This window comes from Portunus trituberculatus, chromosome 21 (assembly GCF_017591435.1).
Source record: "Portunus trituberculatus isolate SZX2019 chromosome 21, ASM1759143v1, whole genome shotgun sequence".
NCBI lineage: Eukaryota > Metazoa > Arthropoda > Malacostraca > Decapoda > Portunidae > Portunus > Portunus trituberculatus.
The window spans coordinates 3,532,213-3,604,301 of NC_059275.1; the positions used below are offsets into that span (position 1 = coordinate 3,532,213).

At 39.2% G+C, this 72,089-nt stretch overlaps 4 protein-coding genes across 7 annotated transcripts in view; 2 read left to right on the forward strand and 2 right to left on the reverse strand.

Annotated features, from left to right (window-relative positions):
* The window catches only part of LOC123506948, a 21,633-nt gene extending 13,409 nt beyond the window's left edge, over positions 1 to 8,224 (forward strand). The window contains exon 7 of the mRNA XM_045259388.1: positions 7,076 to 8,224. Coding sequence (XP_045115323.1) covers positions 7,076 to 7,455 — 380 coding nt within the window. The 3' untranslated portion in view covers positions 7,456 to 8,224. The remainder of the gene's footprint in view (positions 1 to 7,075) is intronic.
* Positions 8,225 to 26,103: 17,879 nt separating this feature from the next.
* Positions 26,104 to 37,301, reverse strand: LOC123506949 (protein amalgam-like). 2 transcript variants are annotated; one of them, XM_045259389.1, is made up of 11 exons: positions 37,081 to 37,301; positions 34,939 to 35,073; positions 33,467 to 33,576; positions 32,831 to 32,966; positions 32,158 to 32,294; positions 31,644 to 31,782; positions 30,968 to 31,065; positions 30,367 to 30,450; positions 28,204 to 28,416; positions 27,243 to 27,432; positions 26,104 to 26,845 (listed from the first exon to the last, which is right to left on the reverse strand). In XM_045259389.1, the coding sequence occupies exons 1-11, from the start codon at positions 37,124 to 37,126 to the stop codon at positions 26,730 to 26,732; spliced, it is 1,404 nt and encodes a 467-aa protein (XP_045115324.1). In that variant the 5' UTR covers positions 37,127 to 37,301; the 3' UTR covers positions 26,104 to 26,729. The 2 variants fall into 2 exon arrangements, with proteins under 2 accessions (XP_045115324.1, XP_045115325.1); XM_045259390.1 differs by having other exon boundaries at positions 26,104 to 26,824; positions 37,081 to 37,296.
* Positions 37,302 to 39,551: 2,250 nt separating this feature from the next.
* On the reverse strand, positions 39,552 to 56,529 carry LOC123506950 (GPI transamidase component PIG-T-like). Its single transcript, XM_045259391.1, is given in 12 exon segments — positions 39,552 to 41,464; positions 41,596 to 41,757; positions 48,293 to 48,542; positions 48,966 to 49,109; positions 49,586 to 49,621; positions 49,624 to 49,786; positions 50,066 to 50,248; positions 50,483 to 50,569; positions 51,443 to 51,548; positions 54,867 to 54,998; positions 55,525 to 55,705; positions 55,940 to 56,529. Coding segments are annotated over 12 exon segments (1,923 nt in total). The 5' UTR covers positions 56,142 to 56,529; the 3' UTR covers positions 39,552 to 41,187.
* An 11,207-nt stretch (positions 56,530 to 67,736) lies between these two features.
* LOC123507124 (protein arginine N-methyltransferase 6-like) lies at positions 67,737 to 71,517 on the forward strand. Of its 3 annotated transcripts, none has more exons than XM_045259714.1 (6): positions 67,737 to 68,010; positions 69,009 to 69,178; positions 69,530 to 69,789; positions 69,934 to 70,070; positions 70,432 to 70,597; positions 70,855 to 71,517. In XM_045259714.1, exons 2-6 carry the CDS (start codon positions 69,018 to 69,020, stop codon positions 71,277 to 71,279), a joined length of 1,149 nt encoding a protein of 382 aa, XP_045115649.1. In that variant the 5' UTR covers positions 67,737 to 68,010; positions 69,009 to 69,017; the 3' UTR covers positions 71,280 to 71,517. The 3 variants fall into 3 exon arrangements, with proteins under 3 accessions (XP_045115649.1, XP_045115650.1, XP_045115651.1); XM_045259715.1 differs by having other exon boundaries at positions 69,012 to 69,178; XM_045259716.1 differs by lacking the exon at positions 67,737 to 68,010 and adding an exon at positions 68,017 to 68,158.
* Positions 71,518 to 72,089: the final 572 nt, after the last annotated feature.

A 72,089-nucleotide genomic window follows, 5' to 3' on the forward strand; every position in this document is an offset into this window, starting at 1 on the left:
TGGAAGTGGTCAACGCAAGGAATATTCATGATTTTAAGAAAAAGCTGGACATTAATAGATATGGAGACGGGACAACACGAGCATAGCTCTTTTCCCGTATGTTACAATTAGGTAAATACAATTAGGTAAATACACACACACACACACACACACACACACACACACACACCGTCGCCATCGCCGAGAGAGGACAGCTCGTCTCCGGCTGTGGACGGGAAGAGGAGAAACTACATAAGGTGTTTACAGGGCCTGGGTATCTCTGTGTTAATGTCCTATTGTCACAAAGTGTAGAAAGTGAGCCATTTTCAAGCGGGATATGGAGAGTGGTCCCTGAGCGGAGAGTGTGGGCATTGATTGTTTTGGCCGTAATCAGCTGACGATAACAACCATGGCATCCATGCCTCGACAAGCCCGTGACTTTGAAGGGTTCGTGACCACTCCAAGATGACTGGAGAAATTAGACATGGATGCAAGAATTTAGGCATTAGAAAATAAGTTCCTAAACATTTTATCCATAGTAGAAAAACTGGATAGAGTCATAGCGGAGAACGATTCCTTCAAAAAAGAGATCTATTTGTTAACGAGAGAAAACAAAGAGCTATTGAGGGAAAAAGTGGAAATGGAGAAAGAAAACCAACAACTAAGGAAAAAATGTGACAAGATGAATGCTAAACTCCTAGAAATGGAGAAGAAAATATCCAAAGGGGACTTGAGGAAGGAGGAATGCCTTAACCTAATTGATGCCAGGATGAAAGAAGTGAACCATGAACATCAGGAGGTACAAAGGTCCTTTAGGGAGATAGTGAAAAAGCAGGAAGAGGAAAATAGTGATTATGCAGAGTGAAATGGTAAAGGCACTAAAGGAAAATGAGTATGTGGTGAGAGATATTGCTGAAAAGAAAAAATGCGTGATCATAACAGGATTGAGGGAGGAAACTAACAGGAACTGGCAGGATAGGAGGGATAAGGAAAATGACAGGATTAAGTCTTTACTGAATAAGATCTCAGTAGAGGAAGAGGACCTATATGCTGAGGTAGAAGAAAGTGTGAGATTAGGAGCTTTTGAGGAAGGCAAGAATAGACCATTAAAATTGAAATTAAAGTCTCAGGTGGCAGCTGAGGCCTTGCTGAGGAGGGCTTGGAAACTTAAGGACTCTGAGGAAACCAAAACAATTTACATAAGAAGAAATATGTCACAGGATGAACGAATGAAAATGAAAGAGCTTGTAACTGAAGTGAGAGAGGAATGATGAAAGAACAGAGGAGGAAAAGACCAAGTTTTTTTGGAGGATGAGAAATGGGAGGCTAAAGAAGTGGTGGATAAAACAGACGGAATAGACATTACATGGAAGGAAGAGACTAGGAATGGAATTCAAGCGACTTACATGAATATAGATGGATTTCTGTCTAAGAGGCTAGAATGTATGAATTACCTAAGAAATAATGAATCGGACATAATGTGTGTGGTGGAAACAAAGCTAAGGCCTGAAATAAAGCTAGATTGGTTTGTTGTAAAACACTACAAAGTATGGAGAAATGATAGAAAAAAATAAAGGAGGTGGTGGTATAATGGTTCTTACTAAGGAAGATCTGATAGTGAAGGTGGTGAACTATAGTAAGAGAAATGAGGAAGTGATAAGTATGCTTATAACAGATGGTAAGAGGGACATTAATATTATAACAGTATACATACCACCCAGAACCAGTGCTTGGGAATATGAACAGTATCAAATGGTGATGAGAAATACTCTAGACAGAATGAAGCAAGAACTCATCAGAAAGGATAGAGTGATGATAGTCGGGGACTTTAATTGTAAAGAAATAGTGTGGGAGGACTACGAAGTGGTGAACGGTGGTGAGTGGGCAGAGGAATTGTTAAATGTAGCAACAAATAACTTGATGACAGAGTGAGTGAGATCAACAACAAGGTGCAGGGGACAAGATGTTGCAGCGAGGTTGGTTGGATTTGGTATTTACCAGGGGCATCTCTTTAAAAGAGGAAATTGAACATGAGCTTTGAGCTTTGAGCTGGATACGGAATTAAGCACAAATAAGATGTGGAACGCAGGGAGGAAAAATTAAATTATATTAGGACAAATTATAACCATATAAGGGAGTTCTTTAATGAAATTGACTTGTCCGTGGTATACCAGGAAAGGGATATGCAATTGAAATACGATAAATTTATGGATTTATATAACTCTGCTGTGAAAAAGCTTGTGCCATATCACAGAAAGAGGACTTTAAATAATAAGCAGTGGTTTAATAGAAATTGTGAAGAAGCAAAAAAGAACAAAGAAAAGGCATGGAAGAAACTTAAGAAAAACAGTGATGTATTATCAAGAGAAGTTTACAAAACAGCAAGGAATAGATATGTTGAAGTAAGGAGAACAGCACAAAGGAATATGAACAGAGGGTGGTGGAAAACTGTGATAGTGACCCTAAAATGTTTTACAAATTCATAAATGGAAAACTAAATAAAAGGGAGGCAATAGAAAAGGTAAAAATGGGAAGAAGTATATGAGGATGCTAGAGATATAGCTGAAATTTTGAATGACAACTTTTGCAAAGTGTTTACAAAGGAGGAGCATTTTATGGGAGAAAGGCCTACAGAAATAAAGCAAATGCAGGACATCATGGTTACTAAGGAAGATGTAAGGAAAATTATAAGCAATTTGGATATTAATAAATCAATGGGGCCTGATGGCATATCTGGGAGGTTGCTAAAAGAATGTAAGGATCAATTGTTGAACCCGTATTTGATATTGTGGAAACCTCCATACGAACAGGAATAGTCCCGAAAGAGTGGAAAAGAGCTGACATTGTGCCTATATATAAGAATGGTAGTAGAATGGAACCGTTAAATTATAGACCAGTATCGTTGACTAGTATATTGTGCAAGGTATGTGAAGAAGTAATTAAAGCTAAGTGGAGTGAGTATCTAGAAAGTGAAAACATTCTGAGTGAAAGGCAGTTTGGTTTCAGAAAAGGAAGATCGTGTATCCAATTTATTATGTTTTTATTCAAGAGTGACTGACATACTACAACATAGAGAGGGATGGGTGGATGCTATCTACCTGGACTTGAGAAAGGCCTTTGATAAAGTACCACACAATAGACTGATGTGGAAACTAAAGAAGATTGGAGGAGTAAATGATAAACTAGCAAAATGGATGGAAAATTACTTAGTGGGAAGAGAAATGAGAACAGTGGTGAGAGGAAGGAAGTCCGAGTGGAAGAAGGTAACCAGTGGAGTTCCACAAGGGTCAGTGCTTGGTCCCATCATGTTTTTGATTTATGTTAATGATATGCCAGTAGGAATTGACAGTTACATGAACATGTTTGCGGACGATACTAAAATTATGAGGAGAGTAAAGAATGTGGAAGATTGTAACAAGTTACAGGAAGATCTTGATAAAATATATGAGTGGAGTAAAGAGTGGCAGATGGAATTTAATATAAACAAGAGCCATGTTATGAAAATGGGAAGAAGTAGATACAGACCAAACAGGGATTACAGGCTGGGTGATGAGAAAATTAAAGAGACCAATGAGGAGAAAGTAACCGTGCAAAACACTTTGTCACCGGAGAAACACATTAACAAGATATTTTGGAAAACATATAACATGCTTCAAAATATTGGCCTTGCATTCCACTACCTAGATGAAGGAATGATGAAGATATTATGTACCTTAATAAGACCCCAGTTAGAATATGCAGCTTGTGTCTGGTCACCGCATATGAAGAAAAATGTGAAGAAGGTGGAAAGGGTACAGAGGCTGGCAACAAGGATGGTACCAGGACTCAGGAGTTAGACTATGAGGAAAGACTGAGGAAAGCTGGGGCTGACCACATTAGAAGAGAGAAGAACAAGAGGAGACATGATAACTATGTATAAATTGGTGAACAAGATTGACATATTGGACAGAGTTGATAAAGGTGACCACAAGTAATCATCTCCGAGGACATGGAAAAAAATTAATAAAAGACATCTGTCTAAATGACGTGAGAAAATACAGTTTCTCGCATTGTAGTATTGATAAGTGGAATAAACTGAGCAGTGATGTCGTTGACGCGGTGTGTGTCAATCAGATGAAAGAGAGATATGACAGGAGTGGACAAGGAGACAGGACACAGAGAGCTTAGCTCGGGCCCTGTAATACACAAATAGGTAAATACACACACACACACACACACGAACATGACTATGCACATAGAAAAAAATCACACATTATACAATTCATGAAACAGTCCAAACACTTTCCCTCATCCTAATGAAATGCTGTACGTATGAAGAATTCTAGGAGGCAGCAAAGGAAAATGTAAATAGAATAGGCTAGCCACCTACCACCTCAAAACAGGATAGTATGTGCTTACATAAATGATCTGTAAAAACCTTAAGTAAGTAATCATCTGTGGATCTGGAATGGATTAATTCACTTTACATTCTTTTCTATGTGGGAAAAAAAAAAAAAAAAAAAACACTTAGTACAGTCTCTTGAAATGGAATGTGTATGAATAATGGGATTTTACTGATGTACATATAGGGAGGGGAGAGTATGTAGAAACAAGGAAGGAGAGGAATTAAAAATAAATATATAGGATGACTGATTCATGAAGTAGGAAGTTGACTGTACATCTTGACCACAAGGTTGCTATAGCCTTACTTGGTATAAACCAGGTGTTTGTATGCATTACTGTTGATACATCTGCAAGGGTTACTTTACAATTCAGTGCCAGTATTACATAATTCTTCAGGAACACTGCTGACTGATGAATTGTTATCATATTTTGACATTATTTCAGATTGATAATTTTTGTCACTATAATCAACTAACAAAGTATTGAATACATCATATTTAAGACTTAGCCAACTGCCCAACATGTGGTGTCAGGTTATGTGTCACTTTCAGACCTGCATCATAGATGAAAGGAAAGGATTTTTAGGATTTTTTAAATTTATTATTATTATTATTATTATTTATTTATTCTTTTTTTTTTTTTTTTTTACGATTTTGAATTTTTTTTCATTTTATTTTATTTATTTATTCTTTTTTTTCATTTGTAAGAGCATTAACTGGCCATGGGCAACAAAAAATAAAAAGGCCTACTAATTGCCAGTCCCCTTACAGACCAATAGTCACCTGAAAGAAAGGGACAAATGTTTTGTAACCTCCCTTTTAAAAGAAGTCATGTTGAAGGGAAATGGAAATACAGAAGCAGATAGGGAGTTCCAGAGTTTACCAGAGAAAGATAGTGACATATAGGTAACTTTAAATCACTCGATATGGCAGTGTTATCCTGATGAAATAAAGGAGGGAAAGATGAAGTAAAGTTACTGGTGATGGAAGGCTCAAGTACCTTTTGTGGGCAACCTCTCTAATCATGTATTGCATGAGAATAGGCTGTGTTAAATCAAAGTTTAGAAGGTTTATGATGAGGAAAAGAATGATGCCAGATAATATCACCTGTGTTAAGTGCTTAGCACACAGATGGGTCTCTGACTCGGGAACGTAAACGTGCTCATTTCAGTAATCATTCCAGAAAAAATCAACGTAATATCTCCTTAGATCCCCAAATTGTAGAGGCAAAACGCCAGAGGCACCTCTGCTTTGGTGGATCTTACGAGGGATTGGAGAAATCGGACAAGATACAGAAATAAGATTGTGATTGTAGAAGCCTGAAGGAGAAGATAGGGAGGGTAACAGCATAAACGGAAGGATTGGACCTAAAGAAAAGTCTCAAGAATTTTGGTTGTATCTCTAAGATGGTCAGGAATACAAGTAGGATATTGCACCAGTTGCTCTAGGTCATGGTGGATAGCAAAGTTGAAGGCCAGTCCACCAGGATGGTCATTGAAGGAAGAGGAAAACCAAAGCTGGTGGTGATTGAAATCTATAAGAAAGGAGATATCTGCAAAAGGATAGAGGGACAGACTGTGTTCCACTTTGGAAGTTAAATAGTCAAAGAATCAGGAGAGATAGACAATACAGATACTAAATTTAGTTTGAGAGTAATTTTGGAGTCAAAGCCAGATAGGAAAACTTGGATGATTCAAAAGTGGGCATGAGAGTAAGTATAGAAGTATAGTTTTGGAATGAAAACGAGGATAAAGAAAGTAGGAGGGAACAGAATAGGGGCTACTGTCAGTTGCCTCAGACATTTGTGTTTTGATGAGGAAAAGATGATGTTTAGCAGAGGAGATGGTGGTGTTCTACAGATTGAAAATTAGATTAATACTATGAATGTTGCAGAAGAGGAAGGTGTCAAGCCATTCTGGGGCAATACTGAAAGAATAGTCCAATACATGATTGGTGTATAAATTTTTGCAAACAAAATACTAAGAATGGTGTGCATTTCATTCCTAAGCACTATTAAAAAATAAATTAATCTGTGGTGATGGAACTGAGGGAGTGACACATTGCAATGCTTTTATGCTGACAGTGTAAATTGTATTATTATTACCTTTGTCACTTGACCTGATAAAAATTTTGCACTGACTGAAAATTGCTCTTTTCAATGTATGATCCCAATTCATTATAACTTGAACTTTGTTAGGTAGGTATTCCTAAGTTATAACTTAACACCACCTCTGAAATGCATAGTAGTTGCAGTACAAAGTATTATCCTAAGGTTATTTTACAAGTTTATATAAACAAGGATTTCTGTTATAAAATATCATGTTCATGTTGTAGTAGTAATTGTAGTTTTGGGCTAGCTGGTATAACTCTGGTGGACAGAAACTATTATCAACAGTTACCACTACAAACAAGATAAAAATGGAAACAGTTTGATTGACAAGGTATACAGATCAATGATCAAAGAATGTTTATACTACGAACAAACCACCAAAGCTCATTTGTGTAATTTTTATGATTGTGTATTAATATAGAAGTTATTACACTACTAACTCATTTCTGGAGTAGTTGGCACTCAGCCTTTCGTCACTTACAGCCACTCCTTTAAATAACATCATGTATTCCACCCTCTACCACTAATTAATTAGCATTCGCCAAACTACACTTCTGTCTAACATTCTCACAGTGCAGTTAATTTTCAGTTTATTTCTCCTCAGATCTGCCAGGTCATCTTGAGGCAGCCTGGGAATGGGTTGAGGCACTAGAGGTTGTGGGAGTAGTAGAGCAGTTCACCGTGATCCTCAACACTGCCCTCCGCCTGCGCCTTCCATTTAGCCAACACTTCATATACCACCTGATGAATAGAGGCATTGGTGTAGGTAGCAGGGAGATGGTTATGTCACCAGAGAGGAGTTATGGTGAACCTTCTTTACTGCTCACCATTCCTCCAAGGGAATGTGCATCGCTAAAATGGAAGGGTAAACAAAGGCAAGGCAGAGGCAGCAAGAGGAGAGGCAGCTTCCAAGGAACATGTAGGGGTGGCAGGCCACGTGGATATCGTTTGGGTCAGGCTGCATTAGACAGGCAGCAGAATTGACTAGGATATGATTAGCATCAGGCTCTGTTAAGCAAAAATCTAATTAAATGCAGTTTTTTGAAATAGTGATGTAAGGATAGAATGTTGGTAGTGAATACAGAGATGTATTTGAAGAGGAAAAGTTTTCATTGAAATAAAAAAAAAAAAAAAAAATGCAATTATATCGTCATCTAATTCAAGGTTTAGCTGTTAATGTTTCATTGTGAACGTATATTTAGTTAAAGGTACACAGTTACCTTTGAATTGTCAAAGTTAGAATATTAGTTTCAATTTTATATTCCCATTTAATCATAAGCAGTTAAGGCTAATAATATTCAACAGAGCTGTTAGTTGAGGCCAAATGCTCTACCAAGCATAAGTAAATGTTTGGAAATGAAGGGATGAACAGTGAGAGGTAGAGGTGCACACTGCAAAATGTAAACTCTTACTCTCCTTCATGAAATAAAGACTTTAGTATACAAATAAATATTACAAACAACAGTTCAACCTTTTCTTTTGGTTTTGTAATTTGTGAAACAATAATTACAACTTTGAGTTATATAAATAAATATTGTAGACATCATTGTTTAACATTTTTTTGCCTTTATGTAATGCATAAGAATATTTTTCCAACAAAAATCACAAAAACAAGTCTGCATAATACCTGTGTACCAGGAAAACATTATCTGCAAAGAAGACTGCCAAGATACACACATTCCTTTAAGACTGATGATCAACAGCATAATACTGTAATGTATGATTTGAAAATAACAATGTAGAGGACAAAAACTATGGCAGTTCCCCGAAAAGTACATTACGTACTACTTGTACAGGAGAAGGTACATGAGATAATGAGGAACACTAGATGCCAAAGGACATGGAGACTAAAGAAGAGTGCTTCTAGAAAAGACAAAAAAGTATAGTTTTCTATGTAGAAGTAAAGATACTATATGAATATAGGAAGTCTGAACGAGGTGAGTATGTAAATGCACTAGTATACATGGATTCATGACAAGTTGAATTCTAAGATATGGGGATGAGACAACATGAGAGTAGCTCTTTCTCTTAAAGCTCAACTAAATATGCACATAAGTTATTTGATGTTATTGTGGTCCCTTAGAGAGAGAGAAAACTATTTATTTGCCAGTCAACATACAGGTCCAAAAAAGTTAGCCAAAAGAAACCTCCCTCTTATATCAAGTCAATTCATAGGAAGTTGGAAATACAAAAGCAGGCAGGGAGTTCCAGAGCAATTGGCATGAAAATAGCAGTAAAAGAGCAAGAGATACATCCGGATCTTCAAGTCGATGGTGATCCCTGTCTTACTCTATGGTTGTGAGACATAGATGCAGAACACTGATCTGAAGAGGTGAATTGATGTCTTTGGTAGTAGATGCCTTTACAGGATCATGGGGTACCGCTGGTATGACTTTGTCAAATCAGCAACTGCTCCGTGAGACTCATTCGAGGCCGATTACCAGCATAGTCCGTCAAAGCCAACTGCGACTTTATGGTCATGTGGCACACTACCCGGAAGCCGATCCTGCACATCAGGTTGTCTCTGAAAGGAATAACCCAGCATGGAGGAAGCCAAGAGGATGTTCACAGAACTCATGGCTGTGGCAAATCGATGCCTCTTGCTGGGAGTTACTTGGCATGGGAAGGGAGCCTGCATGGAGACTTGCAAGGCGTGACCACCTGGAGTGGCGCCATAGGGTAAGGTGAAGCGACGCAGCCCCTGGCATATACCCCCGCGTCATTGATTGATTGATAAAATACTTTTGCTCATGATGTCATTTACAAGAAGAAAAGCTAGTCCACTTCATACTAAATTACCCTGTCAAAAGAAGAAATTAAATTGTAGACAAAAAACAAGTGATTGGAGATTTAAGTTTGCATTTGTCTCTCATCTGCACATTTGCCAGCCATATATATATATATATATATATATATATATATATATATATATATATATATATATATATATATATATATATATATATATATATATATATATATATATATATATATGTGTCTCTCTCTCTCTCTCTGGCACTCAGAAATTATAGATTAGTGGGGGGAAAAAGAAAGCTGCAACAATGGTCCAAAAAAATTGGTTAGTTTAGGTTAGTCCAGTGCGTTATTGAGTAAAATCCATTATTGTGAGATCCGTTATCACGAGGCACCACTGTACTTGTAACTCTCTTCTTATCAACATAACTTATTACTCTGCCACCCAGTTTCCTTTCTATTTTCCATCCACATGTACTTTCCTTCACCAATATTAACTGCAGTGATTTCATCTCTAAATCTTGTTTCAGTAATTGCCATAATGTCAGGCTTATTTTGTCTTGGGAAATAATATAATTCTTGTGCTGATAACAACCCACTGATATTGGTACACATATACACTACTTCAAACTCTTTACGTGACTCTTGATTAATGCGATGGTTACGTTCCTAGAGACATTGCATTATTCAAAATCGCACTATTCAAACATAATTTTCCCATAGAAAACAATGGTAATAGGGGGGTTACATTTCTGGCCATTGGGAAAGTCTGCCTATTTTGGGAATTTTGTTACTCAAACCTTATAAAATACTTAGTACATCACTAGATCACATTAACAATAAAAACACACATTCTCACCGGTGCATCTTTCTTGTCCAGGAAATTAGAAAAATATTAATTCAATAAGATTTGTCATATGAGCTTATATGCCAGGAACATTATCCCATATTTATAGATTTATTTTTAATGCATTTAACTAAATAAACCATGAGTACACTTTTGAGGTGGTTGGTAGCAATATTTCTTTACTATCACCTCAGCTGCCAGCCACGCTGTCCTGACCTGACCTGACCTGACTTGACCAGTCCTGACCATGCTGCTTCACCATTCCAAAACAAGCAACATGGAAAATTTTATGAAGAGAACCAGCCCTATTACTGCTGTAGAATGTGATTCATTAACAGACTTGGTGAGCCAGGAAAAGTGCTTCTAAATAAAAGCACAGATGGCCGTATACCACATGGAAGAATCGCCACCTTCAACTGTGCCAGCTATGGGAAGAGGACAGTCCACCAGCTATCTACATACATAAATGGATACAGTGGAGACTCAATACTCGAACTAAATTCATTCCAAATGGCTGTTCGAGTATCAAAAAGTTTGACTATCGATACCTATAAATCAGGTAATTCGTTCTAATCTTAGCAAAACCAAGTTTTAAAAAATTTCAATGTTTTTTATTTTGATTTGTACATACCGGAAGTGAAGGCTGGTGATGGATAATGTGGGAGGGGAGAAGAGTGGGGAGGAAGAGGGAGTTCGTCGAAGGACCAGTCATCATCAATGAAAAAGTCCTTGAAACTTTTCTCCTTGTGTGATTCCTGTGAACCCAATAGTGGAGGGCTGTGGCTCACTAACACTTGCACTCTCACCAGATTCTGTATTTTCATCACTAATAAGCCTCTTTGGTGCCATTATAAGTTTCTAAATGAAAAACTACCAACCGAATGTGGAAGAATGTTGTTTTTCTCAAAACTCCTGCAGAACTAGGAATGTGCACCGATATCCGGTATACTGGAATATCGGTAATACTGGCGATACCAGTATCAGAACAGGACAATGGTGGCAGCGAGGAGGGAGAGAACGGAGCTGTTTATAGCAATATGTGCGACCGTTCTATTACAAGATACTTTCACCACTAATAAGCCTTTGGTGTTAATGTAAGTTTATTAATGAAAACTACAGACAGAATGCAGGAGAATGTTAATTTGATGGCCATGGCAGCATGACTGGTGGAGGGGGGAGGGAGAGGCCAGGGAGCCTTTTTTTTACAATCGTGTGGACACTCGACTATCAGGTATTTTTTTAGTATTAAATCGAACATTTGCATTCAAGTGTTGAAAAGTATTAAGATGCTCAAGTATTGAGTCTCCACAGTACATATCAAGCGATACAAACATACAACTGATCGTAAGTTAAATAGAATTCTGAGAGAAAACTTGGGAGAGGGATATGCAGTGATGATTTTGTTCCTCAGACCTGTTTGTTCGCTAAGGTTTTGTTCGACATGCTACCTACAAGTTTTGTGGATTCTACCCCTGATTTTGGTTCCAATCACAATTTTTGTAAAGTAGGCTATTTGAACAATAACCTATATATTTCTTTATTTTTGAATAACCTATATATTTCTATGTTTTTAAAGTCAATTAGTCCACAAAAAAAAAAAAAACTAACAATAAGAGGTATTTAGGCAAAATTTATATGCAAAGGTAATGACGACGAAAGTGAAGGTAAATCCTGCCTGATTGTTTCCTTCCCAAGCTGGAAGGCGGCGGCGTTTGCTCTTAAGAATACTGATTTCTCCCAGACAATATCCTTCAACTGACAAAGGTGGAGGGTATTGTTTAAGAATTTGGCCGAGGCTATCTTAGTATCTTAGTGTGGATTCCCCAAGAAGCAGTGTGGGTGTGCATGATGTCATCGAGTCGAGTTAACCTGCATTAAATCTAATAAATTGTGTTATTCATCATATCTCCTTAAATATCAAGTCATATTAAATCACACTCATGTTACTCAAATTCACGTTGATCAAGAGTTGACTGTGCTTAAGTGCAGTGAGCTGATGACCTTCTCAACATGTTGAAAGCTATCTCAAAGGTACATTACTACTTCATGCTGCCCCTAATAATCCTGCACTGGTGAAACAATCATGCACCAGTGATGACCGTGATTCAGGATGAGAATCTGTTGCTTGTACTGCTTCCAAGAACCATTAGTATTGTTAGTCACATCAAAATGCAGAGCTGGAGGCAGTTATAGTGTTTCTGATACAATTTTGACTTTGCTCCTCTGCCACCAGATCTGGTGTAACTATGACTGCGACTATTTTTGGCATCCAAGTGCGACTTGTGACTTTGTGACCGACTTTTTTTTTTTCCGATGCGATTCCAGTAAAGTAAGCTTTAGTGCAATAACAGAAACATATTTTTATAAGGCAGAGAAACACATTTCCATTATTTACTAAATTTTTTTAGTTAGAACACAGCCTAAACTGATATCTACAGGTCCTCCTCCTCCTTCTCCTTCTCCTCCATAGTCTCCTGGCCCATCTTCAACCTCTGGGGAAACCAATTTAAAAAAAAAAAAAAAAAAAAAAAAAAAAAAAAAAAAGGTCTTTATTCCAATTCATAGTCACAGCAAAGTCACAGAAAACTGGCAGTGTGGCTTTGCTTAATCCAACTTTCTCAAAACATTTGCAACTTTCGAATTTGCAACACTGAAATTCATAGTGAGGCAAACTCATTCACAAAGTTCTCCATGCCACAACACTCTGCTATTGTCAAAATGTCTGAATGCAATATAAAACCTCTGTCAGACCATTACATATAACATAACATAACATAAATAATAGGATAACAAAGGGCCACCAGGGCCCATTTAGGTTATCCTGTATCAGTCACACAGCAACCTCGTCATCAGTACTTAAAGATACACTTACAAGTACACAATACATTATACACTAATTCTAAATATTTGGCCCATTAACAGGGCTAAGTCCTGCAGCGAATTCCTCTACAACCTGTGATCCCCATACATGGGGATCATGTCTTGTTTAACTATAGTAAATTTCTTATAAAAACTATCATGCAGTGCTATACATAATTATAAATCTAATAAATTTAAGTGCTTATCTAATCTGTTTTTAAACATTGTCAAACTAGTGCTATTTACAACCCTCTCTGGCAATGCATTCCAGAAGTCTACCACCCTATGACTAAAGAAATATTTTCTTATATCTAACCTGCAGCCTTGCTTTCTAATCTTCCTGCCATGATTTCTAGTCCTACTTCCCTCCTCTAAGGTAAAGAAAGATCTCACATCTATGTAGTTTGTATCTGAGAACATTTTAAATAACTCTATCATATCCCCTCTTATACATCTCCTCTCAAATGAAAACATGTTTAATTCCTTTAATCTATCTCTATACTCCAGGTGCTTTAATGCTGGTATCATCCTAGTTGCTCTTCTCTGAACTGCTTCTAACATGTTGATATCCTGCCTATAATGGGGTGACCAGGCCTGTATGCAATACTCTAAATGGGGCCTAACATAGGAATTATATAAGCTACGCACCACTTCCTTACTTTTATAACTAACATTTCTATTTATAAAACCCAGGATCCTATTTGCCCTATTTCTTGCTTCTAAACATTGCTTTGAAAATTTCATAGTCCTGTCTATTACTACTCCTAAATCCTTTCCCTCCTCTACTGCCTCTAGCCAACATCCCTCCATCTCATAGCTAAAGTTTGTGTTGTCTTTACCTAAATGCATAACCTGAGACTTTTTAGAATTAAACTCCATCTGCCATCTGTCTGCCCATGCTATCAGCCTGTCCAGGTCTTGTATTCTGTAATTGTTTTTTTCACCATGTACTTCACATGCTATCTTAGTATCATCTGCAAACTTTGATACTTTGCTACTAATTCCTATATCTAAATCATTAATGTACACCAAGAAAAGAAGAGATCCTAGCACTGATCCTTGGGGTACCCCATTAACCACTTCCTTCCACTCAGACATTGCCCCATTTAATACTACTCTCTGTTTCCTATCAGAAAGCCATTCACTAATCCAATCAACTAACCTACCCACTATCCCATGTAGTCTCAATTTGTACACTAGCCTCCTATGCTATTTCCATCATCTAACTCCTTGGTAATATATTCTAAGATATTGAGCAAATTTGTAAGACAGGACCTCCCTGATCTAAAGCCATGTTGGGTATCTCTAATTAATCTATTCTCATTTAAATGCTCCCAAATACTACCCTTAATGATTTTCTCTAGTATCTTACATACTATACTAGTTAAACTGATCGGTCTATAATTATTCGCATCATCCTTCCTACCTTTTTTATATATTGGAGTAACGTTAGCTAACTTCCAGTCCTGAGGTATCTCAGCAAACCTAAGTGATCTTTCAAAGATTAACTTAAGTGCTTCAGAAATACTGTCTACACCCTCCCTAAGTACTCTGGCATGTAGCTCATCAGGACCACTAGCTTTCCTATCGTCTAGTTCAAGAATAAATTTCCTAATAATTCCCGGTTTTATATCAATATTTTCTAAAGCTCTTAAACTACTCGTCGCACTGTTTGTAACAGGATTTCCTATTTTTTCCCTAGTAAATACTGAAGAAAATTGTTCATTCAATAATTCTACTATGTCTTCATTTTGATCCACTACTACACCATTTTTTCTGAGTGGTCCAATCCTATCCTTATTTCTTTTATCACTGACCTTGTAATAACTATATAATTTTGGGGGATCTTTACTCCCAGCTCTAGCTAGTTTTATCTCTGCCTGCCTTTTACTTTTTTTATAACCTTACTCAAATCATCCCTGACCTGTCTGTACCTAATCAAATCTACATCTTCCCCACTTTTCTGTAACTCTCTATATGCCCTCTTCTTCTCTCTGATCTGTCTATCTATCTCGTGAATCCACCATAATGGCTTCCTGTTTCTCTGCCTTATATCTTTGTAAGGGATACACTGCATCACTATACCCTTTACTACAACCTTAAAAATATCCCACATCTCCTGTGCAGTTTTATTTCCAAAACTATCTTCCCAGTTTACCTCTCCTAATAACTGACGTAACCTACCATAATTGCCTTTCTGATAGTTTGGGACTCTAGTCTTATTCACTATATTATCCCTACTGGAATTAATGATAAATCTAATTATATAATGGTCACTGTTTGCTAAAGTCTCTCCTACCTCAACTTCCTTTAAACAATGCTCAATATTTGTTAGTACTATGTCTAAAACCTTCCTCCCCCTAGTAGGTTTATCTACCATCTGCACTAAATAGTTATCCTGAAAACTTTCCATAAACTTATTTTCACTAGCATCTCCTACCATCCTCTCCCAGTTTACTGACTTAAGATTAAAATCCCCTAAGATAATTGTCTGACTAGTACACCCCCTATTTATCTCATCTACCATAAGGTTGTCTACATCTGCTGACTGGTTAGGTGGTCTATAAAAAGCTCCTACTCTAATAACCTCATTTTTGTTTACTCTAACATCCAGCCATAAGGACTCTACTCTGTTATATACCTTAATACCATTAACCTGACTGGAGATGAAGGATTTTTTTACATAAATAACTACTCCATCTATCCTACCAATTCTCTGGTGTAAATACATAATGTATCCATCTACTTCATATTCTTTCCTATTTTCCCTAAACTTTTCCTCATTTACCCATGCCTCTGTGACACATACATCTAAGTCTTCCTCAACTATATAACTAGATAACTCGTCCTTCTTGTTCCTAAGACTCCTGGCATTTACATAAAAACATTTAAGTCCTGCTACCTTCCTAGATGCTGTCTCCTTATTTGGAATCCTAATCTTATTCTCTCCTATTTGCACCTGGAAATCTTTCCTAATCTTTTCACTATCTCTGTTTATCCTATCTAATTTATGTCTAACATCTTTCTTCTGAAATGCATTTGCATATGTAATAATGTTAAATTAGATGATAGGAAGCAATCTAAAGCACAGAATGTTCACAGAAGAAGAACAACAACTAAAACATAGCAATTGTTTTTAATTCTCTTACTTAGTGAGCACTTCAGGTCTGTGCTTGTGAGAGACTGGCAAAAGTCCTGTGGAGCCACACTGCTGATTCAGTCTCATCAATTATATTACTTAATTTGTAAATTAGTAAGAAAGGAAAAGAAACCATTAACAGGAGAGAGAGAGAGAGAGAGAGAGAGAGAGAGAGAGAGAGAGAGAGAGAGAGAGAGAGAGAGAGAGAGAGAGAGAGAGAGAGAGAGAGAGAGAGAGAGAGAGAGTTGATGGGCAGGCTGGAAGAGAATAGCAGGATTAGACATACTCATAGATTTTGTCCCCAAGTGTTTACAAAGGTTTGCTTTAAACGAAAGAAGAGACATAATGACAACTAAGTCACCAGGAAGAAAGTTCCACAAAGACATTCCTTTAACTCTGAAAAAGCATTTGCATATTCCCAGCTGGGTTTTGACATGTGGAATCTTGAACTGGTATCCTCTCATCCTAACAGTGAAGATAGGACTTCACTAAGAGAAATGGCACAATTACAGTGAAAGACATTCCAATATTTTATAATGTTGTCATAAAAGCCTGGCTTGCATTGAATAATAATCTAAATTTTTGAGCCTTTGAGAATAACTGAGTTGGTTCATACCCCTTATCTGTTCAGTCCAGCATCTTTGAACTGACTCTGGCTATGTGGAAGATATCCTCCACATATCCAAGTAGTATTCAAATAGAGCTGCATATTCAAGTAATGGCCTTACATGAGCAACAACTAGAGGCATCATAAAGGATGCATCTCAATCAACTGCACTTCCTGCCTTTGTAACAACACTGGCTATGTACTGGAGACACTTTACGGAGTAATCAACCAATACAACCTAAGTCAATAGTAGTCTCCTTGATTGGTATAGAAAAAGCCATCCAAATTGTACCTACTGATCTGGTAGAGGAAGAGACCAATCCAGTGGATATCTACTGAAATGCACAGTACCATATTTAGAAACATTAATTGTTTAACCCCAAGAGGAAGAGACTCTGTGGAAGCAATCAATATCCCTTTGACAGATGGCCATATAATACATTACATTATGAGAAGAGTCAGTCTTGATAGCAAGGTATATTTTCAGGTAGTTAGCCAAGATTTTAGTATTGGCAGTAATGAGTCAGAAAATTTGTATAGCAACAAAAAAGAAGAGGTCCAAGTACTGAACTCTGAGACACACCACTGTATGGTACATCATATACCTGTCTATAATGATGGTCCACTACCACATTCATGCCTCTAACAGTTTTAAGATTCTAATGAAACCAAGGACAATAATACCAGTAATGCCCGACTTATAGGTAGTTTATCCAAAAGTATGGCACACTCTCTTAATATACACATCCTGCTCACTCTCCTCAATTCCCGGATCCCCATTCCCAGCTCCTCTACCCACCTGATTTGATGTCACATATATGAAGCCACACTATTGGTCAAGAACAACAACAACAACAACAGCAACAACACACACACACACACACGGCCCGGTAGCTCAGTGGTTAGAGCGCTGGCTTCACAAGCCAGATAACCGGGGTTCGATTCCCTGGCCGGGTGGAGATATTTGGGTGTGTCTCCTCACGTAGCCCCGTTCACCTAGCAGTGAGTAGGTACGGGATGTAAATCGAGGAGTTGTGACCTTGTTGTCCCGGTGTGTGGTGTGTGCCTGGTCTCAGACCTATCCCAAGATCGGAAATAATGAGCTCTGAGCTCGTTCCGTAGGATAACGTCTGGCTGTCTCATCAGAGACTGCAGCAGATCAAACAGTGAATTACACACACACACACACACAAACGAGCATAGCTCTTTTCCCGTATGTTACAATTAGGTAAATACACACACACACACACACACACACACACACACAAAAAAAAAAAAAAAAAACACACACACACACACACACAAACATGTGCACTTGGCCATATGGCAATGTCCTAATATTCTCCTGTTCCTCTATTCGTTACCTAATTTTTTTCTACCTCTTGTTTTATTCCTATTTCCTCCATTGATCCATTTTTTTTCTAACCAGTTTTATTTCCATTTCCTCCAATTTATTATCTACTTCCTTTCCATTTTGTTTTAATCCCATTTCCTCCATTTATTATCTTTTCTTTCTCTTTCCCTTGTTGACCAATAGCATGACCTTGTGACGTCAAATAAGCTGGGTGAAGGAGCTGTGAAGGGAAAGCCAGGATTTGGTGGGACGTTTAGATTAAGAGAGTGCCAAGTATGGTATGGCAAATTATATCAAAAGCTTTGGAAAAGTCAAACGACATTAAATCTACATTAAAACCACTATCCAAAAACTGAGATATTTCATTATATGTCAAAAGCAGTTGGTCCTCGTTACTAGTGTCCGGCACGAAATCCAAATTGATCTTTGGTTAATAGGTCATTAGCAGCAGCATAATCCTATATGAATTTACAAAGCCATTCAAGAATTAATGCACACTGGTCAAGGACACAGGTCTTCTTGATCCCTTCTTGTAAATAGGGACAATAAGGGCCCTTTATCAATTAGTTGACAAAGAACTTACATGATTTTAAGCAATTTAAGCAAAAGTATTCCCAAACGACCAAGTCAAAGTGCTTGCCATGCATCAGTCTACACGTGAATCATCTAACTGTCGTGCATCAGCTTCCAGGCCATGCACATCAAACCAACAGCTGTGAAGTGACCGCATAAGTTAAGCTCGCTAGAGTGCCAGGCACCTGTCACCACTCACCAGCCGAGCACGTCACAATAACTGCTGAGTCCACAAGTCCCTTTGTCGTACAAGTCGAATTTTTAAGTCATACTGTTAATGGTAAGCAATTATAATGATGGTTTACTTACATTATAGTTCTGTCGTATGTAAGGCCCTTACCAATGAAACAATGGGGTGTTGCTTGCACGCGTCCCACATGCTCACCCAGAGGAACAGACTGCCATTTTCAACAGTCTGGTTAAACTTCAAGCCAAGTTTAATATTAAAAAAAAGGTCCTTTACCAGTTACATAACAAAGCGAGTGACGTAAGGATTTACGGAGCTGCTGGTGACACTAATCCCTGCAACACTCGGATACCTTGAGAACCGCCTGCCCTGGATGGTGGCTGTATCTAAAGGACAGCATCACAATCCCACTGTGTACACCTGGCGCCGCCATGACACTCCCGCACGCCACAGCCGCACCACAGATGAAGTACGGCTCACTGAGGAGGGATGCTTATTGAACTTCTAGACTGAGCTACTCAATTTCTCGAAACTTCACGAATGCGTTTATCAAAATTTCAAAATTACGCTGTAAATTCAATGTAAAAGCACGTAATACACAGAGTTTAGCGGTAACTGCTGGTGACCAAGGATTCCTTCTGTTAACACAAATGATAGCTTGCCACGCCCTCGGCTCCGCACACACAACATCCAGGCTGTGGCTGTCGGATCAGAATTTATCATTAATATGGCAGAGGCAGAGGCTCTTTATGGGCAAGGAAGGCGGAGATGTGTGTGTAAGGGTTGCGAGTATCAGGGAGTTTTGAACAGAGGTTTGTGCGGGAGTTGTGAAGATATGAAGAGTGCAGAAAAGGAAGCATGTGGCCGATGCAATAGGAACGTTCGGTGCAATGAGGACGGCATGCAGTGCGAGGATTGTGAGGTATGGTACCATATTAAATGTGAAAAGGTGGATGCCGAGCTATATGAAATGCTCAAGAAACATAAGAAGATGCTGTGGTTTTGTGCAGATTAACATAACATAACATAAATAATAGGATAACAAAGGGCCACCAGGGCCCATCTAGGTTATCCTGTATCAGCGCACACCTGCAGTAAAAAAAAACACTGAGGCAGGCAGAAAAAGTAATGGAAGAAAATGAACAGCTAAAAAAGGAGATGAAAGATTTAAAGCAGCACCAAACTAAGATGAACAAAAGGGTAAAAGTCATTGAAAAGAAATGGAGTGAGAAAGGAGAGGTAGAGAATCAGGGAGACCTGAGGCAAGAGATAGATAAGTGGAAAAAGATGCATGAAAAGATGAATGAAACTCTACAGTTGATGGAGGAAAGGATGAAAAGAAGAGAAGAGGAAATGGTGAAAGCAGTGACGGGAAAGGTTATTGAAGAGCTAGAAGAAAAAACTCAAAAAGAAGAGGAAAAAGAATATAATAGTATTTAACCTGAAGGAAAGTGAGAAGAGTGAGGCAAAGGAGAGAGAAAAGTCTGTGAGCATGTATTTCATGAGAAGTTAGGGGTGGAAGGAGCACAGGTGGAGAAGGTGTACAGAATGGGAATGAAAAAGTGAGATGGAGTGAGAGGCCCCTAATAGTATGTCTGCGTGATGTATATGATAAATGGGAGGTGGTGAAGATGGGTAGACAGCTGAGAGACTGTCATGAGGAAGACATAAGTAAAATCAGGATTGCCCCTGACAAAACTAAGAAAGAGAGAGAACAAGATGCAATGCTAAAGGAAACGTTGCAAGAGAAAAGAAGACAAGGAGGCCAGTGGAAAATACAGAAGGGAAAAATTGTGAGAGTAGAAGGCACTGGTGGGGACTGAAATACAGGTGTACGGGACAAAGAAATAAGCGAAAAGAGTGTAAAAATTAAAGTAATAAATATACAAGGGCTAACACAAACTAAAGCAAAAGAAGTAGAAGAGTTAGTGAGTGATGATAGTATAGTTTGCTTAACAGAGACCCAGAAGAAGCTAAGAGATATAAACTTCAGTGATAACTGTGTGATAGTAGATAATATGAGAGAGGAGCAAGATAGAAAGGGAGGAGGACTAATGGTGCTATATAGGAAGGATACAGGAGTAGAGCTAGAGAAGATACCAACAAAATGTCCGGATATATTGCACACAAAAGGGAAAATGAGAGGATGGGAGATGAGACTAGTAGTGGTTTACCTGAGTGTTAACAATCCAGCGAGAAATAATAATATTAAGCTAGAAATGGAAAGGATAATAAATGGAAACTCTCACCTGCTCTTAGTCATGGGTGATCTTAATGGACATGTGGGCTTCAAAGGGGAAGCAGAAGGTGAATAGTAATGGAGAAATAATTTTGGAATTGATGGAAAAATATAGCTTGATAATGTTAAATGATGATTGCAAATGCACAGGAGAGTTCACATGAACAAAGGAGTGTTATTGATTATGTATTGGCAACAAATCAAGTCTATAGGAAATTCAAGAGCATGCATATAGATGAGAAGGAAATTTTTGACATGTCAGACCACAATCTAATTGAAGTGGAGCTAATAATAAAAGAGAAGAAGAAAAATTTTGAGAGAAAAGAGTGGGTTGTGAAGGAGTATTATAAAACAGACAAAAATTCCTTAGAAAGATTTTGGATGTGCATGGAAAGCCAGGCACTAAATAAGGAAGTGGAGAACATTGAAAAATTGGAGTCACTAATAAAAGAAACAGCAGAGAAGGTGCTAAAAGGAAAATATAGGAGAAGAGGAGAAAAGAATAGCAAGAACACAGAGCCTGTATGGATAAATGATGTAATTAGGAAAGAAATAAAAGAAAGGAGGAGATTAAATAGGATGAGGAGAAATGCAACAAATGAAGAAGAGAGGAAAGGTGGAAGGAGTTATACCTAAAGCAAAAAGAAAGGGTACATGTGCTAATAAAAAAGGAGATCTGTAAACAAGAAGAGAAAACAGTCAAAGAAATTAAGGAAAGCAAGGATGGAGGAAAGAAGATGTGGGAGTACATTAAGAAGCTAAAAGGGGAAAAGATCAAGGAGAAAAATCCCCTAAAAATTTATGGAGAAGATGGGGTAGAACTGGAGCAGGAGAAGGTGGGGAGGAGGTAAAGAAATTCTGGAGCAACATATATAGAAAATATGAAAACAATATTGAAGAAATCTGGAATGTGAGGAAGAGAGAGGAGTATACAGGGGAGTATGAGAAAATGATCAAAGACATAGAAGAGAAACGATCAGTTAGGCTGAACGCAGTTGATGAACAAGGGACAGAAATGCAATATATACAGACTTGTGCAGTGGAGGTATGGGAACACATCGACATGGCAAGAAGGGTGACAGGAGGAGAGGTGCAATTACAACAGAACATTATCACAGAGGAAAGAGTGGCGAGGTGTCTAGGAAAAATGAAGAGCAAACGAGCTGTGGGGACAGATAATATTAAAGGAGAAATGTACAAGGAGATAGGAAATAGCACAGTATTAAAGGAAATATTAGCAAAGGGAATGAAAAGTACATTAGAGTCAGGCCATGTACCAGCAAGCTGGAAAGAATCAAGGACAGTGATGATCCCGAAAACAAGATGCCCAAAAGCCAAGGATTTGAGACCTATTGCATTAACTAACGTTGGGTATAAACTAATGATGTCAATCATAAGAGATAGCTTAGAAGATCATATAACAAAGAACAGGTTAGGGAAAGAAATGCAAGGAGGTTTCACAGAACGTAGTAGAATTGAAAATAACATTTTTGTTCTAAAATACTGCATACAAAAATCTTTCAAGATAAAAAGGACTTTGATTGTAACATCAATTGATTTTGCCAAAGCATATGATAGTATAAAGAGGGAGAAATTAATAGAAGTCCTGATGGAAACTAAAATAAACCCAAAATGTATTAATTTAATAGCCAATGTATATAACAATGATAAGACCAAAATTTACCTAGGAGAGGAAGAAAAGCTGGAAACAGACGTGACAAGCGGAATAAGGCAGGGATGCACAGTGTCTACCACTCTTTTCAAACTGATTACTTTTAAAACAATGCAACAAATAGAAGATTTAAACAAAGGCTACAGGGACGAGGAGTTTAATATAACATCACTTTTCTTCGCTGATGATGGAATGTTGTTAACCAGCAGTGTGGAGGATACCAAACACGTAATAAAGAATATGGAGGAGATAGGAAAAGAATTTGGGTTAGAAATAAACAAAGAGAAAAGTAGAATAATAATATTTAACATGAAGGTAAGACCAGAAAATATTGAAAATATATTAGTAAAAGATAGATTTAGATATTTAGGAATCACTATAAATGACAGCATTAATTGCTTCAAAGTGCAGAAGGAGGAAATGTTAACAAAGGCGAGAAAGCTGGCCAATATGACGAGGAGCGTAATAGCGAGTTGCTCAAAACTACTCATTGGAAAAACTTTTGGAAGAGTGTGGCACTTCCTCCATTTTATATGGAAGTAGCATTATAGACTTTAATGAAATGGAAATTAGTAAGCTGCAGAGGATAGAAAATGGGGTTTTCCGGCAAATTTTAGGAGCACCAAGCTATACACCTATAGCAACCCTGAGGGGGGGAAGTTGGAGCATCTAGTGTGAGTTCAAGAGTGAGGGAAGGGCAGCTAAAATATCTAAGATATCTACTGGTGGAAGGAAAAGACTAGGTGAGAAGGGTAGCAGAGAAGTTGGTGGAGAGTAGGCAAGGGAGATGGATAAAAGAGTGGCACAGGAGCTAAAAGATCTGAGAGAATTAAGACTACTGAAAGGAAGCATACAAAATGAAACAAAGGAAAGTATATCAAGCATAATGAAAACTAGGGACACAGGCATGGCGAGAAGCATTAAATGATAAAACTAGTGTAATTCTGTACAAAGAACACAGGAAGGAGATTGGAGGGCAAGATGAGGTATACACTAATGACAGCATCAGATATCCTATTTAAATGTAGAACAAACACCCTAAAATTAAATTATAGGAAAAGATTTTCAAATGAAAGCACAGACTGTTGGCTGTGTAGTGGTGACAACGAAAATTTAGCCCATTTCCTTCTCTGGTGCCCTGTCTATGCCACAGAAAGACAGAAAAATAAAACATTACAGCAGCCATACCAGGAAAATACTGAAAAAGTAATAGGGGATCTGCTTTTCAATAATACAGACATACAAGAAACAAAAACAACTCTGCAAAAATTTTGGAATGTAAGACAAAAGAAGATCAAGGAAATAGAAGACGATAACAAACCAATAAGTGAAAGAAGAAAAGACCCCGACAGCCAGAAAAAGACGTCAGGGAGAGCCGATACAAACTTACAAAGGCATCTCTCCCGACCTATAACTCAACTCAACAGTGGTTCTGTATTATAAGAACAACTTGCTAGCCATTTTGTTTCTATAGGTTTCTGCCTACAATGAACACTTATTGATAAATTCAGGCGTGATCTTGCTATCGTACCACACACTGCCAATACCAACTTTAATTGGAATAAAATGGAGATAGTTTTCCCTTAATAATTATTATTTATTTACTTTTATTTTTTAATTAATTCATCAATTTTATGTATCTATTTTATTTATTTGTTTATTTACATTTACTTTTTTATTTATTTATTTATTTTTTATCTGAAGCAACTGTGCAACGTCAGTATGGAAAATTCGACAGTCTATCCGCACCTTCAAGCAAATGTTACTTACAAGTAGTATACCTAGGTAGGTAGTAATTATTTTTTTTTTTTTTATTATAAGTGGTAGTTACTAATGGGTTCAAACGTGCCAATTTGCGCCTGTTTTCTTGCGTACGTAGACGTTTCCGACTTTAAAGCAAGTTCTTTCACCAGTCTACTTGCCACACTTAGCTCTAGAGCCCGCCGTGCCAGCCACTCTCTCCTCCACAACCGCCTTTTCTTTCTTGATTGCCTCACAAGGTGAATAAGTAAACAGTGCGTCACCAGCATCACTTGAAAACAGTCCATCACTGGAGAAAACGTTGGCTATTGTTGCTGTTTACAAAAGGAAGGACGACGGTATCGGACGGTGGAAGGCCGTGTGTGTGTGTGTGTGTGTGATAGGTACAGTCTACGCTGCCATCCTGTCACCGAAGATCGACAGCCGATTGTCGGAGGACACAGGCTCCAGTGTGACAGCCGCTTACAATCGGTGCCTAGCGACTGTAGAAAGCAGTCGCAAAACAAGACCAACATGTTGGTCTTGCTAGTCGATTTGCGACTTTATTTACCTCGTGACGTCACGAGGTAAGCTTTGAAAGTGTGGTCTCCAGATATAGAGAAGATGTTAGCGTTGGTGAGGGAAAAAGAACACTGCCACTCTACAAGAACAGTTTCCCTCAATGCAGGGAATTGTTGGAGGTGAAGATTGAAGACTTGTCAGGATTTAATTTGATCACAATTGTACAGTCTTCTTAAAATTAACAATTTTCTTATGAGAAATGTAGCCTAATCTAAAGTGTGGTAGATACTCCTTTCTATCCTTCTACTTAGCCAGGGAGGGTCATATCCACAGGCTTTTTCTTCTCTGTTGACTCTTCCGGTACGCCAAAAGAAGAGCAACCACCGCTTAGATTCGTCACTGGAGGAAGTCATCTTGGCGGGTAGCTGTTTGTTTACACTCACTTCCCGCCAAGGCGCAAACTAGTCGATATTTTCAAGGCGCAACGTCTGACACTTTCCGACTAGAAGGAACGAGTTGGAAACTCTACATACGCAAAAAAAAATAATAATAAATAAACAAATAAATAAATAAAAAATTATAATAACAATGAAATAAATAAATAAATAAGTTGCAAATTGGCACGTGTGAACCCGCCTTAACGGATACAAAATGACCTTACTCAATGATAACCAACCGTGGTTCATGAAGAATTGGCTGCCGTGCTCCCACACAGGCTTCCTCTTTTATGATTAATTTTCTTCTCTAGGATTGCCTACATTGTCCTTCATAACCGAAATGTGGGTGGTATTTGCGGTATTATAGGCAGGGTGACGTAAGAAAACTCTCCCATTCACGCTTTAAAAAAAAAAAAAAATATATATATATATATATATATATATATATATATATATATATATATATATATATATATAATAGAGATTGGAAGTAATGGACGAATGGACTGGACTAAGTCATTGGGAGTTTAGAAAGATTAGATAGTTTATAAAATAGGGATGACTGGTGGATATTATAGATACGTTTCATAGAGGGACTGCCGCGTGTAGATCGCTTGATATCATGCAGTTTCTCTTATTTTCTTATGTACTTTTAAGCAAGAAGGGCACATATAGGCAACCTGCAACCACAATACCAAAATACGAAGGTGGAAGGTTTATTTCTTTACTACAACAGAGAGACCGAAAACTACAATCAGTAAGTATAAGGTAAGAAGAAAATACATATAGATAAAGAAAGATCCCCTCTAGTGCAACACTCCTAGGGGAAACCCATAGGCTTCCAAGGAAATCTTCACAGCTACAGCAGTCTCCACAAAGCTTTAATCTAGAACCCACAGGCGCGGCGTTCTTTTCCTTTTCGCGAGGCAGCTGAGTGTAGCATTAATAAAAATATTGCCACTCCTCCTCACCTTAGTAAGCCAAATTTGGCTCTAAAAATATTTGGGGGGGTATTATTGATATGAAGGCAGTAATAGTTTTAAATTATTAACTCATAATTTCCAGAAAACTTAATCATAAGACTCTCAACACATGCCACGTCTCTAAAATAAGGGAGAGAAAAAGACAGCTAGGGTCAGAAGGAGCGCTCATAAGATTAAATCATGCTGTAGAAACTAATCATGCATACTTTTCCTAGGTTTAACGAAAGATACTCAGTATCCCAAATACGCGCCATAGATCATAAAACTGTAATGAACTATAATAAGCGTACCAACACTAAACTCATCATAATATAGGGCCCATCTGGTTGAACTTAGCGTTTGTGGTTACTGGAGGATATTGCGAGCGAGGGCGGGTAGGCGGGACAGGATGGGCAGGGAGGTGCGCAACATCCGGGCAACCTTCGCTGATGTGCCGCCGCCTGCAATGCCACGGTGGAAGTCTTAAAGGGTGTTAAAGTTAAAGAAATGTTAAAGATAGGTGCCTTTCTCACCATCAATATTCTAAAATCTCAATACGAACATTTTTCAAGGATCTTTTCGTGATTATTTATTTATTTTATTTATTTACAGATGTATATGTAAATTCTACGACAACTTCTTCCTTGTTAAACTATTAACAGTCGTGAAAACACACTTGAAAACTACAATAACATTCACTACAGCCTGTTAAAAATAGCTAACTCAAGTAAACCAAACGTGACAAGCCCAACTTAATCGTAACAAGACGAAGCCTACCTAGTGTAACTTAACCTATGTTAGGCTATATACATACCCTAACGTAAGGTAACTTAACTTAACCTGACATTCTATCCATAAAACAATTTATCATTTTCCCACCTGTGTAAAGAATGAAGGGCTGGGTCATGTCAGGTCCCTGCTGGTTGTCTTGAGTCACGCCGCGTACCCTCAGCTCATATGTGGAGGCGGGGTCAAGGGTCAACAGACCGCTCTCCACGTAGGTCATCCCGCGAGGCTGTGTCGTGACCCCGATGTAGGTGAGGTTCCGCTGATCTGATGGCATGCCTTCCTGTAGGTGTGATACATTTCTTTTACGTCTCTCTCTCTCTCTCTCTCTCTCTCTCTCTCTCTCTCTCTCTCTCTCTCTCTCTCTCTCTCTCTCTCTCTCTCTCTCTCTCTCTCTCTCTCTCTCTCTCTCTCTCTATCTATCATAATTACTATTATTGTTGTTATTATCATTATTATTATTATTATTATTATTATTACTACTACTACTACTACTACTACTACTACTTTTACTACTACTTGTTGCTGTTGTTATCATTTTATTATTATTATTATTATTATTATTATTATTATTATTATTATCATTATTATTATTATTACTATTATTATCATCATCATCATCATCATTATTATAATTATCACTATCATTATTATTATTATTATTATTATTATTAGTAGTAGTAGTAGTAGTAGTAGTATCATGATCATCATTATTATCATTAATATTGTATGATACTTTAGTGCATTAAAAAGCTGGGACATTACCATCTTCACTCGGTCTATAAAACACAAACAAACAAAAACAGTAGAGAATCACACATCACAAATTTGACCTAATCTTGCAAAACACAAGTAAATAAACACAAACAGAGATACAAACGCACATCACAAGCTTTACTCAGTAGTCAGTACTGTTGAATACAAATTAGTGAACAGATTCAATCCAGTATAAAACATTCAAGTAAAAAATAAGATTAGATAAAGGCACATCCAAATTTTGACTCAAATATCATAAAACAGAAGCAAGTAAACAAAAGCAGACCCACGAACCAACCTTGCCGTACTCCAGGATATACAACCTCAAGGGCAACACACTCTCCACGGTCCAGGTCACATTGTAGATCTTCGGGGGCTGGGTCTGCTTGGCTTCTAAGACACGTGCCTGGCCGGGGATGGCACTCAAGGTCACAGTGGCCAGGTCCCTCGACACCCCATTGTGCACGTAACACTGGTACTCCCCAAGGTCCTCCGTGGTGATCTGCTCTATCTGGTGGCGGGAAAAAGTAGAGGCACACGTGAGTTAATGTGGATGATTGAGACGCTGTGAGTAGAAGAACATAATAGCGGAAGCTGAAAGAATCCATCAAGTCTACACGTGAAAAAAAAAAAAAAAAAAGTTCTCTGGGGTGATCTGCTCTATCTGGTGGTGGGAAGAAGCGGTGGCACATGTGAATGGGGATGATTGAAATGCTGTGAGTGGAAGAACATAATGGAGGAAGCTCAAAGAATCCATCAAGTCTACATGTGGAGGAAAGAGAGAGAGAGAGAGAAAAAAAAAAGTCCTCCGGGATGATCTGCTCTAGAAGAAAAAAAAAAAAAAAAAAATCTGCAGTGATGAGTGAGGCAGTGAGAGCAGTAGGAACCTCGAAAATATAGCAAGTTGGAAGAAACTATCAGGTCTACACGTGGCAGTCTCTGTATTTTTTTTTTTTTTTTTTTATGTCCTGGCCTATAGCAGCTGCAGGTAACTTGAAGAGTATTGGAAGCACTGTTTAGCTTCCACCCATTAGTGGCGCAGGGAATTTTATTTATAGTGGTACCCATATTAAAGCCTATATCACCATCCAAGCGCATTTTTGGTGTAATCACCTAGAACCTGGGTAGCATGGTGACATGTAAGTAACTTTAAACCACTCGACAAATGGCAAAGTAACAGGGCGATACAAGGTGGAAATCAAACCAACGCGTGGACATCTGTTCGTTTCCACGCCCACCACCCTATCCACGTTATGAACCCCGCTCGAACCCTGTACAGTACAACTAGATAAATACTTTGCCACCGTCTCTCTGTGTGTTGGTTCCTTATTGATGTAGAAGCACTAGATATCACCATTGTTTGCAGGTTTTTTTTTTTTTAAGTTATGTATAGTGCTCTGTATGCGTGAGTGTCTTTTGCGTTACAACATTTGATAACTAAACTGTTGGCCTGTTTGTTAAACTCATGGTTATAGTAAGGGTGCAAAATGTTGTGCTCAATTCAATATCTATCTACCTACCTATCTATCTGTCTTACCATTTGTCTATTTAAGTATTATCTATCTATCCATCTGATCTCTGTATATCTATCTTTCTATCTTTATTGAATTAGATGAAAGGAAAAGAAGCCTTGTTGTGACGCACTGTGGAGTTGTAAGAAGAAATGTGAAAGTTGCAATGAAGAACACGTAGACTTGATGAGATTAGGAGTTATCATTGCACTTCTTCAAGAACGTATTAGAATGGTTTTACAGTCCCACTCTATTATCTGGCCGTGACTTGCCTATCTGATTTTGCACCATATCCTGAAACGCTTCTTTCTGAGCCTCCACTACGTTCAAAAGGATTTACTTGAAGATTATTATAATTATTACATTATTAACCCTTTCCGTACCACGACGCGTTTCCATATTCATTCTGCTTACTATTTGGTGATTTGATACAGCTTCAGATGTTCATAAGTAGGATTGAAATAGTGAAGACTCTAGCCATTGATCTTCTGACCTCCATAGACCCTTCCTAATGTCAATAAAATGGTATAATCGTACACAAATCTCAAGATAAAAATGTGTCCCAGTACTGAAAGGGTTAAAAGGTGAAGCGCTCTTGTGAAGCCTTGAGAAATAAGTAATCGTGATGAGAGGCAAAGCATTTCAGAATATGTTCCTTGAATGCTTAGTTCCTCCCCTTCATTTGATATTCTTATTCTAATGTGCGTGTTTCTGATCGTGTTAAAGTTGCCGAGAAATATACGTGAAGAAATCTGACGAAGGACAAACAAAATGGAAACAAAATATTTGATTGTCACTGCGAATCTTAAAACCACTAGCTGTATTTGCAAAGCTCATTTATCTTTTACAAAACTATTGCCCTTCAGTATTTCATCTAGGGGAACTATGGAGATAACGTCAATCTAATCATTCCACAACACTTTAATTCCTGGACAAAATATGATACTTACCTCCAGATGATACTGTCCAGAGGCGGCGCTGATTCTGTGTCTGGGCCCCTCCGAGATTTGGCCCGAGTTGCGATACCACGACACCTGCAGGGGAGTCTACAGTAAGTTCAGGACGTGGTCAGGAAATGCAGGGAATGAGGCGGAGAAAAGCAGGATGAGATATTTTTCACGTGGACCATCAAGAGTTTGCTTTCACTACAGTAACAGGAGCGTTGGTGGAAAATAAAATGCAAGAAAAATGAAAAAAAGAGTTGAAATAAGAAGCATATGTGTTTTGATTACATGAAAGAAAGGTGGAAATGTTAGTTAGCTTGGTAAGTGAATGCATACGATCTAATATACAAAATATACAAAAAATGCAGAGAGAGAGAGAGAGAGAGAGAGAGAGAGAGAGAGAGAGAGCATATCGGTACTAATGATTACAAGATGACATTAATATTGCTGGTATACTAATGTGCAAAGCGTATGATGAAAGGAAAAGCAAAGTATGGACCACTCACTATATATTCTGAGGCTGTTGGGAAGCTGAGGCAAGTTACTGACACTCATGCCTGTTACTATAGTGTGTTGTGGGTGGTTGGTACGCTTGACATGCTCTCACCTGTGGCTCCGGGTAACCTTCCACGTAGCAGGTCAGTCTGGCTCGCCGGTCCTCAGTCCTCACCTCTATCCTCTCCACCGCTGCCTTCACTGACACGTCTGCAATGCCACCACCACCACCACCATCACTACCATCCCTATCACCCATCACTTCATTATTAATCTCAAAGAAAAGAAGAGAGAGAAAGAAAATATAATGAAAAAATACGGATAAAGAAAGAAAAAAAAAAAAGAAAAAAAAAAATCTTCGTACGTCACTTGATACATACATTATACACATCTAAAACACTACCACCACCATCACCACTTTCTCAAAAAAATAAATAATAATAATAATAATAAATAAAGTAAAAATAAATAAATAAATAAAATAAATAAAACTACTTCTCTCATTCTAACATACACGAGAACTACTTTCACACAAATCTGTATTCCCAAAGGCTCTTTTCTCTTACCACGATTGTTTACAACATTTACAGAGATGATTAGTTAGAGGTTCTGACAAGTTTTAAAAGCTTTGTTTAAGATTCAAGGGACATAATAGCAAGTTTTCTACATGATTAACAAAAAAGGCCTTGAAAAATAGTCGTGGTGGGAGAACACATCGCTTCAGAAAACTACCCCTAAGTATACATCAACACATGTAACAAGCCCCGCCTCCCTCCCAGCACACACACACTGCACGTGAAGAGTAAAGGTGGTGCCCTGCTGCTCCGCTTCTCCGCTCGTCGCGCACATGTAGCGCCCCGCGTCCTGCCGCCACGCTTCCTCCAGCTGCAGCACAGGCCCCATCTGCAGCACCTCGCTCTCCGCGCCCTGTCAAGATGAGAAGCGGGCGTTACTGTTTTGTTGGTGGTGGTGATGGTGGTGGTAGCGTTGCAAACGTTTTTATGTGTTAAGATCGTATTTTGAATCACTGATGCGCCGTCCTCTACATAATGAATAAATGAATAAATAAACAATATTAGAAAAACTGTAGTTCAAGTTACACAAGGTTTTAAAGGTATTTTTATGTCTAGTGACATATTAACAAGATTTGTACATTAGTAGAAAGTACTCTCTCTCTCTCTCTCTCTCTCTCTCTCTCTCTCTCTCTCTCTCTCTCTCTCTCCCATTACATCTTGGTACCCTGATCCAGTATATTTTGAAGGACACAGACCCCCTTCCCTGCTTCCACTTCCCTTGACTCACCTCGCGGTACCAAGTGACTGAGGGCTGTGCGACCCCCGGGGTGCGGCAGGCGAAGGTCACGCTGCTGCCCTCGGCCACAGTGGTGTTCTTGCTTGGGGGGAAGTACTCCATCACCACCTTCTCCGCTGACTCGGTGTCTGACGGAGAGGGAATATGTTAGTCTGTTTATGCTGCACAAAACTTTAATCTTTCTCTCACTCCTATTTTGTCCATCTCTCTAATGCAAGAGTTAACCGATACTCTCGATCATTCATTCCTTTCTCTGGTAAACTCTGGAACTCCCTGCCTACTTCTGTATTTCCATCTACCTATGACCTAAACTTATCTAAGAAGGAGGATTCAAGACATCTATCCTGTTCTTTTGGCTAACTTTCTTGATCCTGTTCGGGGACTGGCATTTCAGTGGGCCTTTTTGTTTGATATTTTTTGTTGCCCTTGGCCAATTTTCTCTTCTCACATGTATAAAAAAAAAAGCTGTTTACAAAGGCCACATGGATGATTAGCCGTATCCTCAAGACTGTTTATCCTTTCAATAATGTAAAAATCCAAATAATTTATCACTAGAACCGTAAATAGTACCCTGAAAGACCCGCGTAGCTTCAACTAACAGAGCATTTTGAAACTAGTGGAGGTGTAGCGAAGAAGAGTTTCAGTATACGGGCGCCACACTCACCCGTCACCTCCAGCACGTGGGTGACTGACTGCCCCGCCCAGGCCACAGTGCAGGTGTAGGTGCCGATGTCATTAGCGCTCACTTTGTTGATGATCAGGTTGGTGCCTTCCGTGGACAGCTTCCCGGATCGCAAGTCCTGAGGGATGAATCTTGTAAGGGACCAAGAATTGTATGGGAATACAAAGAAAGGTACAATAGTGGTCGTATATATAGGTTGTTTGTGAAAAATAAAATAATAAGTAAAATAGATAAAATAAATAAATAAGTAACGATCTAAAGTGAAATGTGGGATATGAGACATCGAGAGAGAGAGAGAGAGAGAGAGAGAGAGAGAGAGAGAGAGAGAGAGAGAGAGAGAGAGAGAGAGAGAGAGAGAGAGAGAGAGAGAGAGAGAGAGAGAGAGAGAGAGACGCCATGGCTATCTCAATACTATTTTCAAAGGCTACAGAGATATTAACCGGGTTTTCAAGAGCGTTTCTGCTTAATAACACAGCCATACTAACCTGTCACTAGAGACGTAAAGAATTCAAGATTAAGAAACCCTACAGTACTTCAACTAGAGCCTTTGGAATGTAGTGGAGGTGTGAAACTGGAAGTGTCTCAGAGTACGGGACAAAGAGCGGGTCCTGTACTCACCTGCAGGAACTGACGCATGGCCACTGGTCGCCGCCTGATGCCGTGGATCTGCATCACCAGTTCCCGGGACTGCAAACTGTCGCCCTTCAGCCAAAACACTGACCTGCGCCCTGGGGAGAGAGAACATTTGAATATTTAACCATTTAAATATCTTAAGTCATTTATTTATAGAGGATGTATAGTGAAATACAGGATTTCAGCTTTTAGATTGATGGCTAAAACTGAAGAAGCTAGAGAGAAATATATATATATATATATATATATATATATATATATATATATATATATATATATATATATATATACACACACACACACACACACACACACACACACACACACACACACACACACACACACACACACACACACACACACACACACAAGATCGCATAGTAAAAAGCTGAGAAAGGGAAGATGTCTGAGAGGTGTTAAAAAATATAGTTTCCCACAAAGATGTGTTGAGACGTGGAACAGTTTGAGTGAAGAAGTGGTGTCAGCAACGAGTGTGCATAGTTTTAAAGAAAAATTGGATAAGTGTAGATATGGAGACGGGGCCACACGAGCGTAAAGCCCAGGCCCTGTAAAACTACAACTAGGTAAATACAACTAGGTAAATACACACACACACACACACACACACACACACACACACGCCCAGTAGCTCAGTGGTTAGGGCGCTGGCTTCACAAGCCAGAGGACCGGGGTTCGATTCTCCGGCCGGGTGGAGATATTTGGGTGTGTCTCCTTTCACGTGTAGCCCCTGTTCACCTAGCAGTGAGTAGGTACGGGATGTAAATCGAGGAATTGTGACCTTGTTGTCCCGGTGTGTGGTGTGTGCCTGGTCTCAGGCCTATCCGAAGATCGGAAATAATGAGCTCTGAGCTCGTCCCGTAGGGTAACGTCTGACTGTCTCGTCAGAGACTGCAGCAGATCAAACAGTGAAACACACAACAGCAGCTCATCTGTCCCTGTTGAGAGTACACATTAAAATCATTGCTCGTATTCAGAGTTCAATCCTTCGTCGCCTTTTTTGTTACATGCAACACTAATAAGTAACAGCCTCTAATGGAAGTTATTCGAGAGGTTTTAAGTGTTTCATAATAATTCTTGCTTCGATCAACAATGATTCCACACGCTACCAAGAAAAACTCTTGATAATTAACCTGACTAACCATGTCTGTAGCCTTTGAATACTGTTTTAATGAGACATTCAAACCCCGCATTCAAAAATGTTTTGTCCTCTCACCACAATTACTTTCAGAAGCCACAGAGACGATTTGCAAGATTCCCAAGAAAGCTTCTCATGTTAAAAAAATGCAGAAATCTTGTTAATCTGTCACTAGTAGGTACCATAAAAAAAACACCTTCAAACAACTGCGTAACGTCATCTAGAGCCGCTGAAAGGAAAGCAGGTGTTTCTGAATAGGATTCGGAGTTAAACAACATGAGGTCAGCGTCATCACACTCACCTAGGTTACTGACGGCGCAGGGTAGTGTGACAGACTCCCCGCGGTGAGCATGGTAGCGCCCCGCCATGGTGAGAAGGCGGGGACCAGGGGGCCTCGCCGCAGGCCTCGATGCTTGCGTCCCTCCATTGCTCTGACCTGCAGGAGGCGTGGATGAAAGGCAGGGGATACATAATGGAAGAATTGTTGGAGAAAAAAAGAAAAAGGCCCATATTCTCGTATTAACATTGTAGAAGACTTGTTAATCTGTCATTAAAACCATAAAGTAACTCTGTGTAACTTCAAGTATAAAGTCCACAGAAGTGTTTCAAAATATGGTTCATAGAACAGGGCATGGGTAGAATAAGACGCTAAGAGGTTTTGAAATGGCCCAAAGTTATAGATCAATACAAGTAACACAATCTTTGATAAGATATCACTACAAACACGAAAACTGTTCAAAATACTTACAAAAACTCCAATCACATGCTATAATCATATGAATATTCCTTGAAAAATTTCATTAACTTAATTCCTGCAATCGCAAATTTAAAGGCAATCATGAAACTTGTTGACCGTGTGTGGAAGAGAGGAAATAGGTAAAAGATTATTATTATTATTATTATTATTATTATTATTATTATTATTATTATTAGCAAAGTGGAATAGACCTACAATTTATAAGAAGTAAGCACATAGATATATTAAAACAATAAACCAGCGAGTGAGTAAAGAATCACACACACACACACACACACACACACACATTGAGTGACGATAATGGAGAGGCTTGTTGTAGAATGTTCTTGAAAATAGCAAAGTGACTAACAAGCCGTATGTAACCTCTGTACTGCCTGCACCAGAACCGTCACCAAGATACATTGCCCATCTCCGTGACTTTTCTATTATTTTTCCTCTGCTTATCCCACCACTGTACAGTATTATATCGTCCACTATAGTATATATCTTGTATAGGGATCGATGATACAGAATAGTAAAGGGATACGTCTTGTGCAAGGACCACCACACTATAAATTTGCTGGCTTTGTGCAACTTATTTTCTTACGTTCTTATATTCTCATCCATCCCCGGTGCTGCACAGACGAGTCTATCTTACACCCAATGACCTTGGTTGGCGGTGCCTCATCTCTTGTGTTTCAAAGCCAAGTCAACTTAGCGACATGCCATCCATATCCTGTCGCCACTTATCGCGAGTGTTGGCGGCTTATGACCTCTCTTCTTTTTGTAACGCAAGAATTGATTGAATGATTAAAAAAAAAAAAAAAATAGAATGGTCTGCAACGTCTCGTAATGATAAAATTTTGTTTTTGTTCTCTCTTTTCATGCAAGAGAGAGAACTGCCTAGGAAAAAAAAAAAAAAAGCCCACTGGAACCGCAGTTTTCCTAAAGCCAGGGCCAAATGTCTTGACGCCTCTCTCTCTTAAAAGAAGTCTAGTCATAAGAAGATGGAAATACAGAAGCAGGTAGGGAGTTCCAGAGTTTACCAGTGAAAGGTATGAGTGATTGAGAGTACTGGTTAACTCTTCTATTATAGAGTTGGACAGAATAGGGATGAGAGGAAGAAGAAAGCCTTGTGCAGCGAGGCCGCAGGAAGAGGGGAGGCGTGTACTGAAAAAAGCAGTAAAAATAAAAAATAAAAACTGCGAATACATAAAAATAAATTAGGATTACCTAATCAGCGAGAAGTGAAGTGCTACAAATTAATATGGTTGGAATTATGTTACTTGAAGTGAGGTATTACTGACACCACTGACCCAGTACAATGCCAGAATAACAAATTAATCCACACCACGGGGAAAAAATAAGATGAGCGCAACTCTCCCATCGGTCTGTTCTCCCTTTAATGTTACCACTGCAACTTCTGGTAATAATTTAGACACTTAAACACGTCTCCTTTTACCGTAAGTACTGTCCTAGAGGTCACCCTGGGATGTATCACTAGTGTATTGGCGGTCTTCTCTTCATTGACAATGCAGAATACGTTGGAAGAAGTAACCAGTACATGTACAGTACCCACGTACGTACTACATCCTAGTCTAGTGCTTAAGTCACCAACACGGATGTCACTGTACCTGTGTTTCATATCCCCGATAAATCGCATTTGCTTCCACCTCAATTACCTTCCCCTCACGGCACCGTACTCACCCTCAACAGTCAGCAGCAGGGCGCTCACGAGAACAAACGTGAGCATGTTGTAATGCGGAAACGCTGCGTTAACTTTATCCACTTCACGGAAACAAGAGCGCGCGGCGTTGTATTCACCGTCTCCTGCCCGGCAAGAAGCAGGTAGTGGGCAGGGGCAGCGGTTGGCGGCGCCGGGACAGGACGTGCAGCCAGGCAACGAGTCGCCGGGAATCGCGACACTCCCCACCCCCGCCTAAAGTACCTCAACTATTTTAGTCCCTTTACTGTTACCGAGCCAAGACCCATATTTGTGACAGGAACTCCCCGAATCTCACTTTGCAGTTTGTCTTACTCCAGCAATAATCTGAGAAGCGAGGCTGCCCACACCAAGCTGTTATTGACTCCATCTGGTAACAATCGCTGACCAATGACCTGGCGATCAGACGCTGACCAAAACACGAAACGCAATGTATTATATAAATATCGAGTTACTCTAATAAACAAAAGAATCCTGTATTACTATGCATAGGCCACACGAGTCACTATGGACAACTGAGTGAGTGATTACATAACGTTTATGCCACATGTAGGTCACGCGGCCCGAGGCTTGGCGCGGCGCCCGCCTCTCCCCAAGGGGTATGCAGGTAGTGCGTACTCTGTCTCTCACGCCTGCATAAATAGGAGTACTGTGCAGCCCAGCCCGACTAAAGCCTCTCGCCGCTTTCTCACACACGTACTGATTCTTCACCCCTACTTATAATAATAATAATAATAATTTTTATTGTTATTATTAATACGTACTGATATTATTATTATTATCATTATCATTATTATCAGTAGTAGTAGTAGTAGTAGTCAGCAGGTGTACATGAGAACATTAGAAAGAGGGAAGCTGCAAAAGGCCGTCATTCCTACACGTGGCAGTCCCTGTATGAGCAAAGCTGGTAGTAGTAGTAGTAGTAGAAATAGTAGTAGTAGTAGTAGTAGTAGTAGTAGTAGTAGTAGTAGAAGAAGAAGAAGAAGAAGAAGAAGAAGAAGAAGAAGAAGAAGAAGAAGAAGAAGAAGAAGAAGAAGAAGAAGAAGAAGAAGAAGAAGAAGAAGAAGAAGAAGAAGAAGAAGAGAAGAAGAAGAAGAAGAAGAAGAAGAAGAAGAAGAAGAAGAAGAAGAAGAAGAAGAAGAAGAAGAAGAAGAAGAAGAAGAAGAAGAAGAAGAAGAAGAAGAAGAAGAAGAAGAAGAAGAAGAAGAAGAAGAAGAAGAAGAAGAAGAGGAGGAGGAGGAGGAGGAGGAGGAGGAGTAGCACTAGTAGTAGCAGCAGTATTAATTTTGATACTACCACTACTGCTACTACTACTACTTTATTTATATCAAGTAGGCTTACTATAGACCTCTAAATAATCTTCGAAAATACATTAAACGCTACACAGAACACAAGTAACCAGGAAAATTACAGGAACAATTATATTTTATCATAAAAAGGGAAAAAAAAAAAAACTAGTTAAGAATGTACTATGTTACCAGGCCCGGCCCCAACCAATTTGGTGCCCTAGGCAAGATTTTAAGTGGCGCCCCTCTTGTATTGTAATAAATTCCACTGCTGGTGTACATACTCATAAGAAACTGAATAGCTTTATCTTGGACATTCTTTTATTCAAAGAAAGCAATTGTCCAATCAAAAGACATAATACCAACTAGTTTTGAGAATAGTGGAGGTTATATTTTTTTTCTTCCCCCATTTGTGGCGCTCCACGGATGGACGGCGCCCTTAGCATTAAATTTGCCTATACTGCCTATGCCACGGGCCGGCCTTTTATGTTACTGAGACAGAGTGAAGGATTAAAGACAGAACAGATAGTTGGATACTGGAAGGTGATAAGACACCCATTTCAAAGTACTACTGCATGTCTAGGGTCCACAATGAGCTCCTTCTGCCCCTTCTTCCCCCTCTCACACAACAGGCAAGGCAGTTGTGTGGCATGGAAAGGAAAACTAATGGTCGCAGTATTTGTCTTTGATTGCAATGAAGGAAATTTTAGGTAAAAAAAAAAAAATAAAAAAAAAAAAAAAAAAAAAAAAAAGGCACACTGAACATGCAAGTTCCAAAGAATAGTCTAGCTCTAGAAGATAGATCAGCATTATAAAAATGTCTTGAAGCTACACTGTACTTCCTTTCTATGTGTTTAGTATTTCTCCAGACAACAGTCCCACCATCTATTGAGAATCTAACACTTTCAAGGTGGGGATTAGAAGACTGTCAGAAAATCGAGACTTAAGATTACAGCAAAACAACACAACACAACACAGAAAGATCAGCAGATGACTCAATTTCTGACCATGACTGCACTTCACTTACTCTTTCATTTCCAGAAACCACAACCCATGAGTTAATAAAACCAACATCGTCCTCCCTTGAAACAGACTTATCCATACAGGGCAACCATGTGAACACTGGCAGCAACTCCACCACTGGATGAAGGATAGGTTAAGAGCCAGTGTACAAAATGGAATGTCATATTTTAATGTTGATTTGGAAAACATTCTTCATAAAAATATCAGAACACAGATGCACACAACACTTTAAAACTGTACATGTGAACAATAAAAAATCAATGCTTCAAGGAATCACGAATACACACACAATATACAACTGCAGGAAATGTTATGCTGGCATCAGACAGGCATCGCTCCTTGCTCCAGTGACGGTGCTTCACCAATCAAGCTTTAAGGCGATTGTGACTTATCTTCATTATATAATTATTGATACAATACTTATGCTACTTACTTATCATTAACAACTTTTGGCCACTAACAGCTGGTGACACACAACCCACACAACACCAGATGCCTACTTCACTAATAATGATCGAAAATGCTGGGATGACTGGGACACTAAAAATTTATGTGGTTCCTTATGGACTCAAAACTCAACTAAAAATACAATGTCGCTAATTAATTATATTTCATATAAGTTCTGTATCACGACCTATTCCCCTTATAATTCATTTTAGTCCAGCACTGATTGCACTTTTGCTGTAAGATAATAAAAGAAAGACCACCAGTCCTGCCCTACATTCCATCCTCATAATCTTCCACCAAGGACAGAAACTTCATTACAGTAACATGAAAGCAGCCATGGCTCCTGATTCCACTTCCTTTGTGCCACACGTGTGACATCTCTGAGTGCTGCTACAAAAATATCATTCTCTGCAAACTAAAAACTGGTCTAAACTGCTCTGAATAATGAACTGGGAGTTGTCACATAATACTTGTATGTATATACACTGATTAAACTCAATATCACTTTCATATTCTTTGACCCTTATCATAATAATGCCACCATATAACCTTTGCAAGTCTGTTTGATTACCAGTAAGTACTTCATAACTATCCAAGCCTGGCCTGGAGCCACTTGGTGTTCCAAAGAAAGCAGAAATTGATGAAAACTTGTTGATATTCTCCCTGAGCTGAGTCAGTCTTATCAATAAAGTAAAGCTACCCTAAACATGTTCAGTTAGCAAGCAAAAGGGAAATACAGAGTATAGCAAAGCCTGTTTTCTGCAAGAAAGCAGTGGTGGCTCACATCCAGCCTGCTTGAATCTGAACTTGATTTTTTTCTCATACATTGCCAAAAAACATTTTTCAAGCCACACAGTAATTCAGAATTGCTTTAAGGTTTTTCTTGCCCTACTCATGGAAAGTCTTACTGTGTTCTGCATCACTCCACTTATGACCATTGTTACTGGCTGAAAAGAGAAGCAAAACTGTGGACACCCATTCATACACGGGGTTAGATAATAATGAACCAACTACTGTTACTGTTGCTCCTGTTACTTCTACTACAACTGCTAATACTTCTACGACTAATACTACTTCCATTCCTACCTTATAAAAGCTACTTATTTCTAATCAAAGGTGCTTCAGCTCTTAATGTACAGTGTTGTGTGCAACAATTCAAATGATAAACATATTACATGATTGCAAAACATCCCATTACTCACAGTGGTTATTCATGATTCTCTCTGAAGGAAAGAATGATATAGGAAAAGTATGACTGTCACATACAATGAACAAAATGAACCCGATGATAATCTACATTACAATGCTCCCACTTCTAACTCTACTTACAACCATTCATCTGTCCTTTTTGCTGTCATCACTAGGTTTGCAGCTGCCCTTGTTCTCTTCCTTTTCCTCCTCCTCCTCCTCCTCCTCTTCCTCCTCCATGATGTCCTCCAGCTCTTCTCTGTCCTCGTAGAGTGGGTTCTCCTCCACCACCACTGGTTCGGCTGCAGGTGTCTTCTCTGCCCCTTCATCCTCCACCTTTGAGTCCCTCCTGAACTTCCCCTTGACTTTGTTGATGAGACGAGTCAGGAGGGATTCCTTAACTTCCAACTTCTTCAGTACTAACCTGGAGTTAAAAAATTAGAATTATGTAATGAACAGAACTAATAAAAATTTTACATAATAAGATTCACTTTCTCCTTTTCAGTCAAGTAAAAGAAAGTGTCAGGCAATGAAAGCAACTAGACTTTCACTTACTTCTTTGTAGTAATGTTGTGGATTGGACCAAAAGCGAGAGCCACCACAGTGCAGGCCAGACAGATCACATTGTAGGGCATGGAGAAGTCTGGAGTGGGGAGGCTCACAAGGAGGGTCTCCGTGTGGATGCGTACAAAACTTTCACCATCTCTCACAAGCAATCTGTCCATAAACATGAGTACTGCTTGAACCTATTACTTCTTATTCTATTCTGATGACTGAGACAATTTTGTCATTATTATAATACCAATACCACTTAAAGACTTCTATCAGGTTTCCTCTTAATCCACAGTTCTCTAATGAATGTAAATTTATACGTCTGAGTCTTGTTTCATGAGGAATATCCCTCATCCCTGGTATCCTTTTAGTCATGCTCCTCTGTACTGATTCCAATAGATCTGCATCTCTCTTGTAAAATAGGGACCAGAATGTATACACAGTAGAGTGCATCACTGCATCGTCTGCAAACAAATTTATGTAGCTACTCAAACCTTCTTGTATATCGTTAATATATACTTGGAACACAATTGGTGCTAGCACTGAACCCTGTGGTATGCCACTAGTAACTGTGCTCCAACTTGATCGGGTGTCTCTTATCATTGTCCTCATTTCCCTATCTGTTAAGTAGTCTGTCATCCAGTTAAAGATATTTCCCTATATTCTCCAGTGTGTTCTATTTTCCATAGGTGTGTGTGTGTGTGTGTGTGTGTGTGTGTGTGTGTGTGTGTGTGTGTGTGTGTGTGTGTGTGTGTGTGTGTGTGTGTGTGTGTGTGTGTGTGTGTGTGTGTGTGTGTGTGTGTGTGTGCGTGCGTGCGTGCGTGCGTGCGTGCGTGGGTGCGTGCGTGTGTGTGTGTGTGTGTGTATTTACCTATTTACCTATTTGTGTATTACAGGACCTGAGCTAAGCTCTCTGTGTCCTGCCTCCTTGTCCACTCCTGTCATATCTCTCTTTCATCTGATTGACACACACTGCATCAACAACATCACTGCTCAGTTTATTCCACTTATCAATACTACAATGCAGGAAACTGTACTTTCTCACGTCATTTAGACAGATGTCTTTTATTATTTTTTTTCCATGTCCTCGGAGATGATTACTTGTGGTCACCTTTATCAACTCTCTGTCCAATATGTCAATCTTGTTCACCAATTTATACATAGTTATCATGTCTCCCCTTGTTCTTCTCTCTTCTAATGTGGTCAGCCCCAGTTTCCTCAGTCTTTCCTCATAGTCTAACTCCCTGAGTCCTGGTACCATCCTTGTTGCCAGCCTCTGTACCCTTTCCACCTTCTTCACATTTTTCTTCATATGCAATGACCAGACGCAAGTTCCATATTCTAACTGGGGTCTTATTAAAGTGCATAGTATCTTCATCATTCCTTCATCTAGGTAGTGGAATGCAAGACCAATATTTTGAAGCATGTTATATGTTTTCCAAAATATCTTGTTAATGTGTTTCTCCGGTGACAAAGTGTTTTGCACGGTTACTCCTAGGTCTTTCTCCTCATTGGTCTCTTCAATTTTCTCATCACCCAGCCTGTAATCCCTGTTTGGTCTGTATCTACTTCTTCCCATTTTCATAACATGGCTCTTGTTTATATCAAATTCCATCTGCCATTCTATACTCTACTCATATATTTTATCAAGATCTTCCTGTAACTTGTTACAATCTTCCACATTCTTTACTCTCCTCATAATTTTAGTATCATCTGCGAACATATTCATGTAACTGTCAATTCCTACTGGCATATCATTAACATAAATCAAAAACATGATGGGAACTCTGGAACTCCCTATCTGCTTCTGTATTTCCATTTCCCTTCAACATGACTTCTTTTAAAAGGGAGGTTACAAAACATTTGTCCCTTTCTTTCAGGTGACTATTGGTCTGTAAGGGGACTGGCAATTAGTAGGCCTTTTTATTTTTTGTTGCCCATGGCCAGTTAATGCTCTTACAAATGAAAAAAAAAGAATAAATGAATAAAATAAAATGAAAAAAAATTCAAAATCGTAAAAAAAAAAAAAATAATAAATAAATAATAATAATAATAATAATAAATTTAAAAAATCCTAAAAATCCTTTCCTTTCATCTATGATGCAGGTCTGAAAGTGACACATAACCTGACACCACATGTTGGGCAGTTGGCTAAGTCTTAAATATGATGTATTCAATACTTTGTTAGTTGATTATAGTGACAAAAATTATCAATCTGAAATAATGTCAAAATATGATAACAATTCATCAGTCAGCAGTGTTCCTGAAGAATTATGTAATACTGGCACTGAATTGTAAAGTAACCCTTGCAGATGTATCAACAGTAATGCATACAAACACCTGGTTTATACCAAGTAAGGCTATAGCAACCTTGTGGTCAAGATGTACAGTCAACTTCCTACTTCATGAATCAGTCATCCTATATCTTTATTTTTAATTCCTCTCCTTCCTTGTTTCTACATACTCTCCCCTCCCTATATGTACATCAGTAAAATCCCATTATTCATACACATTCCATTTCAAGAGACTGTACTAAGTGTTTTTTTTTTTTTTTTTCCCACATAGAAAAGAATGTAAAGTGAATTAATCCATTCCAGATCCACAGATGATTACTTACTTAAGGTTTTACAGATCATTTATGTAAGCACATACTATCCTGTTTTGAGGTGGTAGGTGGCTAGCCTATTCTATTTACATTTTCCTTTGCTGCCTCCTAGAATTCTTCATACGTACAGCATTTCATTAGGATGAGGAAAGTGTTTGGACTGTTTCATGAATTGTATAATGTGTGATTTTTTTCTATGTGCATAGTCATGTTCGTGTGTGTGTGTGTGTGTGTATTTACCTATTTGTGTATTACAGGGCCCGAGCTAAGCTCTCTGTGTCCTGTCTCCTTGTCCACTCCTGTCATATCTCTCTTTCATCTGATTGACACACACGCATCAACGACATCACTGCTCAGTTTATTCCACTTATCAATACTACAATGCGAGAAACTGTATTTTCTCACGTCATTTAGACAGATGTCTTTTATTAATTTTTTTCCATGTCCCCGGAGATGATTACTTGTGGTCACCTTTATCAACTCTCTGTCCAATATGTCAATCTTGTTCACCAATTTATACATAGTTATCATGTCTCCTCTTGTTCTTCTCTCTTCTAATGTGGTCAGCCCCACTTTCCTCAGTCTTTCCTCATAGTCTAACTCCCTGAGTCCTGGTACCATCCTTGTTGCCAGCCTCTGTACCCTTTCCACCTTCTTCACATTTTTCTTCATATGCGGTGACCAGACACAAGATGCATATTCTAACTGGGGTCTTATTTTAAGGTACATAATATCTTCATCATTCCTTCATCTAGGTAGTGGAATGCAAGGCCAATATTTTGAAGCATGTTGTATGTTTTCCAAAGTATCCTGCTAATGTGTTTCTCCGGTGACAAAGTGTTTTGCACGGTTACTTTCTCCTCATTGGTCTCTTTAATTTTCTCATCACCCAGCCTGTAATCCCTGTTTGGTCTGTATCTACTTCCCATTTTCATAACATGGCTCTTGTTTATATTAAATTCCATCTGCCACTCTTTACTCCACTCATATATTTTATCAAGATCTTCCTGTAACTTGTTACAATCTTCAACATTCTTTACTCTCCTCATAATTTTAGTATCGTCCGCAAACATGTTCATGTAACTGTCAATTCCTACTGGCATATCATTAACATAAATCAAAAACATGATGGGACCAAGCACTGACCCTTGTGGAACTCCACTGGTTACCTTCTTCCACTCGGACTTCCTTCCTCTCACCACTGTTCTCATTTCTCTTCCCACTAAGTAATTTTCCATCCATTTTGCTAGTTTATCATTTACTCCTCCAATCTTCTTTAGTTTCCACATCAGTCTATTGTGTGGCACTTTATCAAAGGCCTTTCTCAAGTCCAGGTAAATAGCATCCACCCATCCCTCTCTATGTTGTAGTATGTCAGTCACTCTTGAATAAAAACATAATAAATTGGATACACGATCTTCCTTTTCTGAAACCAAACTGCCTTTCACTCAGAATGTTTTCACTTTCTAGATACTCACTCCACTTAGCTTTAATTACTTCTTCACATACCTTGCACAATATACTAGTCAACGATACTGGTCTGTAATTTAACGGTTCCATTCTACTACCATTCTTATATATAGGCACAATGTCAGCTCTTTTCCACTCTTTCGGGACTATTCCTGTTCGTATGGAGGTTTCCACAATATCAAATATGGGGTTCAACAATTGATCCTTACATTCTTTTAGCAACCTCCCAGATATGCCATCAGGCCCCATTGATTTATTAATATCCAAGTTGCTTATAATTTTCCTTATATCTTCTTTAGTAACCATGATGTCCTGCATTTGCTTTATTTCCGTAGGCCTTTCTCCTGTAAAATGCTCCTCCTTTGTAAACACTTTGCAAAAGTTGTCGTTCAAAATTTCAGCTATATCTCTAGCATCCTCATATACTTCTTCCCATTTTTACCTTTTCTATTGCCTCCCTTTTATTTAGTTTTCCATTTATGAATTTGTAAAACATTTTAGGGTCACTATCACAGTTTTCCACCACTCTCTGTTCATATTCCTTTTGTGCTGTTCTCCTTACTTCAACATATCTATTCCTTGCTGTTTTGTAGACTTCTCTTGATAATACATCACTGTTTTTCTTAAGTTTCTTCCATGCCTTTTCTTTGTTCTTTTTTGCTTCTTCACAATTTCTATTAAACCACTGTTTATTATTTAAAGTCCTCTTTCTGTGATATGGCACAAACTTCTTCACAGCAGAGTTATATAAATCCATAAATTTATCGTATTTCAATTGCATATCCCCTTCCTGGTATAGCACAGACCAGTCAATTTCATTAAAGAACTCTCTTATATGGTTATAATTTGCCCTAACATAATTTAATTTTTCCTCCCTGTGCTCCACATTCTTTTCCGTGCTTAATTCTGTATCTAGCTCAAAACTTAGGACATCATGGTCGCTTTTCCCCAAGGGACATTCATGTTCAATTTCCTTTTAGGGAGATGCCCCTGGTAAATACCAAATCCAACCTCGCTGCAACATCCTGTCCCCTGCACCTTGTTGGTGACCTCACCCACTGTATCATCAAGTTATTTGTTGCTACGTTTAACAATTCCTCTGCCCACTCACCACCATTCACCACTTCGTAGTCTTCCCACACTATTTCCTTACAATTAAAGTCCCCAACTATCATCACTCTATCCTTTCTGGGGAGTTCCTGCTTCATTCTGTCTAGAGTATTTCTCATCACCATTTGATACTGTTCATAGTTCCAAGCACTGGTTCTGGGTGGTATGTATACTGTTATAATATTAATGTCCCTCTTACCATCTGTTATAAGCATACTTATCACTTCCTCATTTCCCTTACTAAAGTTCACCTCCTTCACTATCAGATCTTCCTTAGTAAAAACCATTATACCACCACCTCCTTTATTTTTTCTGTCATTTCTCCATACTTTGTAGTGTTTTACATCAAACCAATCTAGCTTTATTTCGGGCCTTAACTTTGTTTTCACCACACACATTATGTCCAGTTCATTGTTTCTTAGGTAATCCATACATTCCAGCCTCTTAGACAGAAATCCATCTATATTCGTGTAAGTCACTTGAATTCCATTCCTAATCTCTTTCTTCCATGTTTCAGTCAGTGTAATGTCTATTCCGTCTGTTTTATCCACCACTTCTTCAGCCTTCCATTTCTCATCCTCCAAAAAAACTTGGTCTTTTCCTCCTCGGTTCTTTCCTCATTTTTCTCTCTCACTTCAGTGTGTGTGTGTGTGTGTGTGTGTGTGTGTGTGTGTGTGTGTGTGTGCGTGCGTGCGTGCGTGCGTGTGTGTGTGTGTGTGTGGCTTTTTTTTTATGTAAGAGGGGAAAATTGGACAAGGGCAGTCATACAAAATGGCTCACTGAGATGCCAGTCCCCTTGTATGCCTCAAGAGCTGAGGATAAAAACAACTATGATACACCACCTGCCTCCTTTCCTGACATAACTCACACATGAGAAACTGTGCAGCCTCAAGAAGTGAAGAGGAATATTGGGTGTACCATGGTGTGACGCTGTCTTCATCTGTCCAATCTATTCCTAAATTTAATAGAATGCGATACACTCAGCCTTTTCTTAGCTTTCATTCTTCAACAGTATACATTCTAATTTCAAATATATATTATGCTAAGCTCTTTCTCTCTCTTCATTCTTTCCATTTGAACCAATAACTTCAGTGTTCCTTGACTGACCTTCAAGTTCTGACAAACTTCAAGATTTTCCTAACATTGTCAAGTGTCACTTCATCCAACAATTTCATTTCAGTAACTGATCTTGTCTGTCCATTCCATATGCATACATTACTCCCATAGCCAGCACTGTATATTAAACTTGTTCTCTCTTTTTTTAAGTTGAGTGTGTAAAAAACCTTACTGTTAATTCTAAAGCCAATATTGAGTACAAATATAAACAGTATAGATATACCATTCCATTTTCTTTCAAAACTAAAAACAAAATGTAAAAAAAGAAAATTAATTAACTGACTTCTAATGTACAACTTGACTTTCAGCCTCAATAAGAATGCCAAACTTTCATTATTACTATGGAAACACAACGTTTACTCCTCCCCTCCACTGTAACACTGTAGGGACACTACTTACTTCCCCTTCAGTGTTGATTCATTGAGTGAGTTGACAGAGACATTGCGTGGTGAAGGAAGGATGGTGGACACAGTGGCAGCAGGGATGTAAAAGCCATGGTTGGCATCAGGGGGGTACTCCAGCCACTTGAGGAGAGCACGGTTAAATTCCAGACTCAATTCTCGTGTTGTCCTTGGCCCCACCTCCAGCACCGCCTCATACAGCCATGGCAGCTCCCTGTCCCGTGCTGTCACCAGCTTGGCCACATACACTGCAGGAGGGAGAGGGTTCCTATCACTGCCAACTTGTGGTGGATATACAGGATCATGAAAGTAGTAAGTAGTCACACAGGATCACGATGAAAAATGAATGAAAAACAGTGCATTAAAGGATTATACAACAAATCATATGAAAGTGAAGGATGACTAGTTGTAGTTAATCAGACCACAGTAAAGGTAATATGAGACTAAATATGAGTAGGCTGTGACACAAGGAGGAAGAGAAAAGGTAATTTTTCTTTTTCTTATGAGACAAAATAGCAGCAAGGCATGACACAATAAGGGACTCAAATTTCATAGTACAGAGCAAGTCGTGGTTTATAATGATAAACTAGAAAAAATTAAATTTAACACCACCAGAATGTGACAGAATTGGACTAAATACCAGCAGGATGTGGCACAAGGACAGGACTCACTTGACTCGAGCTGCTCGGCTGAGTGGGAGGTGTGGAGGAAGAGTCGCAGGTACCAGGGCACCACCTCCAGGTACACCAGTGTGAGAGGCTCTGGCCCAGTGTTGGTGAACTTAACAGTAATGCTTCCTCCCTCCTGACCGTACCCTGAGTGCACACCAAGTTAGTGAGTTTTGTAGTGGAAAATCTCAGTGATAAGAATATTGAACAGGCATTACCAGGAATTATAGGAATGTAGCAAAGTATAATGTTTCCTGACAAGGTAAGATACATTAGAAAAATTCTGAAGGTCATTAATAAGGAAGGGTAAAAAACTAATAGATTCAAAGTTCATAAAGTTAGAATTGAAAAGAAGGGAAGACAGTGGTTTTTAAGTATAGTGGTAAGTGGCTAGAACAGACTTAATCAACACATTGTTAATACTAAGTTCATAGGGAGTTAAAAAAAAATTTAATGCTTTATGGACAGGTATGATAGGGTGACAGATATCCTTGTTAATATACACAACATACTGTAATGCACAGGCCTACTGTCTTCCTGCAGCTTTCCTTATGTTATCTCTTGTAATATGTGTGTGGGTGAGTGACACAAGAGCAGGCTAAACACAACACACATCCAGGCACCTGTGATGAAGCGAGACACGTGCAGGATGGGTGGGACACCATGCCGTAGATGTGGTGGTCAGAGTACACAGCGTCTATGCTGAAGGGATCACCATTCAGTGCCATGTGGGTGTCATACACTGCCAGGCGGCGGTGGCTGGCCTCATTGCCGCTCTCCTCCACCTGGTGTGGTGCTGGTTCAAGGGTGAACTTTTTCATCTCCTGCATAGAAATGGTATCAGTTTCAATGTTGGGTAACCTCACACTCACTTTAAAACTGAGGATAAACATAATTTTTTGTATACTTATACATATTCTTCTTACATGAACAATTTCAATTCAATTTTTCTCTTATAATTTTTCATTCCCTTTTCTTTTATTTCTATTCTTAGAATCTTAATTTTTCCACTTCAATTTTGAGTGTAAAGATTTCAAAGTTGTGTACTTACATGGTAAATGTGATTTCCTTCTCTCTCTCTCTCTCTCTTCTCTATTTCTTACCTCATTATCTGTAATGTCTACATAGATCTTAGAGATGTTAGCCAGTGGGCAGGAGTAGATGAGGGGCACCAGGAAGAGGTGGTGCAGTGACCAGTCTTGGTAGCCTTCTGCTGAGCTGTCAGGGAGCTGCACCAAAGACAGCGCCTGCACCAGCTCCAGCTGGGCATTGCGACACTCTGCATCCTGCCAAGGAAATAATAAGTGTACTTTTAGTTTCAATCATGAAATAATTGTATATGAATTTAGAGGCATAAAGAAATAAAGAGCAAAATTTTAAAAGAATTAGAATTTAAGTAGGGATACTTTGGTAGCTTTTAATGCAGCTTATTTTGTTCCTGCACACACAAGGCAATATTACAAAAACAAAGAAGCAAAAATTTCTTTGTGCTTTCCATTTATGAAAATACATGTTCTCACCTGACAAGATGGCCTGAGGTGCAGGGAGAGGCTGTGGTAATGGGCAGTGTACAGTGGCCCTGGATGAAGCAATGCCACCAGCCCACTCTGTAATAAACAACACTTTAGTTTTTTACTCTGGCAAACAAATCTTGCAATCAGAAACAGAAGATGAAAGCAAAAAGCAAGAAAGAGAAATAGGAGGAGATAGATAAAAAAAAAAAAAAAAAAAGGGCAAGTTGTAACTCTCTATACACTACCTCTAGGAAGAAAAAGAAACACAAAATGGACCAAAAAAACGAAGGGAGAGTTATAAGTTTCTCTCTTCTACCTAAAACAAGAAAGAGGATCAGATCAAGGAGAGAAGGAAGAAATGAAAAATCTTTGCATACTACCTGAAGCAAAGATAAGAAACATAAAGAGGAGAATAAAGGAAAGGTAAAAAAGGGGAAGCGACTCTATGCACACTTCTTAAAAAAAAGACTAAGAAATACAAAATAGGAATGTAAGGAAAGCAAGAGAAGGGGGAAGAAACTCTAAACACCACTTAAAACAAGAAAGATCAACACAAGGAGGAGAATCAAGGAAAGGAAAATGGGGAAATGACCTTCATTCACACTACTTAAACAAAGGTAGAAAAATGCAAAAAAGAGGAGGGAAAGAAAGGAAGAGAAGGGGGAAATGACTCTGCACACTATCTGAAGCAAGGAAGAGAAACACAAGGAGGAGCAAAGAAAGGCAGCGGAGAAAATGACTCTTAGCATAGTACTAAAAGAAAGGTAGAGGAACACAAAAAGTGGAAGGAATGAAAAAAAAAACACAAGAAGGAGGATTAAGGAAAGGAAGAGAAGGGGGGAAGTGACTGTTTGTACACAATTTAAAAAAAAGTTAGAGAATGCAAAAAGGGGATCAAAGAAGAGAAATACACAGAGAAAGAACAAGAAAGGAAAAGAAGGGGGAAAGTGACTCTCTGCACACTACCTGGGCATCACAAGGCAGTAGCTTCTTCCATGGAGTGAGGTTCTCTGTGCACACATTCTCTCGAGGCAGAGCAGCATACCGCATGTAGGAAGAGTTACCAGCATACCTAGGGAGGCAGCACATAGTTAGCAACACACACAGGCTGACACTATAACAAACAACTCATTGGTCTGGGTGAGGGAATTATTTTCTAGTGTTTTTCTCTTTTATATCTTTCCTGTGTTTTTTTTTTTTTTCTCTCTTTTTTTTCAAGTTAGCAAGACACACAGATTGACATTATAGTAAATAACTCATTGGTCTGGGCGAGGGAATGATTTCTTAGTGTTTTACTCTTTTGTATTTTTTTTTTTTCAAGTTCTTAACCCTTTCAGTACTGGGACGCATTTCTACCTTCAGTTTTTGGGTATGATTAGACGATTTTACTTACACTATGAAGAGTCTATGGAGGTCACAAGATTAATAGCCAGAATCTTTACTATGTCAATCCCTCACAAGAGTTTCTATAGCTTTATAAAATCACCAAATAGTAACTAGAATAAATATGAAAACACGTCACGGTACTGAAGAGGTTAAGTTAGGGAGAGACTTAGAGTGAAAGATTATGATCAGCCACTTCCACTTCTCATTAGTAAAGATAAGAAGGTTATTTGTTAGTGTTTACATTATCCTCCAATATTGGGTGATAATTTTTACTTTTCTCTCAGGACTGGCACCTCCCTTTCTTTCTTTCTTTTCCTTTTCCTTTGAACTAGACTGATAGGAAAGCTAGTGGTCCTGATGAGCTACATGCCAGAGTACTTAGGGAGGGTGTAGACAGTATTTCTGAAGCACTTAAGTTAATCTTTGAAAGATCACTTAGGTTTGCTGAGATACCTCAGGACTGGAAGTTAGCTAATGTTACACTAATATTTAAAAAAGGTAGGAAGGATGATGCGAATAATTATAGACCAATCAGTTTAACTAGTATAGTATGTAAGATACTAGAGAAAATCATTAAGGGTAGTATTTGGGAGCATTTAAATGAGAATAGATTAATTAGAGATACCCAACATGGCTTTAGATCAGGGAGGTCCTGTCTTACAAATTTGTTCGATATCTTAGAATATATTACCAAGGAGTTAGATGATGGAAATAGCATAGATGTTATATATCTAGATTTTAGCAAGGCGTTTGACAAGGTACCGCATAGGCGGCTAGTGTACAAATTGAGACTACATGGGATAGGGGGTAGGTTAGTTGATTGGATTAGTGAATGGCTTTCTGATAGGAAACAGAGAGTAGTATTAAATGGGGCAATGTCTGAGTGGAAGGAAGTGGTTAGTGGGGTACCCCAAGGATCAGTGCTAGGACCTCTTCTTTTCTTGGTGTACATTAACGATTTAGATATAGGAATTAGTAGCAAAGTATCAAAGTTTGCAGATGATACTAAGATAGCATGTGCAGTACAGGGTGAAAAGGACAATTACAGAATACAACGAGATCTGGACAGGCTGATAGCATGGGCAGACAGGTGGCAGATGGAGTTTAATTCTAAAAAGTGTCAGGTTATGCATTTAGGTAAAGACAACACAAACTTTAGCTATGATATGGAGGGATGTTGGCTAGAGGCAGTAGAGGAGGGAAAGGATTTAGGAGTAGTGATAGACAAGACTATGAAATTTTCAAAGCAATGTTTAGAAGCAAGAAATAGGGCAAATAGGATCCTCGGTTTTATAAATAGAAATGTTAGTTATAAAAGTAAGGAAGTGGTGTGTAGCTTACATAATTCCTATGTTAGGCCCCATTTAGAGTATTGCATACAGGCCTGGTCATCCCATTATAGGCAGGATATCAACATGTTAGAAGCAGTTCAGAGAAGAGCAACTAGGATGATACCAGCATTAAAGTGCCTCGAGTATAGAGATAGATTAAAGGAATTAATCATGTTTTCATTTGAGAGGAGATGTATAAGAGGGGATATGATAGAGTTATTTAAAATGTTCTCAGATACAAACTACATAGATGTGATATCTTTCTTTACCTTAGAGAAGGGAAGTAGGACTAGAAATCATGGCAAGAAGATTAGAAAGCAAGGCTGCAGGTTAGATATAAGAAAATATTTCTTTAGTCATAGGGTGGTAGACTTCTGGAATGCATCGCCAGAGAGGGTTGTAAATAGCACTAGTTTGACAATGTTTAAAAACAGATTAGATAAGCACTTAAATTTATTAGATTTATAATTATGAATAGTGCCGCATGATAGTTTTTATAAGAAATTTACTATAGTTAAACAAGACATGATCCCCATGTATGGGGATCACAGGTTGTAGAGGAATTTGCTGCAGGACTTAGCCCTGTTAATGGGCCAAATATTTAGAATTAGTGTATAATGTATTGTGTACTTGTAAGTGTATCTTTAAGTACTGATGACGAGGTTGCTGTGTGACTGATACAGGATAACCTAGATGGGCCCTGGTGGCCCTCTGTTATCCTATTATTTATGTTATGTTATGTTATATATATATATATATATATATATATATATATATATATATATATATATATATATATATATATATATATATATATTTATTTTTTTTTTTTTTTTTTTTTTTTTTTTTGTTCCTCTGGGCCAGTATTCCATATACATTAAATTTATATTAAGGGGGACTGGCAACTGACTGGGCCTTTTTGTACCTTGTTATTGCCCTTGGCCAGGTCCCCACTCTTACATAAAAAAAAAAAAAATAAATAAATAAATAAATAAAATAAAATAAAACTAATAATAAAATAAGTAAATAAATAAAACAATAATAAACAAATAAATAAAAAGACAGAAAAAATCTAATGCCATTCCTATCCTCAAACCAAGGCTAGGGATAGAAATTGACCCTGACAACCCAGCAACCCTGTGTATATTACTATTATACCATGGCAGTCCTTGTTAAGTTATTGAATATGTTTGCTTAAATTCCTTCACTTACACTAGGTAATGTTTTGAAATGAGATTCTGTCATTTTAAACATGCAAAAGTTGGTATGTAATGTCATGAGGGAAAATTTGGCCTAATTCTCATGTTCTAATGTACCTGTCAAACTCAGCAGCCAAGACATTAATACAATCTAAATGACGTAAAATAAATACTATCCTTATTCCCTGAAGCATATGGATTTATAAATATCTATTTCTATACAGTTTGCATTTTATGAGTGTTCACTTGAAAGGAAATGAGTAAAAGAAACCTTTCTGAAAAGCTTTGTCATTCCTACAAAACAATTACAAGAAAATAGTACCCTAATTCCAATTTATGAAATCACAGAATGAGAGGACAAGAAGGAAGAAGTTGTATGCGATGCCATGGAAATGAAATGAAAACAAAGTATTTCTGAAGTGAATATAAGCCAGCAGTGTGTCATCAACAAGGCCTGTGCTGTGTGTGCCTCACCAGTCATCAGCCACACCCTGTGGCCGGTAACTCAGCTCGGGGGAGACAGTGTTGGTGGAGTCAATGAAGTTGAGTGAGGCACAAATAAGACCACTGAGAGCATTGACTAGATCCCTCCACGTCTGATCCAAGCTGGGCAGGAAAAAGAGAAAGACAATATTAAATTGAAAACAAATGGATTTCAGTGTATATGAAAAAATTTATTTATTCTAACCTGACAAAGCATTCTTGTCTCAAACATTCTGATGGCCACATAACAATACATAATGATAACCATCTGCCAGCAAAATGTACATACAGATGCAACCTTGGTATTTGTATGTATGCAATACCAAGATTGTCTCCTCCAAAAAGATGGGTAGCTAAGACAAGACAAACAACTCTCACATTAAAACTCATTCACACCACTCTCTCAGCTCCTTGGCCACCAGTGGAGAAGAGAAAATACTCCTGCTCCCACTTTGCTAGGATCAGCCCCACAGCTTGAACAGTTTTTTTTCTGGAACACTTCACAGCAACTACCCTCCCCTACCAAACCCAGATACTTATGTACATAAAGTTTACAATATTAGATAAGAATTGCCAACTAACAATTATGGATGTCCCTAATTCTGACTCTGTATCAGGTTCATTCCACCTCACTAAACACAACACTCACTCATCTGTGGTGGGGTTGAACCAGACCCAAAGCTGGGCACCAGGGGGAGCGTCCACCACAGGGTAGCCCCATTTACGATGCCGCCACAGCCCTTGTGTCAGACTGAGGTGCAATTCCCGCACGTGGTAGCGCTCCACCACTTCCCCAAGGGCACGAGGGAACAGATCATAGTGGGCAAACTCTGGAAGGGTAGCAATTGTTAAATGTCACCAAAATATGACTGTCTTGTCCTTTTATATATATATATATATATATATATATATATATATATATATATATATATATATATATATATATATATATGCCCCCTGAAAAAACACTGGCTCCACCTCACCCCCCCTACAGTAATTTCGGTATAGAAACGCCATTGCTCCCTTAAGTTCTATTACACAAGCGCTAGCATCGCCACACTCACCAAAATCCCGGTAGTTGTGCACGGCCTCGCTGATCTCTGGCGACGACCAGGTGGTGGTGAACTCAAAGTGGGAGTGAAGGTGTCCTGAGGCGAGTGGCCGCAGCAACAATTCCTCCGTGAACTTATTGTCCGCCCTTACAGCCACGCACCACAGTGCCAGCCACGCACACCACACCACTGGCCTAAGTAACCGGGTATTCATGACAGTTAACGGATAATGAAATTTGTCCGGTTGCTAATATGGTGTTTTTACCTCTGTTCTTCCTTATCTTTTCTGTTCTTGTATACGCTATTTATTTGTTTGTAATGCAGTTATTCCGGTTACCTTGACGGCAACAATAACAAATGTTATTTTTTTTTCTCCTTTATTTTACTTTATCTCATCTCTCTCCCGTCCTCATTTCTTTGCTTTACTCTAACAATGCACTCACTGCCACGATTTCGCTGCTCACCGAGTCTTTAGCCGCCTGTTTCTTCCTTTTCTTTGCTATCCATTAGATCTTACCATCCCTCCTCACCGTGTTTACATGAATTCCTTTCTCTTTCCAACGGCACGCAACTGTCATGTCTTTTTGTATCTGTCATTATTCGATCAACTGATGGTTTATTTTCAGCTCATATCTAGAATAGAAAAAAGATTGTATAAAAATTTTGGTTACAACGAAAAGAAACATGCTAAAAACTGCAAATTACTTTTTTTCTGAGTACGAAAAATATTTAGCAAAGTGATTATTGTTATTTAATCGCATATGATATATAAATAAATAAATAAATAAATAAATGAATATATATATATATATATATATATATATATATATATATATATATATATATATATATATATATATATATATATATATATATATATATATATATATATATATATATATATATATATATATATATATATATATATATATATATATATATATATATATATATATATATATATATATATATATATATATATATATATATATATATATATATAAGACAATTGTTAACTCCGTCATAACCAAAGACTATATAACAAACTTATATATTTTTTTGGTCATAACTGCCACAATTATCTGTGACCCATCATGTCGCCCCAAGGCAGACAACAAGTCCACTCAGCTACCTATAATCATTTCCGTTAATAAAAATTAAGGCCGTTTCAGTTCCACACCGGACACTACGCACACGACGCACGATGCGCGAAACTGCGTGGCTTAAAATCGCCTCAGTGTATTTCCAATAGGAGTGTTCACTGTTCACACTGGATGCGAAACTTTGGGACAGATGCCAGCCACACCGCGCGCACCGATTCCAAGAATGCCGGGCAGGCGATTTTTTTTGGGCATAGCATCGATGGGTCATACCTCCTGGGACTCCCGCCTTTGTGCTTTCGCCTCTAGAGCCATAGCTTATTTTTGACCGTACTGAACTGCTGACTCCTCAACTCTCCTTCACTTACTCACTGTCGTTCACCGTGAACTGAGGGATTTCCTATAGTTGGTGCCTTGCTTCTTAATATCTTGTTCACTGAATGACATAACTTCAGAGAACTGAACTGGAGTCAGTCTGAAATACTGTCCAAATTTCCCTCATCCATTTCTAGCTCTTGAATAAGATGATGATATTCACATTCCAGTCATTTCATATTTGCTTCATATACCCAATTCTTTTCCTCTTATTGAATATTCAAGGCTTAAGATAACATTAATAACTCCTCTTCCTCCACCTCCTCCTCCACGTCAAGAACTGTCAAGTCAACCAGGCTCCATCACAGGGAATGTCTCGCCTATAGGATCGCGCCCGGTGTGAACATGCTAGTGATGGGCGAACCGAGTACTTTCTGCAAACCGAGTATTTCGGTATTGATTACACCGTGAAACCGAGTAAACCGAGTACGAAATGATTACTTTTCACTAACCTAACTTAACGTAAGGGAGAGAATCGTATAAGAAAACTAATCTCTTGGTGTAGTTAGACTGAGGTTTTTAACTTCTTCTGTACAAGGTAGGCCGTATATCATGAGATCATGTTTCACTTGACTGTCAATGTTATTATAATATGAGAATGTGAATTATGTGCATGCACTTATAGTTGACATTAGCAGATAATTTCTTTCTTGATATAACTAAAATAGAGAAAAATAATAGTATAATGGATATAGAATGCCAGAAGCTTATCATAGCGGGGCTCAGCGTCACGGGTCTCCACCCTCCCTGCCTCTACCTCCTTACTCCTCCTCCTCTCTTCTTCCTATAACTTCCTATAACTACCCCTCCTCCATCCACTTCCCTCTCATTCCTTTCTCTCTCTCTCTCTCTCTCTCTTTCCTAAAAGTCATGTCATATTACTTGACTCTGTTTTATTCCACTTCGACCAATAGAGTTGCCTCCTTTTCGCTCCTTCACTTTCCTTCCAATCTCCCCATTGATGAGAGAGAGAGAGAGAGAGAGAGAGAGAGAGAGAGAGAGAGAGAGAGAGAGAGAGAGAGAGATGTCCGTCACCCCACTCTCTCACTCTCTCTCTCTCTCTCTCTCTCTCTCTCTCTCTCTGTGTGTGTGTGTTTTTTTATTGTGGGTAACGTCTCTACCCGTCTTTATTAGGCATCACAAGGTGTGAAGGCAGCTGCCCCCGCCTTGCCGCAGCCTGCTGTGACGTAGTACAACCTGTGTGTGTGTGTCAGGGAGACGGCTGGCTGATATGATGCTAACGCTGCCAACGGAAACTGCGAAACTGGCTAACTGCCTAGTTTACCGTGAGTCACGGTAAACTGGCCGGCCGCCGGGCTGACTACGGCAGGGTTGCCAGACACTACACATGAAAAAAGGACAGACCTGCTTTAAAAAAAGGACATTTGCCTCCAAAAAAGGACAGCACAACAAAAAGTGTGTGTATTATATATATATATATATATATATATATATATATATATATATATATATATATATATATATATATATATATATATATATATATGTGTGTGTGTGTGTGTGTGTGTGTGTGTGTGTGTGTGTGTGTGTGTGTGTGTGTGTGTGTGTGTGTTAAGGTGTTTAAAAGTGTAGAAGAGAGAGAGAGAGAGAGAGAGAGAGAGAGAGAGAGAGAGAGAGAGACCTGCAGGGTTATATGAAATTTAGCAACATTTAGGCTAGGCTGGGAGGCTGGGAATGGGAGCGCTTTTTTAAGGGAGTTGCCGGTTGCTTATTATAGTTACCAGTCTGCGATCCCACAGAAAATCATAAGTTTATAATATGCTCGATTTATTTTTATATAACACAAGAACAAATATGATAAAACAATAAAAAGATAGGAAGTTGCAGAAACAAATTTATTGACTGCGTGTTTGAAGGTTTGACCGGATCCGTGGTTCACAATGAAAAAAAAAAAAATAAATAAATAAATTTTGCTGAAAAAGAACAGAAAAGGACAGATTTTGACTCCTTTTTTACAAGAAAACTTAAGGACAAACAGGCTCAAAAAAGGACAGACTGTCCTTAAAAGGACAAACATGGCAAACCTGGTTCACTACGGGTTCCGACCACTATGAGCGGAAGCGTTTGGCAACAATGTTAAAAATATACTCATATGTGTATATATTTATGTATGTATGTACGGTATGCATGTATGTATGTATGTATGCATTTCACGAAGCAGTTTTCCTACCAGTATTTCAAACAAAAGTGACATCTGCCATCCTTTTTTAAGTGGTACCTAGTTGTCATTAGCTACAGGTGCCTCTGACGCATGGTACAATAACGATCAAAAAGTTATTGTACCATGCCTCTGACGTATCAGCTTGCCTGCGATCCACACTCCACCTTCCCGTCTGTCCCCCACTCCGTCCCCTCCCCATGTTCCTCATATCTCCGCCTCCACCCCCCTCCCACCCTCTCTATCTATCTATCTCTCGCGTCGCTCCGCTCAGTACCTATCAGCTGAGACACTCGCCTATTTATTCTTTATTCTTTAGTCTGTCTCCATTCCACCTAATATTTTTCCAGCCATGGATTGCTGTGTGAGCCTGGAAAGCTTGTATCCCGGAGTAACAGTTTGTAAGCTCTCAGCCCAGAAACTACGGCAAAGGGATTAATTAGTGCCTTTAAGCGTTTCTCAAGAACTGAACGAGATTATTACACACCAATAGTTAACTGCTGTGTGTGTGTGTGTGTGTGTGTGTGTGTGTGTGTGTGTGTGTGTGTGTGTGTGAGAGAGAGAGAGAGAGAGAGAGAGAGAGAGAGAGAGAGAGAGAGAGAGAGAGAGAGAGAGATTAGGAAAGGTCTAAGGCGTCCAGAATTTTAATGGCCACAGTTTTCACTATTTTAATCCCCCACATGAGTTTCTGAAGCTGTATAAAGTCGTCAAATAGTTAGGCACAATGGATATGGAAACGCGTCATGGTACAGAAGGGATTAAGACAGTTTGGGATATTACATTACCTTCACTTGGCACTTGGAGCGAGGGAGGAGAGGCAAGGCAAGAACGCAACACGTCAGCCAGCCAGCCAGCCAGGGAGACACGGAGACCCCAGTGAACTATGAGTGAGGTAGAGACGAGACGGGAGAGCTAAACTAGTGGAGTGGGTAGTGAGGCGACCACTGTAGCTTGGTTCACCTGGGGAGCGTTGCCCAGGTAACCAACACACACACACACACACACACACACTTACTATCTGGAAGCTTTACCAAATCTCTCCACTCATTACTCCGACTTACTCATCTGTCTGTTGTGAAGAGCTAAGAGGAATGTTGAATTAGGATTATGAGAGAGAGAGAGAGAGAGAGAGAGAGAGAGAGAGAGAGAGAGAGAGAGAGAGAGAGAGAGAGAGAGAGAGAGAGAGAGAGCTATTCCATTCACGTGCAGCGATACAAGTGGAAATATGTAATAGGTGAAAACAATTTGATGTGTAGGCATTGTTTTCAGTAAGATCTCAAGCACACACAGTGACTTGCATACACTTATTCATTGGGGTTAACTAGTATCAAAGCTATTTAGGGTGTGCGTTGCCGTAACCCTTCAGTACCAGGACGCGTTTCCTATGCATTCTGCTATTTGGTGATTTTATACAGCTTCAGAAACTTATGTGGGGGATTAAAATAGTGAAGACTCCAGCCATTAATCTTCTGACCTCCATAGACCCTTCCTAATGTCAATAAAATCGCCTAATCAAACCCAAAAATCAAGGTAAAAGAATTGCGAGGAACCTTGATTTGTTCTCGCCAGCCACTCCACGAACGACGATGGAAAGTGGAAACATGTCGGGTGAAAACAAGGCGCTGTGTTGTTACTGTTGTCGTCCATAAACTCTCAATCTATCTCTGTGGGCACTGTTGTCATTAAGATCTCCAGCACTGAATTACCGCCATGCACTCAGTTATGGGCGTCTGAGTGAGTCGAGTCTAATCCCTTAAGTGGCATTTTACGATAGTTTGTGTGTGATTAGATGATTTTGCTTACAATAAGAAGGGTCTACGGTGTCAGAGATTAATGGCCAGTTTTCACTATTTTAATCCCCACATAAGTTTGTGAAGCTGTATAAAATCATTGAGTAATAGCCAGAATAAATATGAAAACACGTCATGTTACTGCAGGGGTTAACACGGCGGGGCGAGGCGAGGCGATAGAGGCACCTTGCTTTGCTCCGGGCTATGTGTTTCCTACATATCATAGCTTCCCCTTGCTCAATAAGCGCTAAGAATAGGACACATTTCGCTATACGCTATTACTTGCAGTTTGTGTTGACAGACTAGGATAATAAAGAGGACGCCAGAGATGAAACGTATACAGAACGGTGAAATAACACACACACACACACACACACACACAGTCTGAGTCCTATCCGAAGATCTGTCTATGTGCTCTGAGCTTGTTCCGTAATGGGGAAGGCTGGCTGGGTGACTACCGGGCGACCATAGTGAATCACACACACACACACACACACACACACACACACACACACACACACACACACACACACACACACACACACACACACGCTAAGTACCATGAAAGAAAAGGACACACACACACACACACACACACACACACACACACACACACACCACCTCTCCTCAACACCCTCCAGCTGGGAGCTGGGTGTCAGTGGTTCCAGCTGGTGGGCTCCCACATAACGAAAGATAAGGCACACACACACACACACACACACACACACACACACACACACACACACAGTCAGTCCTATCCGAAGATCGCTCTATGAGCTCTGAGCTTGCTCCGTAATGGGAAGGCTGGCTGGGTGACTACCGGGCGACCATAGTGAATTACACACACACACACACACACACACACTAGTACCATGAAAGAAAATGACACACACACACACACACACACACACCTTCCTCCAACACCCTCCAGCTGGGAGCTGGGTGTCAGTGGTTCCAGCTGGTGGGCTCCTCATAACGAAAGATAAGGCAACACACACACACACACACACACACACACACACACACACACACACACACACACACACACACACACACACACACACACACCACACCCCACCCTCGGGCCTGGAGCCAGGTATCGGCCTGGGTCCAGCCGGGGTGGGGGTCGGCCTCCTTGATGACGTCACATATATTCGTTACGCAAATCATTTTGAAAATGAGGATTCCCAAAAAGGCAGCTGGACACGAATGTTATAAAAATTCTGACTCGTTATCAATCGAAACTAACTTCTAAAATACAAAAACATTGCCGAGAAAAGGAATAATAAAAATAGCTCAAAAATATACTAAATAAAGTATTAGAACTTCGACTTGCTTAAACACAATTTCAAAGCCCACCAATTTCATTCAACTGAATCGATAACGTTTTTCAAAAATTATGACTATCATTTCGATATATCAAAACCTGGCAACTCGCCCTATTAGAAAAATAATATTTAAAAATGACGTTGTTTACAATATTAACAGGACTACATATCATTCTTAAAGTCCACATCTTTAACTTCTCAGGAGCCTTGCACACTTTTCTCATGATAAACCATCTTTTGAAAACACAAACACTTCGCTACAACCTCAAATAAAAAATCACAGATAGCGGAGGTAAAAATTTTAGCGTATTTTGGCCCTCCCATTCAAGTCATAAACACCCTCTACATCACCGTACTTCACTCAACTCAAGCATGGAAGACACGTAAAACACTGCGAACTATCATTAGAAACCCTTAAAAGGCACTTGTGACTCGAAATAAATGAACTGAGACAAATATAAATAATAGTGGAAGTCGAGCATCTGGGACCGGCATTTTGGGCGGGAGCTGGTGATGACGTCACAGCCTGGGGCTCGTGACGTCATGGGTAGGCCCGCTTCTTCTCACTGAGCCTCCATAGCACACAAATCAGGTAATTGCGGATATATCTCAACAACTGACATGAAAGATTAGGCCTATGGCTCCACTTTGTGACCTGTCTGGCCTGTAATGAGTGAGAGATGAGGCAGATAATGGCTGAGAGAGAGGCGGCGGGTCAGGGATCGGTTTGTTTACGTTTTCAAGATTTGAATTATTTGGTTTTATAAGTATGTGCAGGTGTTAGTTCACTGATATGTTGTCCTGGAGGTTACCAACGTTAGGTTATGACATGGCACCACCGTGAAATGATGAGTTACACCAATATATTACTTACGTTAGCCAAAGACTGCTCGGCGGCGGCTGTCCGTGTCACTAGCAGGCACCCACACTCCACTGTCCACTTTGTGTCCTCAACCATGTTTAAATAGTTAACCTCTGATTACTGAGAGGCTACACACACAATATTCTCTTCGCTACTATAGATATCACTATTATCGGTATCTTCATCTCCACCACTCACTGTCCCTCACGGCCAGCGCCTTGTCCTGCCAAGTGCAGCGCGGCTCACGGACTGGTGGGCAAGTTCCGGTACCAGCCTTAACGGTACTGTACCGGTAAAATTTTCCGTACCGGTAAATAGCCGAAACGGTACTGAGCAAATTGTATACAGCGTGGAGGTGGCTCAAGGCGAGCGGTGATGGGTAAGACGGTAACATTGAGTCATTCTCACTCTCGGTACCGCTCCACACTGGTACCGACTGGCTGCCCTGGCGCGTCGGCGCGGTCTCGGTAGCTCGGCGAGACGCATCTGTACTGGTACAACTGAATGTGCCGGCATCATTTCCGGTACCGCTTGACGCTTGTACCGTCTAGCGTCTGTGCCGGGACTCTGCTGCTTCCTACCGCTAAGAATGAATAATGTGTCGGCACCACTCGGCGGATCGGTGGCCGGGACGGGTGGCGGTCTGGCGGACTGGCGTCTGGCGGTGCAGTAACACTGCAGTTGGCCGGCATTTTACCATTGCATTTCTACTTCTACTACTACTACTATTGCTGCTACTACCATTACGATTACTACTACTGCTGCTGCTGCTGCTGCTGCTGCTGCTGCTGTGTGATTTGCTTTATGTAGATAGAAATGTGTGTGTGTGTGTATATATATATATATATATATATATATATATATATATATATATATATATATATATATATATATATATATATATATATATATATATATATATATATATATATATATATATATATATATATATATATATATATATATATATATATATATATATATATATATATATATATATATATATATGTGTGTGTGTGTGTGTGTGTGTACCGGTACAGTACCGGTAGTAACGGTAACGGTTTCTTTTGTACCGGTACGTACCGGTACTGAAATTAGCGGTACTTGCCCACCACTACTAACTGCCAACTGTGAACTGACTGAGTAAGCCTACTCGTCGTGTACTCGTACAGGTCTCTCTTTCCTTCACCCAAGCCCGTATGTTGGACTGTTGGCACTGTTAGGCTTGTTCTTAGGAATTGGACTATTCCATTAATGTCTGGGTGGTTGTGCGGCATGCACCGCCTTCTTCCCCAACAAAATACCGAAAAAAAATCTTTACTCTTTAGTTTGAAGGCCTGTATTACATTTTCAACGCATAAATTGAACATGTAATTGAATTATGAAAACCGAGTAAACCGAGTAGTACTCACTCAAATCCAAAAACCGAGTAAACCGAGTAGTACTCGGACCAAAACTGCCATCCCTAGAACATGCCCATAGCAACCAAAGTCAGCCTGGCTCTCGTACATCGTGTGCGTCATCTCCGGAGCGAAACAGCCTTTAGCCCAGCCATCCAGACATCCATCCACCCACACTCAAGTTCTCAACCACATCCCAGTGACGTAGCTAAGAGATGAGAGTACAGTACTGTAATAATGGTGATATGATAATACAGTATACCTAGTAATGGTGGTGGTGGACTGGTTGTGGTGACAAATAACACACACACACACACACACACACACTACACACACACCGCGTAGTGTAGTGGTTAGCACGCTCGACTCACGATCGAGAGGGCCGGGTTCGAGTCCCGGAAAACGGCGAGGAAAATGGGCAAGTGAAGAGACTGTAAGAGCAGAAAGTGTGCGCAAATTTAAGGAGAAGTTAGATAAATGTAGATATGGAGACAGGTCACTATGAGCCCCGCTCGAACCCTGTAACATAAAACTAAGGTAAATACAAATAAGTAAATACACCTTGTAACTTAAAATACTCTAAAATTAACCCTGTACCTGTCCTATAGACCCGGTCGCAATTTGGAATTGGGGGAATTTCTCACTTGAACTGAGTTAGTGGGTCCCTAGACGTGAAAAATCACCTAAGTGCTCGTCCGCCATAGTGCCTCGAATGGCGCAATGGCCCAATCAAATATGGCCGCCATCGATTACGATGAAAATTCAACTTTTTATTTCTGAGTGTATATACAAGAGCAATACCCTCATTCTAATTATTATGGTGTGGGGAATTAATTTCTGACATTGCCATGACCATTATGGGTGAATTTAACCTTGAAAAGCCATGATCAAGGTTATTAGCCCCATAGAACTTTCTATCTACGAGTACGATCAAAGATAACAGAGGTGTGTGGAGCTCCAGGGGATATTTTCGCATGGAAGGAAAATTTCGCACGAGACAGCGGGAAGTGAATGAAAACAAACAGCTGACCGCCAAGATGACTTCCTCCAGTGACGATGCTGAAGCGGTGGTTGCTCTTCTTTTGGCGTACCTGAAGAGTCAACAGAAAAGAAAATGCCTGTGGATATGACCCTCCCTGGCTAAGAAGAAGGAAAGAAAGGAGTGGTTACCACACTTTAGATTAGGCTACATTTCTCATAAGAAAATTGTTGATTTTAAGAAGACTGTACAATCACGATCAAATTAAATCCTGATAAGTCTTCAATCTTCACCTCCAACAACATCCTGCATTGAGGGAAACTGTTCTTGTACAGTGCCAGCTATTTCGTCGAACGACGATTTGCGCAAGGGTCTTTGCTCCAGTCGCTCGCTAGGCACCGATTTTGAGATGGGAACTCTACGCACGTAAAATTTCAGTTGCAGATTGGTACGTGTAAAACCGCGTTTAGAAATGCTTTGCTTTGCGCATTTTATTTTATGTGTTTTATATGTTTTATTGTAGTTGATGTATAGGATATGTCATATCTTATGGGAATATATTTTTAAGAATTTTGTGTGAAATAGCTTGCTTTAAGGCGGGTTCACACGTGTCAATATGAGACTGAAATTGCAAGTCGCTAGAAGTATCGACAGAACCCTACAAGGGAGGGAAGTATAGTTGCAGTTCTTTTGGCGTAACGAAAGCTTCAATTAAATCATCACAGGTGTTCAATCCTCACCTCCAACAACGCCCTGCATAGAAAGAAACAGTTCTTGGAGAGTGGCAGCTAGCTCATCGAGCGTCGATTTTCGTAAGCCTTTTTTGTTGTATAATTAATTTTTGGGGTTCCAGATGTGCTCTCTTTCCCTCACAACATCTCCAACATCTCTTTCAATATCTGAACACCAAATTTTCAAACCTTTCTCCGTGATGTCACAAACTAATCAGTCACAAATCGACTGAAAAAGACCAATATGTTTGTCTTGTTTTGTGACTGACTTTTCAAGTATCTAGACACCGATTCAGACAGAAACTCTACCGACTTCAGTCGCATATTAACACATGTGAACCCCATCTTAAGGTGTTTCATGCGTTTATTTGTATAAATGGACGTTTTATATGTTTTAAGTTTTATTATGTTTTAAGCAATTTACACATTCTTATTTGAAAACATTTTGATGGACCATATACTTTCCAAGCCCTCCTGTAACTATAATATTTGGTTGCGATCAATATCTATCTATCTATCTATTTGTCTATTTATCTAGCCTGTGTGTGTGTGTGTGTGTGTGTGTGTGTGTGTGTCATTTTCCGTGTCTTCGTTAAATATACCTTTCCATTTACTTCCTTATTTGAGAGGTATTTTCTTCCCTCCTCCTCTTCCTTCTACTCTATAGAGTGATCCGTCCCCAATTCTGCTGCCTTATTATTATAAGTGAGTGACCTGTACATGGAGGTGCTACTTCTGATGACGGTTGCAGGTACAGACTTGACTTCACTGTGCAGCCATATATATATATATATATATATATATATATATATATATATATATATATATATATATATATATATATATATATAGTAGTACTGGACAAAGATGAGTGGGTAGGAAGTGTTTTAGGTAGTACAGTACATGTACACATGTAGGAGCGACTTTGGAATTTTAATTACTTTTCTTTTACCTTTTACCGTTAAAAAAAATCTAAAAACTTCCACTCTAAAAACAAAAGGATGAATGGTCAGGAGTTTGCATTACAACTAAATATAGATGGTAGCGTGAGCAATGGACAGTGGACAAAAAAACTTACCTTTTACTTTTCAAATGCTAGAGTAAAGTTCTCACTTATTTTAGTATTTCCAAAAGAACAGTGGCTACAAAGCATAGCGTTGGCAAGGGAGAGAGAAGACAGACAGCAAAGCAAGGGTGGCGTGGGGCGGCAATCAGCTGACTGGTCGCCGCGGGGACAACAACTAACAAGTAACACAACACAGCCCAGCCCGGCGGCGCTTCCACGCGTGTAAGCGGCGCCCTGCACATCCCAGCCACCACCAGCACACAACACTACCCTGCACGTATTGTTCCCCTTGCATGTGTTAGTGTGATTATATTACAGAGAAGCCTAGGGTAGTGTGCCTGTAGGGAGGCAAGGGAAGGACAGCTGGGGGCGAGTCCTTGACACCGCCGCGGCCTGGCAGGGAGAGCTGCGGCCTTCACTGGTAAGCCTCGCCCTGTGTCTTGTGTGGGATTTCCAACTGAGAGTCTCTCAGTGAATAATCTTGCGGAACTGTACAAGGATTATAAGTTAGGGGTGTGCAGTGTCAGTGTAGATTTCATAGACGAGTCCAGGTTGGGAGAAAATCGACAAAATTTGAAGTTAACTGTCAGAGAAGGGTTTTTTTTGTTTTTGTTTTAGAAAGGAATGGTGTAGAATGATTATCAGCAGACCACCTTGTGAGTGGTGCTGGCAAACGAAAGTTCCTCATACTGTCTTTAAGTTCCAAATGTGTTGATTCTGATGAAACTGCTACATTTGTTAATATCCTTGAGTACCATGGTGATTGCAGTGCCTGTGTAGCAGTAACAGTATTGAAGGTTTGCAGTGCAATATATTAGTATGCTTTGTCTTTTTGGGTGTTAAATGAAAAGATGTCCACTATATGAATTACATGATTCAATCTTCACAGTTCTTCTGTGAAACAGCTGTGAAGAGTCTACATCTTGCACTTTTTGGCCCCCTCAGTGCATCATTTCTCCTTGCTCAGGTTCATCAATGCTACTTTCATTTCACAACTGGGTTCCTCCCATGCCCATTGCATCCATTTTACCATCCTGGCAAATTTGGAAACTGTCATTACATGTGTATTATAATTGTATCCTTGCAGATCATGATTAATTTTGAGTTGTACTCTGATCTTCATCATTGCCTTCTTTTTTGTTCCTTAATATTCCATATTCCTATGTAATGGAATATCCGTGAGTGATGTATTATTGTTCATGTTTTATAGATCCCAAATTACCTAATGACTTCACATTTACTGCATCCTATAATAGAGAATGTTGTTGCAGCAGGGAACCATGTCTGAGACGGATGGAGTGGTGGAGGTGGCGCCAGTCCCTGTGAGTGAGGCAGCCCAGCCACAGACCAAGAAGCGCAGAGCCTCTGAGAATGGCCTTCATGCTCTTCAGAAGAATGGCTCCATGGAAAAGGATAAAAATGTTGATGACAGTTATTTTGCGTAAGTGGTCTCATATATCTTCTTTGTATCAAATGGTAAATATAGTTTAGAATAACATCTTATATATTTAGTTTTACAGAAAATCCTAGGGTTTTATTTTTTATTTGCCTTGTGGTTGATAAAATTAGACATGCACATATGGTTGTGGATGTGAGACTGACTGGTGTATGCTTGGCAGGACACGTTAAAAGGAAATCTTGATATTTATTAGTGTTATTTATTTATTTATTTTTATATATATATTGCTGAACTATTACACACACACACATTCACATTCAGAAAAAAAAATTCATAAATAGTTTCACTTATAATGCTTCAGTACTTATATGAATTATGCAATGCCTTCCTCAGGTCATACTCTGACATTGAACTTCACCGTACCATGATAGAAGACAGTGTGCGCACCAATGCCTACCAGCAGGCAATATTCCAGAACATGGAGGAGCACATCCGCAACAAGGTGGTGGTGGATGTTGGGTGTGGCACTGGCATCCTCAGCATGTTCTGTGCTCAGGCTGGGGCCAAAAAGGTGTATGCTATTGATGCCTCAAAAATTGCAGTCCATGCCAAGCAGCTGATAGAGGCTAATGGTTACAGCAATATCATAACAGGTGAAATGTGATGCCTAATTCATTATTATGGTACATGTCAAAATATTACTTGGTGTTCTTATCTACCTATGCAATGAAATGATAAACACTGATATACTGAACACACACACACACACACACTAAGACACTGAACTTGTATTGCAGTGCTTCAGGGAAAGGCAGAGGAGGTGGAGCTTCCAGAAAAAGTAGATGTTATTGTCAGTGAGTGGATGGGATACATGCTTCTTTATGAGACCATGCTGCCTTCTGTGCTTTACGTGAGGGATAAATGGCTTAAGCCGGTGAGTGGCTCATGTGGCTGTGGCTTTGTTGTAATATCATTTGTGTCTTGGGTTGTAGGGTTGTTCTGCTCGGGTTATCATTTATTGAGTTTTGTAATGAAGGTGCGAGCAAGCAACATTTATAATATGTACCTTTTATGTGTGCTTTCCTATGTATTGCAATAAAATTTGTCGTTATCATTCACGTCTCCAGTTATAACTAATGAAACTAGAGGCTGTGGTTTACTTAATTAAAGTCAGAGTATCCCCTTTAGCCCATAAATTCCTGTGAAAAGCCCACATGGTATAAATAAAGAAAAAAAAAGAGGGGATCCTTGAATGTTAGTTGTGTGTCAAAGTAATTTGTTTAATGGATGGACAGGGAGGCAAGATGTATCCTGAGCGGGCTGTGCTGCACATGGCTCTTGGGGAGGCCCAGTGGATCACTAAGTATGAGGAAGGAACCTATGATTTCTGGGTCTCACTCAACCATGTGTACAATCTGGACATGTCCCTGCTGGCGGACCATGCTGTCGCCCGTTACAAAGGTGAAGTTTCAAAGACACTTATCTAAATTTTGATAATCCTTTTGACCTTTCTTGTAGACCCTCTTTGCTTTGCTCTTTTTGTTTCATTTGGCCAGTATCCCTCATACATAAAAAAAAAAAAAAATGTTGCTGACAATTGTGAGGAAGATTGTTATCTATTGTTTACTTTTTATTGTGTTTTCTTTTTGTTATTCTAGTCATTACCTCCTCACTATTCCCTATAATTTTGATGCATCATGACATTTGCTGTGTGACAGATGTGGTTCATGTGCACATGGTGGCTCAGGAGGATGTGCTCAGCTTCCCTACGTCCATCTGTGACCTTGACCTAACCACCATTACGCCTGAAGATCTGAGGACCATCTCCCGACCATTCTCCCTCTATAGCATGGGGTCTCGCCAGCTCAACAGCATTGTGTTATGGTTTGATGTGTGGTTCCCTGGTGGTCTCAAGTTGTCCACTTCCCCTGACAATGAGGACACACACTGGCAGAACACTGTCTTGCCTCTTGCAACAGTGCCTCTACAGCAGGACACCAAAGTGGAAGGGGAGCTTACCATAACGCAGGATCTCACAAACCACCGGTTTCTCAATGTGGATCTTACATACCGGGTGGACAAAGGTGAGGAAGTCACCCGCTGCTTTAAGATGGATGACAATTGCAATGACAATGACTTTTGAGTGCAGGCTGACTGGTCCTCCCCAGGTGTAGATTGCTGTGTTACGGAAAGACCTGAGCAGGTAGAGGAATTCATGATTAGGTCATTATGGAAAGGAGGGAATGCATCATTTGATGGGGCAGTTCATGTGTTAGGTGAGGACTTAGAGCTCTTGGAAGCACTCTGTGAGATAAGGATATAGAGTGGTTTTAAGTCTTTGCCTCATGATGCCACTTACATTAGTATTTAAGGTATTTTTTCTCCATCAGCTTAAGAGATAATATAAATAATTGAGTAATGGCAGCAGTAATAGAAATATCTGATCTCGCTTCCAAAGAATTTGTACTTACTATAAAATGTTCTGTGATTCCTGCCTTTTTTAAGGTAAGTTCAGGTGTTATATAGGTCTTGTGGTCTTTCACTGCAGTACAACACTTCTTTTTCAAGAAAACATAGGTATTGGGCAGTCATGTAGAAGCACACAAGTCAGGAGGTTAAGTACAAGTACAAATGACTTGTATAATATCACAAGAAATGCCTTAAACTTGCCTCTTTTCAGATCATGTCATGCTTGTGTGTCTATATCACTCAGAGGTTCCAGAAATTTTCCTAATCATTCCCCTCATTTGTCTGAAAATCTGTAATGATCCTCCATTGGAATCCAAGTGTTGCCAGGGAACATGATGGCTATTTCATGCTATCAGCTGGTTCGACACATGAAAACCTACTACTGAAAAACATAGGTTAAAGTAATGTTATTTGTCCTTTGAATATTTATGATCAATAACTAATAGTGCAGAAAAGCCACTTTGATGCTTTTTGTATATTTCTT

Coding starts and splice junctions, on each gene's coding strand:
- LOC123506949 (XM_045259389.1), bottom strand. CDS start 37,126: ATGCTCACGTTTGTTCTCGTGAGCGCCCTGCTGCTGACTGTTGAGG. Junction 35,074..37,080: donor CCTGCTGCTGACTGTTGAGG/GTGAGTACGGTG, acceptor CGCCTCCTGCAG/GTCAGAGCAATGGAGGGACG. Junction 30,451..30,967: donor AAGGTTACCCGGAGCCACAG/GTGAGAGCATGT, acceptor ACTCCCCTGCAG/GTGTCGTGGTATCGCAACTC.
- LOC123507124 (XM_045259714.1), top strand. CDS start 69,018: ATGTCTGAGACGGATGGAGTGGTGGAGGTGGCGCCAGTCCCTGTGAGT. Junction 69,790..69,933: donor TTACAGCAATATCATAACAG/GTGAAATGTGAT, acceptor CTTGTATTGCAG/TGCTTCAGGGAAAGGCAGAG. Junction 70,071..70,431: donor GGGATAAATGGCTTAAGCCG/GTGAGTGGCTCA, acceptor ATGGATGGACAG/GGAGGCAAGATGTATCCTGA.